Source organism: Zonotrichia leucophrys, chromosome 2 (genome assembly GCF_028769735.1).
Source record: "Zonotrichia leucophrys gambelii isolate GWCS_2022_RI chromosome 2, RI_Zleu_2.0, whole genome shotgun sequence".
Classification (NCBI taxonomy): Eukaryota; Metazoa; Chordata; class Aves; order Passeriformes; family Passerellidae; genus Zonotrichia; species Zonotrichia leucophrys.
Genome location: NC_088171.1, coordinates 78,195,544 through 78,267,632, shown reverse-complemented (window position 1 = coordinate 78,267,632; position 72,089 = coordinate 78,195,544). Strand labels below are relative to the sequence as shown.

The 72,089-nt window shown below is 41.6% G+C and overlaps 1 protein-coding gene across 2 annotated transcripts; it reads left to right on the top strand.

The window, feature by feature from the left end:
* Positions 1 to 14,903: 14,903 nt before the first annotated feature.
* BASP1 (brain abundant membrane attached signal protein 1) lies at positions 14,904 to 66,674 on the top strand. 2 transcript variants are annotated; one of them, XM_064705476.1, is made up of 2 exons: positions 14,904 to 15,136; positions 65,050 to 66,674. In XM_064705476.1, exon 2 carries the CDS (start codon positions 65,059 to 65,061, stop codon positions 65,788 to 65,790), a length of 732 nt encoding a protein of 243 aa, XP_064561546.1. In that variant the 5' UTR covers positions 14,904 to 15,136; positions 65,050 to 65,058; the 3' UTR covers positions 65,791 to 66,674. The 2 variants fall into 2 exon arrangements, with proteins under 2 accessions (XP_064561546.1, XP_064561547.1); XM_064705477.1 differs by lacking the exon at positions 14,904 to 15,136 and adding an exon at positions 15,245 to 15,402.
* Positions 66,675 to 72,089: the final 5,415 nt, after the last annotated feature.

Sequence of the window (72,089 nt, the reverse complement as noted above, 5' to 3'; positions counted from 1 at the left end):
GTCCTAAGGGAATCCTGCTTGATTTTAGGATTGGTAAATGTGCAGAAACATGAAGCTTTCTGATAATGCCATTTCTGGCAATGCTTGCTGCACAGAATGGCGCTGATCTACTGTCTCCAAGGGTATTTGTCACCAACATTAAATCAACTGGGTAGATACCCAGTTTCTGATGGAGCAGGACACACAAGTGTAGCCAACAGTGCTGCTAGGCTTATTCCCAGGGTGGCAGTCTGAAAGCTATGCCTGATTTTTCAAAGCAGGGACCAGACGCATGAGAAAAAATTTATTTCATTTAAGACACCACTGGAGACATTACTGCAGAAAGCCAAGAGTCTAGCAAGACCACCCACCATCCTGGACTTAAAACTACATTGCCTTGAACTCCTCTGACAGCAGTGGGTGACATTTGCAGCACACAAGTTTGTGGTGCTCTGTGATCCCTTCTGAAAGGCAGGAGCCGATTGGGAAGCCATGAGAATTATGCACTACAGAGTTTCACAGCGTTTGAAGGAAGCGATCCTCCTGCTGGCCTTGCAAGATTTAAAGTATCAAGAGAAACAGCTTTGTGCAAGGAAACAAGGAACTCTGTGAGCAATTGAAGTTACTGTAACAAGTGGAAGTTTGTTTTCCAGATCCCTGGGGCTGACGTCCAGTGTCTGCCCCACACACGCATGTTGTGCTGCATGTGCACACAGCAACTGCAAAGCATGTGTGCAGTAAAATCAGAGCATTCAACATCTGCACAGCACATCTGGTCTCGTTTATGACGATGAGATGCTGACTTGCTATGTACATGTGCCTTAAGATAAATGTTTTTAGTGCGCTTTTAATAACTTTTTTGCTTTCTGGCTCAATTGTCTGTCTAAAGATGTGTCCAAACATTCTCCTAAACCCAAGGCATTCAGGATGCTCATATCAATACTTTCTGGTGTTCTTGGGGTGAAAGTGGACATTAAAACTTTTTCCTAAAGTGGAACAAAACTGGAGTCCCTTCAGAAATGAACACATGCTAGCTTTTCATGTGAAATTTCTATTGTCACTGTTAGATAAAACTGCCCAATACGTTCAAAGCTGTGAAGGGATGGGGGTAAGAAGTTTAGAATTTGCATTTCTGATGGCAAACATTTTATTTTCCATACCTTCCTTCATATAGAACATCAACAGGGGAACTGTCAACACTGTCCTGTAACCTGGAGTCCAGAAAGCTTTGCCTTGTCAGCAAATAGCAAATGCAGAAAACATGAATTCTCCACAACTGGCATTCACCCTAAGACTGAGACAACAAATCCAAAGTAATCTAAAATGCCTTTTTATTGACATTAGTGATTTTTAATACTTCAGGGGGTATGTGCTTATTCACACATATAATTCCATTATATAATTTCTGTTAGGATACTGCATTCCTAAGTCCATTGGTCAGGAAATGTTTTGACATCAGAAATTCAAGAGGCATACACAAGCCACATACAGTCTTTCTTACAGCTTATTACATGGACTGCAAGTAAAATTTTCCTTATTGGTAGCTGAAAGACATTTTAAAATAGCTGCTTTATAAATAATCAGGCATATAATGAAATCCACGTGAGTACTTCAAGGTGGCTCTGGATTCTCACACAGAAGTTCTACAGACCAAACCTGTGCAGTGTTTCCCATGTGAAGGGGGACAGACAGCCTTTCCTAGGGATGCTTTCCTTTTATTGAGTGCATGGCAGTGTTTTGGGTTATGAAGAATTGCTTCATGGTGTTCATTAGCATTTCAAAAGCATTTAGCTTGGCTGGAGCACTATAAAAGATTGCTGTGAACTGTATCACTGTACATATATAGGCACTACTGAATACAATAGGAAATAGGATATATTTACATTTTTATAGAGTTTCCTGTGTTAAAGGAATGTGCTGACTACTTTGAAGTTGAGAGCAAATTCTCTTTCTTCTCTTCCTCAGCCAGAATGTTCTTATGTGCAGCACAACTGTAGTATCACAGTGTAGGCAAAGTCATTGTTATTTTAACCATTCTTGCATTTTCAAGGGTGCAAATGCAGGTGTGGGTAGAAAACTGAATCTGAGTGCTGGGGCTTGTCTGGTGACTAACTTCACACCTTGTCTGTGCTTGTGAGACATGTCCCAGGGAAGAGCTGTGTTGTCCCCTTTCAGATCACAACTACATCTATGCCTGAGTGCAGAAGGGTAAGAGGGACATGTCCTAGAATTCTATTCACTCCAAAATATGAAGCATTTAACACAGCAGGTTTTGCATGACTTGTGAAAGTGAACAGGTAGCTAGCTAGAAACAGGGTTCAAGGTCGCAGAATACCGTATTCCTTCCTTGTATAGCATAAATCCCTGCTGAACAGTAACTGAAAGGCCGTGATCAGACAGGAGTAAAGGCTCCTTGTAGGAAGGATGAGCAGGGGAAAAGAGGGCACGAGCAAGGAAGAAAAGAAGGGAGGTTTATTAAGAGTTTCAGCATAAAGCTGTAGGACACACTCACTGAGCATGTCCCTACGTCAAAAGCCCAGGAGAAGGGTGCACTGAGTCTGTAAGAACTACCTAACCAAGAAGACATAGAAGATGAGGCTTTCTAAAATGATTAGTAATGGTTATATGCTCTCATCCTTGTGCTTCTCAAGCCTCTAGACATCAACAACATGGCAACATTCCAGGAAACCCCTAAAACTGCATTGGTGATAATTTCACAATAAAAACATTAGAGGTTCAACCACAGGTTGAGCTCTACCAGACCTACTGCTCACAAACTGAAGAGCTGGTGGAAAATGCAGTTGTGGTTGGCAACTTGGGCTGCAGTAGCCACAGGAGCTCAATAGCTCAGGATCTGAAGGAGGGCTGGGAAGCAAAGCAGCAGGGTTAGGATTTTGTATTTCAGGAGAGCAGACTTCAGCTTATTTTTAGGGAATTGCTAGGCAGAGTGCCCTGGGAAGCAGCCATGAAGGGGAAAAATGCCCAGGAAAGCTGGCTAATTTTTAAAGAAAACTTCTTGAGAGCTCAGGAACAAACCATCCTGTTGGACAGGAAGACTGGGAATTCTGGCAGAAGGCCTATTTGGCTAAGTCAGGAGTTTCTCAATGAAGTAAAACATATACACAAAAAAAGGAGCGCACAAGAAGTGGGAACAAAGAAAGATAATGAAATAAGCGTGCAACAATATTGCTGAGCAATGCATTAGGACAAATGTTATAGAGAAAAAAAAAAGATGGTCAAAACAGAAGGTGAGTCTGGAGCTAAAACTGGCCACAGTCAGAAAGGGCAATATAAGATGTTGAGGAACATCATCTGGAAAAGGAAGCTCAGAGAAAAGGCAGGCCAGAAGATGAATGAGGAGAGGGTCTAGGAGAGGGTCTTTCCATGTGACAAACATGGAAATGACTGAAATACTGAAGTAATAAATCCTTCTTGTTTCATGGACAAAACCTATTCCCAGAGGCCTGTGTGTACTAGCACATATTTGGAAAGAGGTGGTGAGTAGGGAGGCACAACACATTAGAGGGAATATTCTGTTCATGGGAAGAGGTGGATGCTGATGGAGATGGCTGATGTGATTGTGGTGCCATTGTCCATAGAAAATAATTAACAATCAGGAGAGGTAGCTGAGGACTATGTCCTCTGGACATTTCCAAACCCAAGGACAAGAAGGCAATGAAGACTAGTCAACAGTTCCAAAGGGTTAATCCTCCTTTGCTAGCCACCTACCTTCTCTGACAAAATGACTGACTGTGAAGGCAAGGGCAGATTGATGGGGATAATTTATCTGATTTTAGGAAAGAATTTAACATCAGCTCCTACTGTAATCCAAATCTCACCTCGCAGCTCAGAAAGTTTGGACTTGACTAGAACAGAAATTTGGGCTCAAAGGCTAGAATTCAATGGCTTGAGGTCTGACTGCTAACTAATGCAATCCTTCAGAGGGTAACACTACAATCCATATTATCCAGGGTTTCATCCACAGCCTTGATGATGCACATACCTTCCACAAATTTGTGGATGATGCAAAATTAGGGGGTGGCTACTGTCACCTCAAATGGCAGAACTTCACAGTTCTACACAGGTTCACAGTGACCTGAGAAAATGGGACTCAGTAAGAGCAAGCACACCTGGGGCAGAATAACCCAATGTATCAGTACTAGCAGGGAATTGCCTGGAAGAACAGCAGCCTCAGTGATAAAGATCTGGGATTACAGGCATGTGGCAGTGGATGCCAGGCTGAACATGGGACAACTGTGCGCTCCCATCAAGAACAAAGCAAGTGGTGGTTAAGGGCTTTCTTAGGGGTGTATGGCTGGCAGATCAAGGGAGGTTACTCCTTGCTTTAATCTGCTGCTTGGGAGACCACAGCTGGACTAACACGTCTGGCTCTGGAACTCACTCCATGAGGGAGATGGATTTGCAGAAGGTTACCGAGGTGGCAAGGGATGCAGAACACATAAGCTGTGAAGTAAAATTTAGGGAGCTGGGTTTGTTTAGTTTTGTAAGGAAGAGACCACAGGGTCATTGAACAGCCTATAACTACACAAAGCAAAGGTATGAATATGACTAAGACAGATTTCTTTTTACAGTAGCAAGCACAAAGCAGACAAGAGTAAGGGATTCATTTTGTGGCTTGGGAGGTTTAAATAAGACACTAGGAAAACATTATTCACCAAGATGGTAATGCAGAACTGGAAGATGCTATGAAACATGCTGTAGAGTCTCAAACTTTAGAGATTTCCAGCACTTCTCCAGATACAGCCATGACAGGCCTAATATAACATTAATGATTGCCCTGATTTAAGCAGAAAACAGAACTATATAACTCCTCAAAACAGCTCTTGTAGTATGCTGTGATGTGCCCCTAGTCTTGAAATCTGGCATTTCAAGGAGCTTATTTTGCTACTGGGCTGTGTGTCAGGGAAGGATATAAAATTCAGATTGTCTGCAAATACTTCTTGGTAAGGAAGTAATTTCAGCTGATGGCCTTTTTTCCCTTCTTTTATCTCAAAGCAGATATTTTTTAGAGTTTGCTCGGTAAGAGAAGAGGAAATAGTATATTCAAGCACTTTATTTTGAAAGGTCTCAGTAATCAATAAAATTGTATTGCCCATAAATCCAGAAAGTGATTATTAGGCAATCAAATGGAAAACAACCTGTAGTCAAACTGCTGACATGTAATTTTTGTTTACAATATCAACTTTAGTATACTGTGGTAAAAACGGTCTGGTTCAGCCTTTGTACCACAACAGTGCAGGAGCTTGCAGTATATTCTTCCCATGTTTCCTTACACACCAATGACCTCGTAGTGAACTCAACATTCCTGCTATTTACTGAGGTAAATCTTGTTTTATCTTCAGCAGAAGGCTGGAAGTAAAGGCAAACCTTCAGCATCTGTCACTCATTGCATGGTATTGGGAATGAGCTGTACCAGCTTCAAGTGCCTTTGCATTTTGTACTGAAAGCAGCTATAGAAATGTCAGTGGGTACAGGGAACAGGAGGAGAAGTCAGCCTTCCTTCAAGCTTCCTATTTCTTTGTCTGGTTGGTGTGTCTTGTGCTTTTTGTGACAAAATTGCTCATGGCTGTAAAATAAATTGCTGGCTACAGGCTTGTTCCTCCATGAGAAAGGCCTACTCCAAGACTAGCAAATTTTGCAAATAATTTCAAAATTTCCAAAATGCTTTAGAAAAGGCTAGCAAGTATTTGCTTCTGTATTCAGAAGAAAGCAGTTGAGAAAGTGATATGGGAAAGCTTATATTTTGTCCCCTACTATTGATTTTCATCTGTGCTCAGAGGCATAATTAGTTAGGCCCTGATATACTTTTTCATAAACACAGGCTTTTAAAAAATATTATGCAAAGAAAGAAGGCAAGAGGATTTGCTTTGTTATGTGACCAACTTCAGCACACAAAGTAAACAGACATTGAGTAGAAGTGGCAGAACAATAAAACCAGATGTACATTGTAGACTGAACAAGATTGAAGCTTCAGAATATGCATGTGCCTATGCATTCATTACCCATCATTGCAAATTCACCATGAAATCCTCAAAAGTAAGCCTGTTACATCTGTTCTGGAAAACCAGTATTCTCTCAGTATATGACTGGCCCAAAATGCCGTGGTCAGCTTTTCTTTTTGTGCGCAACTGTAAGGATTTTTATTCTTAGTATTGGCGGCTTCCATGCCAAAAATTGCGTGTAGGTTAGCATCTTCCTGAAATGATCTGATAACCCCTCCAATACCTTTATTTTCTTCTGCAAGGAGGAAATCATCTGGTATAGGTGCAGTTCTGGTGCTTCTTCCCTGGTGCATATTTTCAGAGGTGACTGAGCCAACATCAGAGCCATTAGCTACCAATACACCAGAGGGATGCAGTCCCCACTAAATCCAGCCTTGCTGCCTCTGAGGCTTTTCACTCCCACTGCAGGGGTATCACACATGCTTATGCTGTTTGTGATCCTCACACCAAGAGCAGCCTGGCAAGCAGCACAGCCTTGCTGCTGTGCTCACCTTGGTCAGGACCCACAGCGCACGGGTGTGCATGACCGGGAAATGCGGCCCCACACTGCAGCAGGACAGACTGCACAGGTGGAAGTCTGGACAGCAAGATGGCTGTGACTTGATTTTCAGTCAATTTGGACTCGATTTTACTTACATTATGAGTTCCTGTAGATCCCTTACATTCCCTTTGCACTGGTCAAAAATGGTATAAACCCCTACCTCTGCCAAGGAGCCAAAGTGCTGGTTTGTAAGGGTGGGAAAGGGAGAGAGTGGAGAGGAAGAGTACAAAAAAGAGCTAAAACATCTCTTAAACTCCAATATCATTGTTCTCTGGCCACTGTTTTGTGCTCTCATTTCCTAGTTCACTTTCTCATTTCAAACAAATAGCTGCCTGGAAGCTTTCCTGCTACTGCAGTGGCTACCGTATGTGGATCAGAAACTCTTTAATGGTTTGGGTAGCAACCTCTGCTTGTTAACAGCTCAGCCTCAAGATTATGGAGCTCATGGAACCCAAAACACATTTACTAAACTGGCACTTACCTCCAGGTGTGTATTAGCCTTGTTATCCTGATTGATGAATTAAAACACACAAGTTTGCTTAAGACCAAAGAGCAGATGGGGTCAATACAAGCAGGTATCTGTGGACCTGACTAACCAGAAGTAAAACCATACTCCTCTTCACAAAAATCCCATGTTGAGGAGCCTGGACTGTAAGGTCACATCACGGACTGCTCTGCTGGTCACAGCTCTTCTGGAAGGTGTTTGGGAGTTTTACCACCTCAGAAATGATGGTGTTATAAGAAGAACACTTGGAAAATACTTGCAAAAAAAAAAAAAGTTAAAACTTCCCATTCTAACAGGCGGCTTGTCTTCTGAGTTTTGTGTCAGATCTACCAGCAGTCAGGCCTCTTCTAGTGATTTTGATGAGAAAAGATGATGCCTTCCTTGTCCCATAGGAAAATTATCAGCTTTTTAACTCACTAAATAGAAGTTGGAGGTGCTGTTTGCATGGTCTGAGTGGTTGTTACTGAAATGAACTGATCTTCAGTGAAGGACAGAATGGCAGTGTGGTGGCAACAGCAGCCGTGCATGTCACCAAGCTGCTACTAACCCCCAAACAAATAGGAGCTGCTGGACAAGCAAAAGCAGCATCTGTTTCTGCTACATGAAGCTTTCCAGTTACACTGGTGTATGAACTGCGACTGATAAAGCAGGCAATGTCTGATACTTCTGTGCTGGGCTACAGTCAGTTATCAGCTTCTGCATCTCCACAGATCCCACTGGTCTTCATCTTTTTCTTTCAGAAATTTTTCAGTAAAGCTTGAACTATTTTGTGTGTGTAAGTAAGGGCTGGATTTATGTGCTGTGACAACCTTGATCCTGCCAGATGTCAGGAATCCCCATATGCTCTTTCATTTGTAGCATCCACAAGGTTCACTCAATAATGGCAAAAGGTACAGCCTGGCTACAGACCCTCTGTCATTCAGCTACAAACAGCTGGTAGTGCACATTACAAGGCTTATTTAAAGCTCAAGTACTTTTACCCATCCTCTCTTATAGCTAAACTTGGCACGTAAAAATGTGAAAATAAAAATATCAGTGTAGTGTAGCATTTCAAAGAAGCATTCAGGAAGCAGACAGCCTGTCTTGCTCCAACATGGAGAATCCTGTGGCTGAATGCACAGCCCATGCTCTGAGAATGTACTTGTCTCTGGTATGAAAAAAACAGCTCCTCTAAGTGTGGGGTGCACAAATTAACACCTAGCTGCTTACACTTGCTTTTGGTAGTCTGAAGCACTGAATCCTTCGTGTGACCATCTACTGCTAACATTTTGACTTCAGATAAATCTCCACAGCTGGCTCTTGACTGGTAGAAGAGGAGTGTTTTTGCACACAAGAGTGTTTTCAACAGTTCTATGGACATGTTGTTAGTCGAGGAATAATGGCACAAGTACAATCTGACTCTTTTTCTGGAGGAGCCACTTCAATCTCGGCATTTACAAATATTTTTAGCTTTAGCCTCCTCAACTGTAGCTGTTTGACTCTTCACAAGCCATTTGTAGCTTGCTCTTGGCACAAATGGCACAGTAAAGAAACATCTTTAAATCTAGTGCTTCCAAGCTGAAGGAATGAAGGGGACTGAGAAAGGTGGCTTTATTGATATATGACTAGAGTTGCTGTCATTTATGAAGGTTTAAACTCTTCCATGCCCACTTCAGGCACCATAGAGTCTCAGAATACCTCATTTCAGTCAGGTCCTTATCTAGAGATACCCTTCATTGTGAGAGGGTGGGAAAGGACAGGCAAGGTACACAAACTAAGTTTATAAGCAGTAGGAAGACAGTAGAAAGAAAACCAAAAGATCCTATACATTCATCTCTTACAATGAGTACCCAGGGTTTCCCACAGTCAGCTTCCAGGATGGGAGTTATGTCAGCAGATGTCAACAGGGTCCACAACAGCTGGCTCCCAGCAATATTTGTCCCATCAGAAAAATTTGTCCCTGTCTGAAAAATTTTTGCATCTTTTCCTATCTTTCTCTACTTTGACTCTGGGGTAACACTGACACTGTTAGGAGGGTTTTAATTATAAGACTGTGTTTGCAGAAGTACAGATGTAGGTGATCCTCATGTGACCCAGCTTGAATCCAAAAGCTGAGCTGTGGTATCAGTGTCACGAGTGCCTTCACCAAGGTGTAGCATGCCAGGTAAACCAAATACTTAAGTTGGAGTTATCTCAAGGAACTGCATGTTGTGCTGTCTTTACACAGCTAATTGAGGTGCCAGCAGGCAAACTGGATACTGCAGAGCAGCAAGCACAGGGCTAATCCACCAGGGAGGAGGAGCCAGGAGCTGAGAGAGGGGCAAGTTAAGGAGATAAACCAGACCCAGGGTCCATCCAGAAGTTTCAGTCAGAAGAAATAGGAGATTGGGTCAGAGACAGGGATGGGATCAAGGAAAAGTGTGGTGTACCTGGGACAGGGACTGATGGCTTGGGCTGAGCTGAATGGGGTACTGAGTCGTGGGCAGGGTGGAGGAAGTCCCAAGGGAGGCTTGGCAGGGGCAGTCAGGGCCAACAGTGACTTTGGGGCCATGGTGCTGGGGTTCTCAACCAGAAGTTCTCTCTCAAGGTTGGAATCCAAAAATTTGTGTTTCAGACAGAATAATGTTTTAGTTCAATAAGTAAGGTATGTAAGCACCCTTTATTGTAGAGATCAGAACACCAAGTAAAGAATTGTTTTTTATCTCTGAGGGTATTTGACACTCTTTTCTGTGCACTCACTTCTCCTGCCTTTTAGGAGGTACATTGTAGGTAGCTGTCACATCAGTTTGATCATCCAGTCAGGTGTGCATTTGCTCCTGCATTACTGGCATTCTTGTAGCTGAAAGAAAACAGAATAAAATACTACAAGAGAAGCCAATTCTGATCACTATCAAGATATTGATATGGTCACTCCAGCTGTTAACTGAAAGACATTTTTGTGGCCATAGAAGCCAAACAGTGAATTCCTTATTCAGCTATTTCTTTGGTGAAACTTGCCAGTGAAAATGGAGAAAAGAGTCTGAGATCTAACCTATAGATGGTCATGGAGAAGCCTGGCATGAATAAATCATAAGGGAAGCTCATGGTAGTTGAACACATTTCCTTCTTTTGCACATAAGTAACTCTAACTCTTTAGGGTAAGTGGGGTAAGAGACAGAAATAACCCAGATAATTGTCAGAACAGCAAATATATCCATCTTTGGAAAAAACTTGCACGCAGACTTCAGTGGAGCAGAGAAGCCTTTTAAAATCGATGGCTAGTGCAGGACCTCCTGGGAGGCACATATGCTTTGTGTTATAGACTGAGCTGAAGCCAGAAATGCTGGGGTAAAGCAGGGTTCACAACCCATATATCCCTACCTGGCTATAGGCACAAAGTGCCACTTATGGTATAAACAGAACCAGCCTAGTAAAACTAGACTCAGATACACCTACCACCATAGGATTTTAGATTGTCCAGATTAAAATTGTTATCAGAAGTTTGAATCTGTCTTTATGTCAGGACTTAAATTTGGATTGATGTGTTCCAGTGGTGATTTATCAAAGTTATTATTTTGAGATTTGATCAAAGCTCTTTATTTTATGTGCTTTGCCTGAAAATTTACGTAATAATACCTTGTGTCTGCCTATGCCATTGCAGTCAGTTTTTGAAATTTATGTAGCTACTAGTTATATAGAAGAGGAGATGATATCCACTGCAAATAGAAAAATTTAGTTATGTCTTCCAACATCTTGTGTTTGCCCCACAATAAATAACTCTATAACCAAGAGAATCAACAGAGAATCAAACTGTAATTACAGTTTAGATATTAATTTAAAAATTACTTTAAGTGAATAATAATCTTAAGAAACTCTTAAAATTTGCATTGCATGGTGAAAGAAAAAAACCCCATTATTACGAAAATGCTTATGGGGTAAACGGGCTTGGGAAAATCACTACATACGGGAAACTGCCGTTGTTCTCTCTCCTGGATACCGGGAAAAGTAGGATCTGCCAATAAACTGAACAAAATGCTCCCTCTCGTGGTGTAAACGCGGGAACAGGAGAGCGCAGGGCAGCAACCGGAGGCCGGGGCGCTGGGGCGGCTGTTCCTGCAGCTGCAGCCGGAGCTGGCAGGTTTGGGAAGCGCTCTGAGCTGCGAGAAGCCTGGATTTGCTCCTGGTTTGTTGTGATTGTAAGTGCGAGAAAGACAGTGTTTCATTTGCAAGGCTGAAAGAGGGATAGAGGCGAGGGTTTTTACTTGATTTGTTTGTTTTTTTCCTCTTGTTCGCTGGTCATCACTCTCTTCCTATGGAATAAAATGGAAAGCTCCCCTGCTACCCCCAGCATAGGAACTCCTTACTGATCCTAGCGTCTTCTGAGGAAAAAGTCCAGAGTGCTCAGACAAAAATGGAATTGTGGGTGACCAGGATACAGGCAGAGAGGTGTAAGGAGATGGGAGGTGGGCTTGTGAGTATTTTGGACTTGTGTTCTGGACATGCTGGGCTAAGAGATGTGGCTCTTGTAATATAATCACAGAACAAAGACTTGATTATTAATCAGAAGAACAAACAATAAAAATTAAAGATGAAGAAAGAGTATTTAGGATTGAATTTGTTTCCTTCTGGAAAAGATGGAAATATGACAGCAGGTGACACCCATAAGAAAGACAAGGCTGGGCCTGAAATGTTGAAGCTGGAGGGAAGAACACTGAGGTACAGTAGTGCCAAGAGGTGACAGGAAGAGCTGGCTAAGTAAACGGAGGTAGCTTGGGTATTTGTCAAAGCAGAGTAACAGTGTGGATTTCAGAAAAGCAGCTGTTAATTACAAAAAAGGGCCTAGACTTGCCTTTCCACAACGGACCTGGTTATTCATCTTTTTTGCAGGTGTCTCTGTTCTGCACTTTTTCTTCCTCCTGATACTGGTATCCAGTATTTCAGAAGAAAAAGGAGAGGATATCTTACACACCCTTAGTTATAACAAAGGCTGTTTAGAATACCCATTTGCCTAAAAGCATCACTTTTATTAAACAAGGCATTCAGATATGTATCTTACCTTGATGCAGCTGAGTAAATGAAATGAGCATTTGACAAATTTTGAATTTGGCTGCCCTGAGATACACAATTTAGCATGGAGGTGTATTTGAAAGAATACTGGCTGCTAAACTATGGTTACCATCTGAGCCCTCCAGTTGCTGAAAATAACAAAATGATCACAACCTCTCACAAACTGATAGTAGCAATGACTGTTTCTGTGCCATTTTCAGTTGTACAGGCTTTTCCAAGCAAATGACTCAGAACACACTTATATTTCTGAAATATATTGTGAACCCTGTGTAACTTGTAATTCAGCTGCAAAGTCTGATAGTGCTCCATTTCATGCAGGTGAGCATTCATTGCCTCAGCATATGTTTAAACACAAGCTAAAATAACAGCCTTTCTTTCCCGCTAATATTGCTTCACACTAATTGTGTGGTGCGTGGGCAATTTTACAAGACAATCTCGACAGCCAGAATGTCACCGCCTCATGGGCACGGTTAACCTTGATCGTCTGGGCCAGCCCAACCTGGGGCTCCATCTGCGTCCTACCCACGGCCCAGGACTGATTTCAGCCCAGCCCCTCACTGAGCCGCTCTACGCTCACGCTGCTGCGTTCTGCACGCCTCTGCTTTACTCCATGGCTGGATTTCGGACCCATCTTGCCTCTCGCTTCTCGCCAAAGCTGCCTCACAAATACTCCTGGCTCAGAAATAAAACTGAGGAGGGGTTTTCTCCCTTGACCTTGCAGCACGCCGCCCCCGGGCAGGCGCCTGCCGCTACAGGGATGCTCCCGGGAAGGAAAGCGGGCGGGCGGACGCGGCTCCCGCGGGATGCGCAGCGGCAGCGCGGGGGCGGGACGCGCCTCGCCTCCCCGGGGAGCAGCTACCTCCTTCTCCGACGTGTCAGGGCGTGTCCCCCTCCCTTTCTTCTCTTTCCTCGATTACCCAATTTAACGCTGGCTGCTGCATGCCCAACCCGCGCGGTGCAGCTGCCCCCCCGAGCTCCTTATCGTGAGCGCAGAGATATATCGCGGCCGGGGGGAAGGGTCTCGCCTGCCCTCCCTCTCTCCCTCCCTTCCTCCCTCCCCCAGCTGCGGCAGGGCGCAGCCAGTCCGCACCGCGCTTCGGGAAGGTGGGATGCTGCATCGGGCAGGTGTGGCATGGCGAGCTCTGCGCCCCGGCGGCTGCAGAGCGAGGGTTAAACCACCAGGAAAACGCCGAGATACGAAGCAGAACTAGGAAAATAAAAACCCTCATAAAATAAAATATGAGGAAAAGACTGGCTTGCAAATGCTTTCACTTAAATATAAGGAATTGTTCCTGCCCGGTGAGCTCGCCGTGTCCAGGCTTCTCCTTTCCTCCCTTCACGCCCAGAGCTTTTGTGTGAAGGCGAGGGTACAACGGGGGCTCCCACCGCGCTGCCCGGTCGTCTCCGAGCGTCTCCTCTGGCGTTTCGGACCGGCTGCCCGCCCCGGCAGCGTCTGGGAGGATGCTCGGCACAGCTACAGGTTGCAGGGTGCGGTGTGTGAAACACAAACTCAGACGCATTTTTATTGCCCGACAGTTTTCCCTCGTGGGAATGTCCGGGAAGCGTGACATCGCACATCGCACCGCGCACCACGGCCCTCAGAACAGCACCCTGGCGGCCGCGCCCTCCCTCTCCACAAGCCCTGCTCCCCTTTCGATCCATATCCATCGAAAATGCAAGCCGGACTTAACCTTATCACGAGCCTACTACGCGTCTCTCACTCGGTCCTTGTCCCCAGACGAATGGGAAACAGCTTCCATTGTTCTCGCTGAAAGATGGTGCTGCCGGCTTTGAAGCCCCGGCGCAGCCGGACCGCGCCCCTTGAGCCAGAGATTTCCCCAGACGTGCCGCCACCGCGGTTCTTTCCCAGCGGCTCCGCTCCTTCCCGGGATGCGGGTCCGGGGCCGGTCACCCGGTGGGGCCAGCCCAGCCCAGCCCAGCCCAGCCCAGCCCGGCCCGGACCAGCCCAGCTCGGGGAGCAGAGGGCGCCCCAGTCCCGCGCATCGCCGCCGCCGCCGCCTTTGCCGGGCTCCCGCAGCGCGGAGCGGGCGCGGAGCGGCGAGCGGGGCGCGCCCGGCCCCGCCACAGCCGGGCTGTAAAAAGAGAGCGGTGGGAAAGTGCGGGCAGCACCCTCGGTTGTGCTGTGGCGGCCCCAGGGATGCTTTGGAACAGGGGGAGATCTGGAGGGATACCAGTCCTGAAGCCCCAGCGACGTTCAGGCCAGCTCTTCAGCTGCAGGAGCGCCCGGGAGAGATCCATTCTCCTGAGAAATGTGTTGCTTTCCTCTATGTGTTGCTGCCTTTTGTGTTTAACTGGCAGACCCTCTCCTTAAGCGTGCCAAGAGCATCCAGGCCCGGGAATTTTTAGTCTCCTCCGCCCGTGCCGCCCCTCTCCGCAGTGCGAGCGGCTTTCCCGCTCCCCGGGAGGGCTGCAGGTGTAGGCAGGCGGCCCGGCTCGCCCGCTCCCTCCGCCGCGCAGCATCCCAGCTCCGCCGGGCGCGGCCCGGTCGCCCCACGGCGCGCTTCGTGCGCGGCGGGTCGCGGAGCGCCCCGCACCTCGCCGCGCCGCGCCCGCTCTCCTCGGGGCAGCGAGCCTGGCCGCTCCCTTCCTTTTTTTTTTTTCTTTTTTTGTTTGAGGGGTGTGGGGGTGAAATGCTGCAAGGTGCGTCCACGGAGCCGCGGTCCAGCCCCCCCTGCACGGCCGGTATTTAAACGCGGGGTCCGTGCGCCCCCTAAGCGCCAGCGCCGCGCAGCGCATCCCCCGCCCGCCAGCGCGGGAAATAAATAAATAAAGCGTGTGGCTTTTGAACTGCCCACAGACTGTCACAGGGAAGGGGGGAGGGAGGGAAAGAGGGAGGGGGAGAGAGTGAGAAATGCAGAGGCAGCAGCCGCGGTAGCGGCGGCAGTGCTCCAGCAGGCACTAGGCACTCCGGTCCCGGCGAGCGAGCGGGCGAGAGCCACAGCGCTCCGAGCGAGGCGAGGGGGCTCTGGGCTGCCCGGGACTCTCTTTGTGACACCCCAGCACACAAACACACCGACAGGGACAGAGGAAAAACACAAAAAGGTAAGACGCGGTGTGTCTCACTTATGCCATTTACACAGCAGCCCGCGAGAGCTTTACCATTTTTATCATTTTCCCCCCTTCCGTTGTGTCTCGATTTGTGGGGAGGGGAGATGTGCGTGTGAATCGGTAAGAGCAGAGAGAGCGGAGCAGTCCGGGAGGCGCCTGCCCGGGCACATTTTAGGAATATCGCTGCGAGGAGCTCGATTCCTCGAGAGGGGACCACCTGGGAGCGGGATCGAGGCACACAACGGACCGAAAGCGATTCCGTGAGATTTAAATGCCCGGGAAGGCTCTCCTGGGGAAGGGTGGGGGCAGCGGTGGGTGTGGTGGGAATAATAGTGGTTTATGCCCAATTTCTTTTCCGTGATTTTAGCCTGTTTCCAAAGGGAGTCTCCTTAATTAATAACAATAGTTTAAAATAAAAAGAGAAAAAAAGGGGAAAAAAAAAGGGAAAAAAGGAAGATGCCCCAAGCTCTCCATGAAAGGAAGCGCTGGGAGAAGAGCACGCACGGCGCCAGGAAGATGGCAGGGCGGCTGGGCGGGGGGCGGCGGTGCTGCAGGGGGATTGCGGGCTCCGGGCGGCTGCTGGGGCGCTCCGCGGGCTGCGGGGGGCGTCGGGGCGGGCGAGGAGCGGCCAGCGGCGCTCGCCCATTGTGGCCGGCGACAAGGCGATTGTCGCTTGCCCATTGTGGCGCGGAAGCGGCTCTGCCTCCGCGGTCACGCGTGCGCGTGGGCGCGCCGGCGGGTTTGAAGCGCTGCTCCCGGCCGGGCGGCACACGCCGAGACTCGGCTGCCCGAGCAGGGGCACGGACCCGCCGTCAAACACGACAGGGACCGCCACTGCTGCTGCTGCCCCCCGCGCTACGCCCCGATGCGCCTGGTCTATGAATATTCACCGACTGCCGGCCCCCGCTCCCCACAGGTCCCCATCAACCCTCTGGCGTTCCCCCCAGCAAAGAAAGCTACCACTCCCCTCGACCTTTTTCCCCCCCTTCCCCTCCCGACCCGCCGTGTCGTCTCTTCTTTCCCCACGCACACGCGTGTCTTTGGAACGCGGCACCCGCAGGGCGCTCTCCCCGCGCCTCAGCTGGGCGTGGCGGCACACGCGGGGGAAAGGGAGGCGGACACACGCACACCCCCGGGACACCCCCGGGACACCCCCGCCCTCCTGCCACGCCGGGTGGGCGCCGCGCAGGGGGATGCGGGGCGACAGGGGGGTGCGGAGTGGAGCGGGGATGCGGGGAGGAATGGAGGGCGGATGCGGAGTGGAGGAGGGATGATGATAGAGGAGGGATGAGGATGGAGGAGGGATGAGAATGGAGGAGGGATGCGGTGGAGGAGGATGCGGTGGAGGAGGGATGCGGGAAGCCCCCGCCGCCCTGCCCGCGCCTTTGTCTGCGCCCAGCGCATGCGCGGAGGCGGCGGCGGGGCCGGCGCCGGCGGCGGAACAAAGGCGGCTCCCTCAGCTCCCCGAGCCCCGGGTGCGAGCCCCGGCCGCCCTCGGCAGCCCCGGGGCTCATCGGGGTGACCCAGCCGTACCCCGCACCCTTCCCTCCCCGCGCTGAGCCAGGCTGAGCTTGGCGTCTGTTGCTGTGCGCGGTGGCGGAGCGGACCCGTGCCCCCCCTCACCTCACCCACACAAAATTCGGCGTTTAGGAGGGGGAAAAGGCCGGCCCGCTGCCCGCCCCCTCGGGTCCGGTGGGCGGCAGGCGAGCACCCGCGGGTGCGAGCACACCCTGAGCTCCCCCGGGGCGGGCTCCAACACCGCCCCCGCTGCTCTCGGCGGCCTCGGGGACAGGAGCCGGGGCAGGGGTCCCTCTGCAGCGGCCCTGGGGGCAGGAGCCGGGGCAGGGGTCCCTCTGCAGCGGCCTTGGGGGCAGCATACGGGGCGGGGGTCCCCCTGCAGCGGCCTGGGGTCGCTCGGGGGTCCCTTGAGCAGAGAGGGCGAGGCGGGCGGCGCGTACGTGCCGCAGAGGCGGCAGAGCCCCGGAGCAGCCCCGCCGCAGGGACGCGCTGCCGGTCCGGCTCCGGCCGTCTGGGAGGCACACGCGTGCTCTGCGTGCCCGGGCGGGCGCTCTCCTGGAGCATCGCATCTCCCTCTGCCGAAGGGAAGCAATCTATCAAGAGGAAGATTGTGTGCGTGCGTGTTAGTGCGACATCTTGAGATCTCTTTTGTTCGAGTTGTTGCGTCTCGATGCTGGCATCGGTGCCTGTTCCTTCTTCACGCTCTTCTTTCCCAGCTCTTGTCTAAAATTCGGATATGTATCTCTTTCTAGAGGGAGCATGCTTAAGCCTGTTTGAAATGTATGATTTTGTAAGCTAATGACGGTTTCTGAGCAGAAGACAACTGGTGCGTTAGTCAGGCTGGAGTTAAAGCTGACAAAAGAATATTGCCAGTGGGCTGCTAAACAGGCGATGGCAGTGGATTTTATTGCTTCCCCTCGAGGGTGATGAACATTCACTAGAAAACATACACCCCAAGGCCCCTTGCATAGCAATTACTTGATATTTCCAATGTTTCCAATTAAGATCTCCTCTGAAGAAGCCATCAGAGCCCTAAAAAATGTCTAATAAATGTCCCCTCTCTGCTTGCCAGATGCTTGCCAGGCACCACCTAAACTGGTGGCCAGTCTTCAAACACTGAGGGTTTTTTTCCTGTGTAGATGTTCCCCATTAGCCAGGGAGAGTCTGAAGTGGGAGTGCCATACTGAAGGAAGATGCAGCATCTGTTGCTACTGCTCTCTCCAGGGGAGATACCTTGTCCAACACAATCCTTTTGTGTTCAGGGTGTTTCTGAGAATTCTGGGCAACGTTTAGGGGTGAAGGAAGAGAAGAAGCGAGAACATGGCCGAAGGTTTTTGCACTTGCTGTCTACTCATTGTCTCCCACAACTTCATTTGAGGGAGAAGCTTTGCTTTGTGATCTCCCTTGCTAGTGGATTGTATGCAGTGGATATTTTCTTTTTGTCCAGCTGTTTCAGTTTAGCCAGGGAGCACCAACTCTGATCGGTGGACAGAATAAACACAAAATATTGGGAAATTCGTGATGGCTCTGTCTATTCTTGTATGCTTCATGTATGGAATAGCTGATTGTGTAATACTCCCTGTATTTCCCTAATTGTACTTAGCTGCCAAAATGCAATCATGCAGCAGTTTTTTTATGTTCATTTCAACCTGTGAGTGTATCATATCCAGTTAAAATCAACATTAAAAGGGTGAAAATGGTAAAATCACTGTTCAAGTTATTGCCTGAAACAATGATCAGGTGAATTTTTTTTCTCCCCACCCCGCCCTCTTCTATACATCATTGCATTTGAGATGCAACACCCTCTAAAGCAACGTGGTGATACAAGGTTGATTTATTTGATTTATTTCAGAAAGTGGAATACCTTTGGTGCATACCCTTACCCTAAATCTACAGAGTGTGCAACCTCCATAATTCCTGAGCCATGTCTAGAGCTGTCTCCAGTCCTCAAGTACTTGTGTTTTGATCTTTCAAAATCAAGTCTGTGGAATAAATTGTATTTTCCAAGTGAAGCTGCTCCTGTTTGTGCTGTGTTCCACTGGTAGCTTTGGCCCATGCAGTGAACCATGAAGTCCTTCAGCAGAACCTCCTGCGTACATGACGGCTTCTCTCTGAACAATGGTGAATTCTTCCCTCGTGCCAGCACCCACCCATGGCCCAATGGCACACACTGAGCAGGGTAGGGAAAAAAAAAAAAAGCTGGTTGCAGGGTAGAAACAGGCCTTCCCATGAAATCTTGGGTGAGTTCTGTGTGGTTACAGTTTTAGACACTCAGCTACCATTGAGTTAGTAATTATTTGGAAATCTGCCATGGAAAGCTGATCTTGCACTAATTTACTAATTTTGAAATTTTTAAAACAAGAATTTTGGAGGGCTTTTGTTTGGTTTTTTTTCATTCTTTTTTTTTTTTGGTCCCATCTCTATGAAGGGTATTCTGCAGTTTTTTGTACGTGTTTGTGCACAAATCCCAGGTCTCCATCTAGGTGCATAGGTGCAAGCGTAGTGTCCATGGGTGCAGTGTAAATTTAATGGGTAAAATGTAGCTCTTCAAATAAGAAAACTGGATGATCTTCAAATACATAATGAAGAGTATAATAATCAACCAATATTCAAGGCCTTTCCTTTATTCATACAAGGGTAGCAAAGGCAAGCCATTTTGAGGTACGCTACAGAAGTATGGAGACTGATTTATAACTAAAGCAAGATACTTAGGAATGACTTGGGTTGCTGCTTCTGTGTCAATAAGGAATGAAAAGAATGAGGTAACACTAGAAAAATCAAAGAAATTCCTAAAAGCATTATAGACTTGATAATAGAAACCATATGCAGCATAATGGGGGTTTCATGCATTAGTAGGAAATGCTTTCGAGATTAAAAAAATATGCAGGGGGAAGAAGGGGGGAAACCTTATGCGGAATGGAAAGGACTTTAAAGTCTTCCTTGCAATATCTTGTATCTCACAGTTCTCTTCCCTAAAAGTGGTACCACCTAAGCTTCTTACTTCAAGATGGAGAAATGTGATTAATATTAAAATGTATCTACTGGTTATTTGGTATGAAAATTCATAAGTTTAAGATAGAAATAAATTGATAGCAATGTGATTCCTCAAACATGAAAGATTCCTGACTTGCCAGAATCTGAAAAGAAATCTTTGGCTTTCGTCTGCACACCAATAAATGTAAAGAGATACTGATTTGTAACACATGTGGAATGGTCAGGTTTTGCCTGGGAGCAAGATGTGTAGTAATTCTGTCTTAAGTACAGTTAATGGAATTTAACTCTGAGGAAACAGTTTTATTAATAAAAACCTCGTGTCTTAGGATATAAATAATGGACTGCTCTCTTTTGATGTGTTTGGTATTGTCTTCTGCAGAATAGGAATGAAGCAGTCTGTATGGTTGCCTGACTTGTTGGGTATATACTACCAAGTACTCCAGCAGTGTGATAGCGTTGGGAAAGCCACATGCTTTTTAGTCACATGTTGCATAGTTTAGATTTTAGCCTGGTAAGTGGTGCCACATATGATTATGATCTGCTGATCCAGGGATTTTTTTTTTACCCTTTAGGAATTTGAACGTCTTTTCAAAAGATTTTATTTTGTGTACACTGCCTTAGCAGTTGTTCAGAGCAGCATGACCTGGTACTTCATGTAAACTGTAGGACTGATGGCAGGATCTTCATTTTGAATAGAGACTTACTGTCCTTACAGAGGATACAACACTGAATGTATGATAACACTGGGCCTTAGCTACCAACCTTGATGGATGATGTCGTGATGGTGATTGTAATACTACTGATGCCTTGCCATGAAGAGGATATGAATGCACTGTTGAAGCATAATCTTTTCCTTCAGGCAACAGCCTAGTAGCTGTAATGACAGTTTCCCAAGAATTAATTTTAATGATAGAAATCTGGGCCATCATGATGTTGTGTGACAAATGGAAGCTAGTTCTGTAAGAGTAATGAAATCAGGGGACTGATGGCTATCTGCTGTTTCAATAGTCTTTAAATACTCAATGGGATACAGAACATAACCCCTGCAGAGGGACAGAGCCTGGTCATAGTTTTTGAACTTATTTTTTGCTATTACTCTTTTCCTTGTGTGATTGGTTGGTGATGGAGGGGCTCAAATTCAAAATTACATCTTGATGTGATTAACTGTTTTAGAATGAAGTAGATGGTTACATAGTGGGATCCTGTAGATGTGCATCTTCTAGAAAAATTTAAGATGATTGATGAACTATGGAGAAGAAATGAAGCAAAGACAAAACAAACAATGGATCAACAATGGTAGAATTGATGCAAGTTTCCCTCATCTTCCTACCTTAGAAAAAAATATGCCAAACATGCACGAATCAAGATGTATAAAACAGTGAAAACCCAATTACAAACATAGTCAACATGGAAGAGTTACACCATGGGAAATGCTTTGGTATGTGCTTGTCTGAGGTAGTCTGGAGCCAGAGAATTGCTCCATCAGCTTCCTGTAATCATCCTTCCTCAAGGCAGTGAAGCGCGTCATTAGCGGAGAACGAAAACAAAAACAAAAACAGGGTAGAGATGGTATAAAATTAAGAGTCTGGAAAAGGACAGGGTGAAACCTGTCACCACTGGATGAGGTGTTCAGATTATTTCTACGTTTCCCTTTCATATACAAAGTTTCCGGTAACGCAAAGTTGCTGTATTTTGGCCAGTGCTGGTAAGTGCATGATTGACTTTTGCTGCTAACTGTGCAGATCTGGTGGGAGGAGGCAAATTCAGTGAGATCTGAGGTGGTGAAAACAGTCCTTATGGGTTTCTTGCTGTCACCAGGAAAACTTCAGCAGATGGGGAAGATGTGCTAGCTCCTCTAACCATTGTTTCCTAACTGGATATGCTGAGAGAGTGGGGCTCATTTTCCTCCAGCAGCATCACTAAACCCTGCACCAGTGAATGCACATTCTCCACTGGGAATAGCTGGTGTCACTGAAGAGAGGTGAAAGATGTGTGTTGGCTCTTGCTTTTCTTTTCAGATCTACAGGCCTTGCAAAGCAAGGGAGACAGAAGTTCTCCAGATGATAAAATTCAAAATCAGGACAGATTATCCAGGCTCTTCCATTCCACACTTTGCTTGAGATGTAGGAGAGTACTGTTTGTTTGCAGCTCTCTTTCCCTGGAGCTTTCACTAGGAGCTTGTGAGGCTTCTGTAGGGGACCTGAGTGCTCAGGATAGCCCCTGAGCCTCTAATTCAAATGCTTAAATTAGCAGAACAAAGCAAATGTGGAAACGTGGAAACCCTTTCCTTGTTTGCAGTCCACACATGCTCTGTGTAACTCCAGCAATCATAGCTGAGAGCTTTCTGATAGCCCTAGAATGCTGCATGTAAGATGTGCGAGTTCAAGGAGAGTGACAAGTTGTCCTTGAGGATATATTTTTTTGAAGGATCTGGTGTTACTCACAGGTGAGAATTTTGGTAAGAGGAATTTGTCCATTCTCTGCTTCTGTATGCTATTCCCTTTTCTCATTTCCTACCCTCAGAGATCTTCATCTGGAAAAAAACCATCCTCCGGTGAAGAGGTACCAGCAGAAACCTTTTTAGCTGCATGTAGCCATCTGATGTTCCACCAGTATTGTGCATTTGAATGATTTATTCAGTGCTAGTTTCCTTAGTGATATCTAGGGGAACATTCAGCTTTCTGCATATTGGCCCATCCTTTCCATCCAGTTGCCTCGAACAGATGACATTACCTTAATGAAGAACAGTTTTAGAGCCAAGCTAAGTAAGAGCTGCCATGTGCACTGAAATATGATAGTTCACTGGGGTGCACTCTTTTCCTCTTTGTGTAATAGTGAGTAGAAGCCTCCACAGAGCTCAAGAAAACTAATATTACAGTATATTTTTGTAAGCACTAGAATGATTATCAGGTCACTGGAAGTTCAGCTGTCATCCTCTTCTGTGGATGAGTCAGTGACTGACAGATTCATGAAGAAATTATTGGTGCTGCTAGCAATAGGAATGTGGCACTCCTTATGGTGTCTCATTCCCCACTGAACAGCGCACTGTACTGACAATCCACTGGGCCACAGTGCATGACAGTGGCCTTCAGTGCTGAGGTACCTCCTGTCACCAAGGGTTCCAACTGGACTGCAAATCACCTACAGGTGTCCTTGCAAACACCTCTTGGAACGCCACTGTTACCAAGACGCTACGGAGAAGAGCAAATATGTCAGCTAATAGATGACAAATCCTGCTGGAAGCAGGATAAATATTGTGTCTTTAAATACCTGCCATGTGTGTTCTGGGTTGGAGTTGATATATGGAGTATGGTGTTGAGGGAAATGAGCTGGCATTTCATGCTCTCCCACAGCCATTGGCCCTGTGAGGAACATCCGAGTGCCTCACCATCCGAAACACAGAGGTGATAGAGAATGAAGAAAATTCTGCACTGACAGATTTGTGGTTCAGAAAAAAAATGTCTGTCCAGGAGTTTTCTGTGGAACAATAATTGTAAATTTACAGACTAAGGATAGAAATATTTATCTCAGCAACTTTTATTTCCTTTCTACTTTAAACCCAAGTTCTTTGGCACATTTTCTCCTGACTGAAGAAGCTATTTTAAATGCTTCTTATTAGAAATTACATTCTAACCTGTTGGGATATACTGTATTTTCTCTGTCCATATTTGTAGATGTATCTCATTAAAAAAAGTTTTATTGTCTTCACACTAATTTTTCATGTAGCTTTGGCTCTGTGCACTTCCTTGCCATATTACTGTAGCTCACTTACCTGTATTTAAATGAAGTTATCATGGTGGCTATGTAGCCATTTCCCTTGTTTATCCTTTCTAGAAGCCCATATTTTCAGCCATGAACTAACTCAGCCTATTTCAGGGAACACCTTGATAATCACACCGTGAGAGGCATTGTGTGCATTAGCAGACATGCAGAGCACAGGAAGATCTGTGTCATCAGCTTAATTGTGTGCTGGCATTCATATATAATGAGAGTCCACAAACACTTCTTGTAAAACTTTAATTTTAAACTCTGTAACTCGTGCTACCAGACCCCAGCGGTTTGCATGCATATGGCTCCCAAATCTAGATGTTCACTAAAGTGAGATCATATCAACATGAGAACTTGGTCTTAAACAAAGTTTCATGCAAATCCTGTAACAATATGGAAAACTTGGAGCTCTGCCAGCTGAAAGCATTCAACAGTTTTAAACTTCTTACCAGCTGAAGAAATATTAATGTGATTTCCTCTGCTGAGTGAAAAGGGAGAGAATTTTTCCTTTTTACACATTGTTTTAGTTTTAAACAAAAGTGGCTCTTGACTAAATGAAAAAAAGATTCCACCAGCAAACCCAGCCCTTCTGTGATAGCTTGAATTGTGTCTTATTTTCAAGAAGAACTAGATTTGTTTGATCTTGTAGACAATTAAATTGCTACAAGCTCATAATTAGACTGCATTAGTGAGTTGAAAAACCATCCAGAACACAGTTTTAGGGGAAAGATTTGCTATTATAAAGGACAAAGCTTGTCTGTCAAGCTGTGGCAGTGCTGGGTTGCTTATTGTGTAAAGGCCAGTAGCTGTCACAGTCATACTGGCCTGGGCTTCTTTTATAGAGAACCATTATTTGGATCCACTTCTAATTGCTCTAGATTTTAATTGTGTCTAAATAAAACACAACGTCTATAAATGATGGAGATGACAACGTGATTGCTGTGGACATTGAGTGTGATTCCATCAAGGTGAGGACTGTGTTCAGGCCAAGTGAGTTCATGATGACACATATATATGTCTTTTATTCTGAAGGACAAGTTTGTAGCTACAGGGTGAAGACACAAAATAGCCTTTGGTCTCTCTGGAGGGTCCCCAAGTAGGGGGCCAGGGAATTGAAGGGTATTGATTTAGATCATCTGCTGTACATTGTGGTCCCAAAAAACCCTCTCAAAGGACATTCTTTGCATTAGAATTACAGCTAGTCATCTCACTTACTTGACTGCGTACACAGAGAAAACTTACAGTGTTGACAGAGCCAAAAGAATAGACAAATATAAGGTTTATTCACAGCCTTGTCTCCGCCCAAGCTGTTTCAAGTTTTGAATACTAATGCTTGTTTCAAGTATGCAGAAGTTTTGGAATGAAAATCTGGAGTCCTCCCTAGTCCCAAACTTCCTTTTTAACACCCTTGGAATTGACTGTGGGTCCACTACCTGGTCCTCCGCATTTTAAGGGCTTTTTTCCTAAGCTTCAAGTTCCTGGCTTGAATCTCTTGCCTGTCTCACCCTGCTGTCTCTGGAAACGTCACCTCTGAGCAGCCTTAGGGAAGGAGCTCCTCTGGTCATCTTAAAGGAAACAAATAAAATCAGACTGTCCAAGGGAGCCCTCTGGGCTGTCTTGCAAAAACAGTGGCTTTGGTGAGACTGCATCTGCGGCTGGAAGTGCCAGTCCTTGGTTGCTCACTTGTGATGTTCGTTGACTCTCTGCTCTGGAAAGACCAAAGAGGTGACTTAATTATTACAAATGTCCTGTTTTATCCTTATCTTTTATCCAGCCATATGATTCTGGTCCCCTGATCTAGTTAGTTAGGGAGATAGTTAAATATAACTTCATGTATCTAGGCGCATTTAGCTATTTGTGGTTAAATCTGCTCATGGTTCCTAAGAGACTGTATTTCAAAGTTTCAGAGTCACAGCCAGGAATACTTTCATATGAAATAAAAAATACAGAGAGTTTGTCTTAACTAACACAGTGGAATATTTTTTTTATCTTAGCAATACACCTCACAGCTTACAATCACATTAAAGCCTTTCATGGAAAAAAGGAGTCATCTTTCTGTCTTCTGTCACTAAGGACTAGTAGGTAACTGAGTGGGATTTCTACTGTTCATGTAGATAACTTTGGACTGCATGAGGAAAACAGTTGCTCTTTGCTCTTTAACAAATGACAGATGATCAGTAAGCTAAAATTGTTTAAATAAGTTTTAATGAATAAATCATAGTAAAAATTCCTTGTCTGTGGAATAACTTCTAATAAAGACAGTATGTGGTAGTTGTTGAGAATATATGATCAGAATTGCCATAAAGAAGATTTTGTTGATGAGAAAGGGAAAACATAAGCATAACAGAGGTCCATTCCTTAGTTGTGTTAAGTGTTTAGAACCAGAATAGAATAAATTGCCTTTTAACTATCCTAAAATGGACATCGAAGATTTTCCTTTTTTATATTGTGCTTTGAACATTTAAAGATATTACCTGCATGGGTCATATGCCACATAAAAGAGAGCTACTGTTCAAGTGGATGCACGTGTAAACAGTGTGATCAAACAGGACCTATGAAAGGGAGAAATGAACACTTTGGTTTTGTGCAGTGTAAAGAAACAAATGATTATTTTAAGACTAGGTAAGAAATAACCATTGAGAGATTACTTAAATATGACTCATTCTGCCTTGGGGCAAGGAGAGGAAATATCTTGACTTCTCCTGAGGTATCTTTGAGTCTTGTGGTTTGTGTGATCAGGGACATGGGAAACCTTTGGAATGAGCTAGTTCTTGAGTGCAGAGAAATTAGTTCAGTTGAAACAAAATCCTTTCCCAAGTGTAATGATTTATGGGCAGTGTGTCGGAGCTCTGTTAATACTGAGATCCAAAGATGAGCCCTCTGCAGAGATGCTTTATGGACATGATATATGCCGTAAATAAATACGCAAATGAGGCTTTCCTAGAGCTGGCAAGAGGCTATTTAGTTTATTGATGATGAAGAGCATAGGTTGCTAAATGAAGATTTCTCATAGTGCTCTTGACAGAATTTTTAAAATGGACTGTAAGTTTGAGGCTATTCTTCAAAATGGGGCTAATGTGCAAGAAGGGGAGTAAAGCTTACAAAAATGATTGAGGCTTCTCAGGTCATAAGTTTTATTTCCAGCCAGTGATAAGTAACTGTATGTCTATATTTGAAAATTTTACTCTTCAAGCCCAGAATGAAATTTTGTGACTGCATCTGAGGACAGTTGCATACAGTTGCATATTGATTGATATGAGATTAGGATGTCTTTTGTTACTTAACCTATAGGCTGCAGAAATGTTTGCTGGGTTGTTCCACAGATGAGTGGAGAAGGCTATTCACATGTTTTCAACACACTATGACTGAAACTTAATGATATAATAAGTCTAGCTTGGAAAATGATATAATTTCTAAAGAAATCCTTGGTATATTCATAAATGCTTTTGAATAAACATAATATTTAGCTGAACAAATATCTTTGTGCAGTTCATCTTTTGCATGCAGGTGGGCAGCTGCCATTGAAGTTCCTGGCTCAATACCAGGGGCTAGATCCATGCTACTATGGACTATGTGTTTGAAATCAATCAATCAATCAATCTTTTCCTACCTGAGGGCAGCCTAAGAGGTATTTAGTTTCCACATGTGCTTATTGGAAATAGTGTGCTCTCAAGAAGCACTTGCAGATTTTGCCTGTGTTTTTCTGTTTAATGTACCAAGTTCTTGGCTAGTTGCCCATGTCTTGGTGTTATTAGAGATAAGGGAATGCTCACCTTCGTTTAGTTGCTAATTGTTAGATTATTTAGCAATGTATGGATGTCAAGTTGTGCACAGCAGTGTGTTGGCACTTTTTATAGTAAACCTTTCCAAGAGGGAGGCATGTTTAGGAGCTGAGCTAGAGTAGTGGGCTTGATTCTGGTTTTATTCATGTTGATCAGTGAGTATCTGATTTGAATCTAATTGAGTTGCACTAACAAAGTCAGAGCTGTGAGCCACTAGAATTTCACTGTAATTTGGATGGTTGAGTGGGCAGCACTGATTGGGATTGATGTTTATATATGTATAAAATATAAAATGCTTGTGTTTGCAATCATAATACAAAAGCATTTACCAGAACATTAAATCCCAGTGTTCTGTCACCTGTCTGCTTTTCTGTCTTTCTTTCTCCTTGCTTCCTTTGAAAAACAGTGGTAGGTCAAATTGAATAGTATCAATGTTGAAGGCGAGTTTTCTACTGCCTGAAGAGGAAGGAGCATTATCTTTTCAATCTGTGCAAGGTAAGTGTGTGCAGCAGTGAAATTTTCATGTTGAGAAGATAGGTCAGAAAACAATATGCCTTAGGTTAGAATTCTTTTGTTGGAAACAAAATCCCTGGCATTAGGTCTTATTAGCATTAATAAGCTCATATAAACTGACACAGAGTACTGCAAAATGGAATGGGTTTTTTTCCAGTTCATGGGCCTGTACATGAGGAAGAGCACACCTAGTAATTACGGCAGTGAGGAAAAGGAGTGTGCCCTGGATAAACTGGGTTCTGCAAGTGTGTGCTACTACTATGCAGTAGCATGTGCTACAGTAGGTGGGGCATGTGTAGTAGTGTAGACACAGGCAGTGCCCCCTTCTCTGTGGGAGATCTCTGTGTGGGAGCTATTGAATGAGGGTTGTGGGTTAGAGTGGTTGTGGGGATTTCAGTGTTTGTCCTGGGTTTAGTCAGCACCCTGAATCAGAGCTGCCTGCAGCTGTGTTTTGATGGTTAATCTGGTTTTGTTAAAACTGCTCACAAGTAATCCAACCAAGCCTGTTTCATCAGCTGCCTTAGGGAGCTCTGCCAGGCAAACAACAGGTAAGCAAGATGAAGGGCTAAAAATGACATGTTGGAGCTTCATTTACAGGCTGTTAAAGCCTAGAAAGCAGTTTTAGTATTTAAGGATTATGTTCATGCTGATGCCTAAACTCAGAGCTGGTCTGATTTGTCATAGAGAAATACCTCACAGATATCAGTCAGATATGGTTGACACAATTGGTCGCTTTTACAAAAACATTTTCTACTGAACAGACAGGCCAAGGAAAATAAACAGGAATTTTAAAATCAGCACACATATTTGCATTTCAGGAGTAGAATTTGTTTTTGAGACTACTATCTGCAACATCCTCTGCTATGAGGATAATCTGAGAAAGTTGGGGTTGTTCAGGCTGGAGAAGAAAAAGCTACAGGGAGAACTTAGAGCAACCTTTCTGTACCTGAAGTGGCCTATAATAAAGCAGGAGAGGGGCTTCTTACCAGGACATGTAGGGATAGGAAAAGGGGGAATGGCTTTCAACTAAAAGGGTAGATTCAGATTAGATATTAGGAAGAAATTCTTTGCTGTTAGGGAGGTGAGGCACTGAACAGGTTGACCAGAGAAACTGAGCAGTCCCAGCCCTTGGTCTAGTTGAAGTGTCCTTGCCCACAGCAGGGGATTTGGAACCAGATCATCTTTAGGGTCTCTTCTGACTCAAACCATTCTGTGATCGTAATAACATTTCTGTTTTCTACTGTAGGTAACTAGCCACTTAATAAAGAGTACCATTCATAAGAGTTCCTAGGTTTAAGACCTAAACCATGCAATATGACAGCCTATGGACTAATTAGTGTTAATTAATGAGAGACATATATAACATGGATAGTCAGGATGCAAACACTTGCTCCTGCTGACTTCTGCTGGGGTATTAGTTTTGTCTTCTATAAAACATATTCAGCAGAATATTACCTTGTTTTGCTTGGGTCAGGCTCAGCCTCGACTGATAGAGCTGTCTGCTCTGTGCTATACAAAGTACCAACTGGCAAGAGAATGTCTCTGGTCTGAGCCCTCACCAAGGTGTTGAAAGCTCAGATTCAAGCCTAAAATTGGCAGGGGAGATTTGAAACATGCTCTATTATAGAAAAAGAGACCCTTTAAGCAAGGGGTGGCTAAATTTTTGCCTGTTAGACTGTGAAAGCTTATATAAAAATGCCACAAATTCCAGTCTTTTGGGAGACTGTAACAGATTTTTACCATGTAATTCTAGTATAAAGAAAATGTCTTTGTTTGAATTCATAATTAAATATGTACTCCTTATGCTGTTTTGCAGTATTTTATTTGTAGGAGTTACTGGGAAGATGTTCAAGTCCCCAGCTGCCATTTAAGTGCCTGGTATGAATCTTACCCACAGAGCTGGTCCCATTACTTTACATTAAAGACAAAAACATAATGTGAACATTTAGAATTTACATTACAATGTCTATGATTTTTTTCTTACTTGAGAAATAATCCCATCTAGATGTTATATAGATACTAATGTGTGGTAGATGTTTCCACACCAAGGGTGCAGGTACAGCTGACCTGGACCAGCAGCTCCATGGGGTGGGCTGGCTTCGTGCTCTTCTGTGTTTGTTTTGTTTTTCTTCTGGCTGGGCTCCTTTCCTCACAGCTCAGTGAACTGAATCACCTCACACAAGGCTCAGCTAAGGGCCAGACCAGCTACAAGGGAACAGGAGCTGGCAATGGCTGTCCCACTTGACAGCAAACTATTTCATTTGGCTTAGCTGTATCACCAAAATACATCTTCATTCCAATATTGTAAAGATTTTTAATGTTATTCATCTAAGCATGCTTTTCATCTAAACTCACATTTGTAAGATGATTCGTCTTATGACTAGAATATGGAAACATCACATTATGAAATTTAAAAAATAATTGTACTTTAAACCCAGTTGAGAAATCTTCCAATAAAATGCATTTGTTTTAAAATATAGTAAGTGAATTACTTCAGTCACAAAGGGCTAAATGTGCCCAAAGACCACTGAATGTCTTGCACAGGATTTCCAGTATGGGAAATCAGAACTGAGTTAACTCACACTGTGACCTTTAATAACTGTCTGCATCTCTTTCATCCATTATTTTGTGTAAAGGAAGACTGACTCAAATATTAAGCTTGCTTCTTTTTTTCCTCTCTTTTCTTTTTCTTCTTTTTCTTTTTCTTTTTCTTTTTCTTTTTCTTTTTCTTTTTCTTTTTCTTTTTCTTTTTCTTTTTCTTTTTCTTTTTCTTTTTCTTTTTCTTTTTCTCTTTCTTTTTTTCTTTTTCTTTTTCTTTTTCCTTTTTCTTTTTCCTTTTTCTTTTTCTTTCTTGTCTTTTAAAGTAGTTTCCTGTCCAAGCAAGCAATAACCCTTATGGTTTATCATGCAATCCTTTTGTTTACATCTGAGTGAAGATTGATGTGTAAATCTCAGGTGTGACTAAACTGGTATGGTGAGTAAAGGGATGCCTCTGACCATTCCACACTTTGGTGTCTTGGCCAGGAGCCAGATCTTTCAAGGGATATTGTGATCTTGGCATTGCTATAGAGTTGCAAAAGGCTCACTAAATTCTTATTTTATGTTGTCTTTTGATTTAAATAATTAAAATAGTGAGTGGGTTGTTATTATAAAACTGTTATGTTGAACTGGAAACTTGGGTTCAGACTTTAAAGTTTTTTATTGCTTGCTTAATGCTGGTTGGAGGGAGTTTTGGGGGATTTCCATCAGTTTTAATCAAGGGGCCTCTATTTTAATTACTAATACATATTTATGATCTCTTCAAAGGAGTTGTGGGGTTTTTGTTTCAGTTTTTTGTTTAATACAAGAGTCACTTATAGTTTGCTTCAAAAGATAAAGGTTATTTTAACTTGACAGTTTCATCTGCAATTCTTGATTCCCACTACAAAACAGGTCGTTCAGACTACAGGCTGTACTCCTTGATAGAACTAGTTCAGTACAGCAGCAATCAAAACATGTTGCACATAACAAATTGCTACATCAGTGCTGGTTTAAGAAATCCTTTTTATCGTAAACAGGAACTTAGCACTTTTTCTGAAATGTCTTATCCTGTGGAAAGCTGCTCAGCATAATTTATGATTTCTCACGTAGCGTATTTATGAAGCAGCTGTAAATCTGCACTTCATTTTGTACAGGGGTTTTGTATTTATGTCTAACTGTGTCAGCCATTTGGCTGCAGGAAAACGGTACCACTTGCTCAAGGGAGGGGAAGTTAGCCCTGTTAGCAAAAAATGAGACAGTGTGTCAGGACAGCAAGGTAAGTGTGCTATTCTTGTGTAAAGCTGTGTTTTATGAGGTGAGCCCAGCAATCATATTGTCTTTTCATGCAGTAACTCATTGGACACTTCCTGCCTACCAAAACTCCGTGAGAAGTCTTTTCTACCATGTCCTGAGGCAAGGCAGTAAAAAGAAAGGCCTATTGATGGGATTTTTGAGAAACAAACTGCAAGTAAATGCATTTTCTGATTTTATCTGGAAGTGGAGAATAGTTGGACCAGCCTCATCCATCAGTTCTACAGCTTTCTGCTTGTTTATATTGCTGTCATAAAAGTGGGTGTCTGTCCATCATGCATTTGGTAGCTTTAGAAGTGCAGGAGTTGGCTCTGTTCACAGCAGCACCATAAGCCACATTCATGAGAAAGCTCTGTGGGAACTAATTTTATCCTTCTGAGAATTTTAACCACCTCCTATAAAATTTCACAGGCATTTTGCCCTACTGCTTCCACTAGCATGGACACCAGTATATTTTACTTCTCTGTGCCCCATAGTTCTGTCTTCCAACTGCATGCTTCAGTACCTGTTTCAGTATTGCTTTGCCTGGAGTAAGTGTTCTTGTTTCATTCTTTGAAACTGAACTAAATTGAATTGAATAAAAGCAACATATCAAAAATCAGTGGTAGTCAGCTTTATCTTTCATTATAAAACTTTTTTTTGCACACACAGCTATTCAGAAATTCTTGTAAAATCTAACAGACCCTCTTCAGTCTTAAAAAAACTGAGTAATGACCAAATGGCAACATAAGAGATGACAGTAATGGTGGAGATTCCGCTGCCTTACATTTGCACACTTCAACATATGTATGGCACTGCAGAGACTGAATCCATCCTACAACTGTTAATGGGTCCAGTATCATTCCTTCAGCACAGATAGTCAGCATAAATGCAGGTTAAAGCACACCAGTGTGTTCCCTCTGTTAAAGGGAGCAGGACACTGACCCCTGTTATCTAGTGGATTTGCTTCTGTAAAGCAAACTCACACTGAGTGAAAGAATGAAGCTTCTATAAACTGTCATGGACACTCAGATAACAAGTGTATGGCTAGCATATCATCCCTGATAGACATACTAAATACTAAATACTACAGTACTAATGTTCAAGGGGAACAGACTGAAAAAAAAAGCAGTTTTTGACTTTAAGTTGTGTTTTCACAAAACTTCCTGACCTGACCACCCCTGGCTGATGCCACGTGGCTTCTTGGTGGGGAAGCTTCCCAGCAATGGGGTGTGAGGAGGAGCTTACCCAATGGTCCTGCTGGGGAAACTGCAAAACTGTGCTGCTGCATCAAAACCTGCTTCTTTCTCCTGCCTGTGAATTTTTTTGCTCATCTACCCTGCTGGTGCTGCTGGGATGGCTCTGTGATGCACCAGTGCTTTTGAGTTCTCTCAAGGTACATGCTAGAACTCCATGGCAGCACAGGGCTCAGCAATCTGCAGAAACCATGCAAGCAGCCCTGCAAACACACAAAAAGCTGGGCCAGGCTGTGCTTTGGGTAGCCACATGGCCAGCAGCAGCTGGTGTAGCTGGTGTTGGAGCCAGGCAGCGTGCCTCAGCGCTGCGGGCGGTCTTGTGCGAGCCTGTGCCTGACGAGGCCTCGCAGCACTCCAGCTCCTCACCTGCATTAGCATGTCTGATTGAAAAGCTGTTTGTTAAAGAGACTCCCGTAGGTATAAAAGCCACTGCCTCTGAGAGAAGAAAAGGTGACTTCTTGAGAAGAACTTCTTGAGACAAGGAAGAAGCTATCTGAATTTTGATCTGAAACTCAAGTGCTAGTGCTAATACATAATCACTGCAAAAATCTGATCTGAATATTACCAGCTCCCTCTGCTCTTTTGCAAGGACAAACCTTTCTTTCTAAATCTCAACAAAGCAAGCTTTTAATGTGGGTCAAATGGAAATCCTGTTTATTAAAAAGTTGCTAAAGAGAACTAGATTTTTAATTTCAATGGAAGAGGCTTCTCTGTGACCCTTAAAGGCATGCCAGTGGACTCTTCCAGCACATGCTTCAGTAAACAACAAATGAATCACTGAGGTGGTCTAACAAGGATTGATGTGTCCACCCAATTAGAGAGATATAAAGAGCTCTCCCTTGAAATTCTGGGTTCATTTGGGTTGCTCTGCTATTTCCGCAGTCTAGCGCTGAAGCATTGCTGCAGGGGTATTGTTGGCCTCAACAACTGGCTTGTGTGCGTTGTCCTAGCTAACAAGTACGATTTTTGTACAGATATTTCTCCCATGAAGTACTCTAGCAGAGAAATAAAAAAAATAATGCTGAAGGTCAAAAACAAATTCATCACTAATATCTGTTTAAGCTAAGAGCAAGATCTTCTGCAAATTTAACACTTCTATGAGTGTGATTGATAAGACTCGCAAATCACCTGTTTTCAGGGGCTTGCATTTTCTTAACTTTACATGGGTTTAGTTTTCTTTTTGTCTAAAATATGTGCAGCTTTGGGTGGTGAGAGGGTGCAGTGCATGTTGTATGATGTGAGTAATGCAACTGGTCAGATGAAGCAACACATGGAAAATTCATTAAGTATTCTGAGGCCGTTTCCTCTTTCTCTTGGAACAATGTTTCTATTTTCCATTTCAACTCTACATGTAACTTGTACTGCTTCAGAAGTTTCTTACATCATCTTAAAAGAAAGTTAAAAATTAAAATATTTTTTCACTCTACAAATAATTTCTATTTCAGATAAATAGCCCAATTTTTTGCACAGAACAACACATAAAATGGCCTAAAGAAGGATAGCATGGACATCAAGAATAAAGCAAAGATGGGAGTATGTTTTGTTTTTCAACCAGATGCTAGCTCAGATTGTGGAGCCCTTCAAGACTGCACAGGGTATCTTGCAGGTGCTATTTAAGGATTCACTCTGACAAAGTGTGGTGGCAATTTACAATTCCCTTACCATGCTTCTAGGTAAAGTGTATCATGTTATTATATCTGAAGATTGCTACACATCAACACCTGAAATTTCATTTCTTAGATCACAAATGAAACCCTGTCTTTTTTGTTGAACTGCCTTGGCTAAGCAACAAATCATTACAGACCATCTGGTTAAGATATTCAAGTGACTGTTAAAGAAGATGCTTTAACTCCTACCTTTTTGTTGCTTCTTTTTATCCTTTCATTGTGAGCTGGGGATTGTAACTTAGCTATGGTTAGCAGGTATTTGAATTGCAGTGACATGCCTGGGTTAGATGGTATTTTGATGCCTTGATTCATCATCTGTGAAGGTCCTTGCACCAAAGGCCTAGGTGCTCTGACGTACATCGTTGTTATATAAAAGATTTTGCTCTATTCTGTAGGTTTTATAAACATTGTAAATGTAGTATTGCAGTTCTTGCCAAGTCAGTAAGAAGCAAACTCAAATGCCTAAATAAGAAGCCTTGACATCTACCATTGCTGGAGAAAGTCACGTTCGTCAGTATTCCTAATTACCCACTGAAGATAATTAGCTGACCATTTTTGGACATGTTTATCATAACTCAGATATGACAGCAATGAAAATGATCTGAGGATTCCTTTGAAGTAAAGATGAGAAGTATGAGTTAGAAACAAGTTCTTTAAGTTACTGCCTCTCCTCTTTGTATAGCCAGAATCCTAAATACCAGGCGCTCAGTGAAGCTGAGCATATTTCAAAAAGTTTTAGATGAAAATTGGTTTTAGCCAACTTTACTAGAGCCAGTTACTTTAAATTTGGGGTTGTGCTGTCTTTTAAGCGCAGAACCTTCCTAGATTGTCTTTTGCCAATTCCTGATTTTTCATACACAAGACTTTATTTTATTCATAGATCGGCTGCGTAGGGAATTGTTTGATCTCTATTTCCACTGTTTATGTAATCAAGTCACTGAACTACTGTGAAAATTCAGTAGCAGGCAGTTGTGTACAGAGTGTCTGTGCCTTATGTCACTGGCCTTTGTGTCCATAAACCTAAAAGCTGCTGCCTGGCCATTCTTCTTCTTGAAAAATCTTCCTGTTTGCCAGGTCCTTGAGGACATAAAAGAATTGACATATTTATTTAAAATTGAGGCACGCATGTGTTTGTGTGTGTGTGTGTGTGTGTGTGTGTGTGGTGTGTGTCTGTGCGTGTGTGTGTGTGTGAGGATTTCCCATCAGAGTGAAAAAAAATTAAAAAAGCAACACAGTGAAAATATCCTGGAATTACTTCAAAAAATATCCCCCTACAGTATTGAGTGAGAGCTCTTTATTTAAAATAACCTTAATAGCATTAAATACTAGAGTGAATGGAAAAACAGATGAACCCTGTGCTTTTATTTAATCCATTGCTGTGTGCCAACATGTGGTTTTTTGCAGTACTGGAGATTGTTTCACCTCTGTTTCTCTTGGGCAATTGTTTTGGGACTGGACCAGCATAATGGACAATTCTCACTAGCTCAGATAATGTAAAAGAAAAAAACACAGATGAGAAAGGCTTGGTAGAGAGAAGTTTGACTGTACAAAACTCCATGGTTTTAACTCCTGTTCAGTACCAGACCCAATCTAGCTGTTCCCAGGACCTCATGAATCTTTGCAAGGCAGCAAGCAGGCAAAGCACTTGTTCTCTATGGAGTTTGGAACATAGACCAAAATTTGTTTGTATGAATCAAGGATTGTCTTGATACCTTGAACAGTTTTCTTTCTCTTTCATCTTCTTTTCCCTTGAGACCCTCCACCTCCCATTTTCCAAACCAAAACAAGGTAGGTAAAACTACTCACCCAGGGGCTCTCAGGTTAGAACTTCATCTCTTCTTGTCCCTTAACAGGATGATTTTCCCCTGTCTGGGGCTTCTGTGTTTCTGCTCTGTGGACATTGCCCTTACAATTTGTCACAGTTGTCCTATTCCTTATCACAGCAACAGCTTCTTTCAAATACATTCTTTTATTGTGCTGATCCCACTGTAGTGAACTATTGGCACAGGCATCTCTGCTATTAAGAATCCCTCTTGTGCCATTCCCTCAACCTTCTCCTAAATCCTGCATGTCTTTGGATCTTAGGGCTTTTCTTGCAGTCAGTTCCCATTGAAGTTTTGCTTCTTTTCCTCCCATGTGCTGCAAGGTAGTCCCAGCCCCTGACTAACCATGGGCTTCCATTTGTGCTCATCTGTTCTCCTTCATCCCCTCTCCCTGTGTTCACTCCTGCCTGGATGCAGATTAGGTGAGAGACTGCCTGGTGCTGCCAAGGCTCACGGGAAATATACTTCCAATAGACATTGCAAAGCTTGCCAAAACCTTGGGCCAGGGCACAGGATAGTTTATTCTGGCAGCCTGTATGGTCACCAGGCTGCCAGCTGGCAGTGATTCTTTTGTGTGTTTGCAGCATCTCAAAAAATACCGGTCCTTCCTTACTTTTGGTTTATTTTAAATCCTCTCTTACAAGTCTTAAATGTTATGGGATCAGCTTTTCCATTGTGGGCTGTAGGAAAGGATGGAGCCCAGGAGGCACACACTGAGTGCACACGTGCAGCACACCATGAGCAAGGAGCTCCTTCTGCTCCTTGACCCTCAGCCACGTCTTCAGCTGCACTGAGCTGAAATCCTCTCATGGGTTAAGAAATTCTCTGTGATACTTTACACCCCCACAACCTCCCCCAACAAGTGGGAGGTGCCAATGAGTACCTCAAAGCAGAAGTCTCTATATCTGGATTACTTCCTTTGCTGGAGAAAATAATTACTTTTAGCTGGCAGCTACAGTCATTTGGAGACAGAGAAAATATCCTGTGTGCTCGGTATGTTGGAAGTAGTGAATAACTGAGGTATGTAGAATGGAAAGAACTTACATAACACAGTTTCACAGACCTGTGGGGAGACCTGAATTTGCTCAGCCCTGCTCTGCTGCATTAAGCTCTCTAGTTTTCACCTTGCAAATACTGATTAAACATAGAAAGTGAATCAGACCAGCCATCTCCTGATAGCTTCTAGATCAGTTATGATCTTTTCCCAGTGTCATTTCTTAGGATGTTTAATGACCAATTTCAGCTATTGCTTTTGCATCTTGCCTTTTGGAATATGTTATACGTGAATGACTTCATCCATATCAGCAACTCCTAATTCTTTCTTTTCCATTCCTGAACACCTCGTGGCTACCACTGTCAATACTGAGTAATAATGAGTTTTCCTGCAGTCACCTCAGACCACTCACTGTAAACAGCTTCTATTTGCATCCATTTGATTCCCTAAAGACTTTCTATTCCAATCTGTTGGAGCACACACAAAAGAATATATAAAATGGAGATGTCTGAATAATTCTTTTTTTTGTACTGACAACATGGCTGATTCCTTTAAAATAATAATGATTAAATATTGCCCACATCACTGTTGTACTTTTAAAATTTTAATTTTCTTTATTGAAGACACAAGAAGGCTGAATCACTTAAAATTACAAACTATTTTAGAACTATGTCACAACTACTGGGATGGTCTCTGGGATGGTCCTCCATGTTGCTTCTCTCTCTTGCAGGTTCCTTACCAGAATACTGATTAATTCTCTTGCTAGTTTTATAGGATAAGTGCAGACCACCTGCTGTTTATACTTGAATTTTCATTTCCATTTATGTAAGCTTTATTTTTGACACACTGATCAGAGGATGACAGTTGCTTGCTTGAGAAGCTGTGAAAATATTTATCAAATAATCCTTTGGCACTGATGTTCTTGTGTGTAAAGCACCTTTCTCCTACCACAGGTGGATTAGAGTTAGTTACTTCATTTCTTAAAATAAATTCAGGATGGAAGTCGCAGGGTTGACTGTGTCTGTGAGGTGTTACTTTCCTTTTTATTCAGATCATTGTGCTCAGCCTCTGTTGCTGCAATAAAAGTCTGCTGCACTCCTGTGAGAAAGTCTTGCTTAATGCAGGACACACCAGGGTGTGTAATTCAGATAGGGCAGCACACCTTCAAACCATGCCAGGAATCAGTGTGTAAAATTTAAGGAATAAATTTCATGAATAACAGAAGAAATGCTGTCCTGGATCTGACATTTATATTGTGTGCAGTGGAATAAATACCACAACTGCTTTTACTAATAAGACGTGCCTCTCTCAGAGAGTACCGCTTTAAGTTCTCTTGAATTTGGAGTATTTCTTTTTCTAAATTTATTTTATATTGCACACAACTAGTATCTTGGTAGTATTGAGTTTTGAGGATACTGACAGGTAAAAATTTATTCCTTATTGCAAGTCTCCATACTGATATTCTGCCATTGAAATCCAATTTATTGAAGTTATTTCCATCTTTCCTTCAGAAAGAAGTGATACTCCTGTCTTTTATCATGTCCAGGGCAATCCCACAGCACATAATTTTGCAGTTTTGCACTTCTCTTTTACAAGGTTTATCACTATATTGAGAAGGTTATGTTCATTAGGGAGTTCCTGTCTGTACTCTTGCAGTGGCCTGTGTGCAGGAAGGAACCTCAGCTTTCTCTGGAGCTGTGGCTTGCTTTCTGTCATATGGGAATTCTTTGCATCAAATTCTTTTTAAGGCAATCAAGCAAGCCAAATCCAGATGTGGTAGACCCAGCTCCTTAAATTGTGTAGTGGTTGGTTTCATAGAATGGACACAGCTGTAAGAAGTCCTGATCATCCAGATCATTGATTCTTCGAGAATCTGCTGTTAAAATTGAGGTGAAAACCTGTTTGTATTTAGGTCTGGAAGCAACAGAATGCTCTCTGAATCCTCTTTTCTCTTTGCTTAGGCTTGTACCAGACATGTTTCACACTACTGTGGCATGCAGGTAGAATCTTAAGTGTTGAAAGAAAATGTTGATGATCTCCTACTCCTTCCTTTTGGCCTCAGAACTGTTACTTTCAGGGTGGTGCCAAATACTTCTGTGCTTTAGGAAGCCTTTCCTGGTTCTGATTGAAATTCCAGTCATGCCTGAGTGCCTGCTTGTATGCAGGTCTTGTGTGGAGCAGCCTATCTCCAGTTCTGCTCTTAATTAGTTCAGAGCTACAATCATTCTAAATTTGTAGATACTGAGAACTCTGCCAGTGCAACCTGATAGCTGGCCTTAGATGTTTAAATGAGTTTTACTGCAGTACTTCAAAGGTATTACAACACCAGGGTTAGTGATGACCTGGTGACTACAAAGTTTTCATTTTGTTAGATTGCCCAAATCTCATACAGTTTGTCAACAAAACAAAAAAGAAAGGGAGATATTATTTGTAAATTCTCTTTACAAAACATAATACATGTGGAATATCAGCCAGCTTGGCTACCTGTGAAGTGATTGAAACACCATAAACTCTTTGCTATGACTTTTCTGTCTCTCACTGCATTACATGAACCCAATCAACTCTACTTTTTTTTCTTTCCTTCCAGCTAGATGGTATCTATATTCAGCTGTGTATTAGAAAACTTGTGAACTTAGTGTAGTTTCACTTCCTGCAGCATTTCTGCCATCCCAGGCCGGTGTGTGGTACGCCGGCGCCTGTTGTGAAATTTTCCTCTTTCAGAAGCTGTGCCCCGGGCTGTGGGAAAGACATGTTGTAATGCTGGGGAGGAGGCAAAAAACACACCAGCCTCATCTACAAAATGGTTATTTCTCAGAACCTGTGTGGTCATCTTCTCCCCTGAAAATGCTGAAATTTGGGCTGTGTTTGTATCATTTTTTTAATGGAAAACTGTTGACTAAAAACACTTGCTGAAGGAATAACTTTGCATATATGCTGCCCGTGCTGTACCTTTTCAGACAGAAAAAAACTTTTCCTGACATTAACTGTATGTCTCTGAAAAGCCTTTCAGAGCTTTTAGCAATTGTTTTTTAGCAATTCTGACCTGACAGAAAGACAGAGTATGGAAAAAAATGCTCTGCAGTATTTACTTGAGCCTTCCTTCTGTCCACACGAACCAAAATTAGCAACGTCAGTGCCGATGTTGGGTAGTTATGCCACACATGGATTTATGGGCTTGCGTAAACATCTTGTTATTAAAAGTTTAAATATTTACATTGGGAATCTGCTGCCGTATGGACTCTTGTGAGATTATTTCTAAACAGTGAGGAGTTTTTTTTTCAAATTGAGAATATTCTAAGGTTGACTAACATAAAACTGCTTTAGTGCTCTTCTAATCAACAGTTACAGATTAATTTATGCTAAATCAGGGCTTAAGTGTTGCTTAATCCTTTTAGAGTTCTAGCAAAGACTGACCACTTGACCAAGATTATGTAGCTTAGAAAAAACCCCAGTTTTAAATAGAACATTGAAGCAAAATTAGGTAGAGCTCAGGGTGCTGGCTTTTGTTGATATTTTCACATTGGCATTTTGCAATGCTAAGGCATATTTTTGTATGGGATCTTTAGGAAATCAAGGCTTATGCTGTCTATTCCTCTTAAGAACCCAATGTAAATCCCCCTAGAAGACACCTTGTTTTTGGTGAGGCGTAAATTGGAGTATTAAAGCAGAAATCATTATATTGGGTTAAAATTTAAACTATTTTCTGTTTAGTTGTCTATACATATAATAAAATATGCCCTAGGCTTGCCAAACGTTATCCAGTTGGCTATCACATGGCAAACAACATGCTGAAAATTAAAAGTCTGTGCTTTAAACAACACCTTCTGTACTTGATGTAATATTTCCCTTTTTATGTCAGGAACTAGCACTGTTAAGTGGAAGCAAATAATTGCTGTGAAAAGGTGCAGAATCTCTGAGTGGAAGTTTATCTACAAAATCGTAGTGGGTGGTGGGAGATAAGAAACAACCAAATATACCCAGTGGAAGGATTGGCTTGTGTCTGTGTGCTGCACTTGAATATTGTGGGACTTGGAGGAGCTGCAGACTGCCAAACATCACTCATTGAGGAAGGCAGAGACAGCTCTCTTTTAGCAAAACAGCAATGGACTTCAGTCAGTGTGGAGAGAGAAATCATGGGATGAGGCAATTTATGTCAGGGAGGCATGTTCTAGCACCAGCTGTCTGCAGTGGGTCTTTTAATTTAATATTTTTAGCGAAGTTTTAATTCATTCAAAGAACAAGATAATCCTATTTTTTCCTCTTTTAGAAGTTTGCAGGGAGGTAAAAGAAGGATTAAGTAATGACTTTGGAATTTTACACTGAACATGGATGTTGGCTCTGTTGCTGTAGCTACATCATCCATCTCAACATACAGTAGCTATGGGAACAGAGCTATTGCACCTTGTAAAAGGAATGCAAACATTTCATTGCTGGTGTGCCATTTGTCAGAGTCCTTTTCTCAGAAGTCTTAACATAATTTCCATTCCAGTCTTAACTCACTCAAGCCTAAAATTCTAACCATGGCATCTCCCCCCCACAGAGTCAGTCTCAATGCACACAGGTCTCTTTTCTCTGTATTCTTACAAGTCTTTCTATCAAATTTTACTTTTTTGACTGAGCAAGGACACTGAGTAAAATATAGCTATAGAAAACAGGGGAAACCAAATGGGCACAGAATGGCATCACAAATAGCTTCACTGCTCAGGACACACCTGCAGTTGGACAATTCAGTCACAGAATCCCAATCACATTGCAAGTCCAAATGCTCTGGTACTGCTGGATCTTGGGGAATATGGTGGTAGTGAGCATTTTAAAAATGCTTGACAAACAAGCTTCTCAAAATAACCAGTAACAATGAACTTGTTTCAGAAAATGTTGCAATCAGCTGCAAGGAGTTACAATACAGTAATTTAAATATAAATACAAATGAAAGTTGTAACTGTTTAGTGCTTTTTTTTCCCCCTACACAGCATCCTGACATATCCAGCAAAACTCTTGCTCTTTCCTGGCTGAAGAATGAACAATATTAGGTATATCTATATTAGGCTACTTTACCTGAGTGCTCTAAAATGTTGGTGGCCTTGGGAAGGAACAGAAGGAACCATAAATATTGCTCTGTCAGAAAGCTACAGGAAAAGAAACAGGGCAGTTAAAGTAAGATACTTACGTTGATGAAATTAATGTTCACAGCATGACTCTGTCAAAACTTGGCTTAGTACTTATAAGCAATTTATCAAAGAGAACTGGTATATTCAAGATAAAGACAGCCAAAGTGTCCTGGTTTTTGAGAGCAGAATATAGTTGAGTTTGAGCCTCAGGAACTTGATCCAGGCTTACAATTTTTGGCTTCAAATCAAACCAGTAACATTCTACTTCCTAGGAGATGAACTAAAATAAATCATCCGTGAAGCCTGATTCTGTTTCTTGCTTCTATCTATTCTACAGCAAGTAAGATTTCTTATTAAAATCACCATGGATACATGATCCTTATAATCCTGTGAGTCTTTTTCTGATTGTCTGCTTAGCTGCAGAAATTTAACTAATGCTATGCCTAAAAGAAATGAGCTGCTGCCCCTCTCCCAAAATCCCAAATCCAAGCAGCTCACTTTTAAATTAGCCATGAACATATTGACTTGGTTGCACCATGGCAGATGCATTTGACAATGCTTCACATCCATCCAAGTGGGATCTGGGCTATGTGCCCTGTACTGTGTGGCCTTTTGCAGTAAAAGAGAAATAAAAATATTTTATTTCTCTGTTACTGCAAAAGGAAGTTGCTTAGGCATCTTTGGGAAGAGTGGAGTAGCAGTTCAGAAGCAATTGCCCTGACACAGAGCTCTTTCACAGAGGTATGTGCTCACTGCAGACAACAAAGTGCCTTTATTCAACAGCCAGTGTGATTGCTGTGGTCCAGCTGGTTATTGCTGGTAAGTGGTAAATCAGTATTCTGATTTGTATGTCCCTATGTGAAAATATGAACGTGCAATCTTTGATCTTCTATCCTACTGCTTATATGCAGGATGAATTTGAATCCCTTAAACTTGGTGACATACAGTGCATTGAGCAACTTGATGGTCATTAAGAGCATCTCCTGGCTGCTGGACAAGCAGTGGTCAGGAAGGGAGGGCAAGGATCAAAGGTCCAAATTTTAGCAACTACAGCAATATTTTGTACGTAGCCATTCTGCCATCATCACCTTCTACTGGTATGGGCTTTAAATAAAAGGTAGCACAGATGACTTACACTGTACACGTTGTTTCTGGGCTCTTCCTTAGCAGCAGTGATGTGGTGTCATTATGTGCTTCTCAGAGAAAGAGGCTGAATTAAAAACAACTTCTGTTGCTGTTTAATGTACTGCAGCAAATGCTCTGTAGATCTGTAAATCAAGACATTTGTTCTTCATTTTTAGCAATGCCCTTTCCCTGAACTCATTTAATGAGACAGTTGTAAGATGTTTGTATGTTCTCCAGCTGGACTGGGTGCACAATTCTTGAACTCTGTCTCTTACTACATTCTCATTTTAAACTGTCCTGTGTCAATAGATAGTGGCAGCTATACTCTTAAGGCAGCCTTGTTCCACAGAATACCACTCTGTAAGCAGTGTAGTAGACAGGAAGATGCTTGAGAGTGAGAGAGTTTGGGAATTTCTTTGTTACTGAAGATCTTGACAGCTGTGTTTTATAAAAGTGAAGGGGCATTGTAAGTAAAAGGGGAGGGTAAATTATGGAAGGTACAGACCAAATGTGATATATAGCATAAGGTGATAGTGAAGAATAGAAGACTGTTGCTTATTATCCCTGCTTGTCACAGAAAACATGCACGGAAATAATTTCTAGCATATAAATGAAGTTTATGCAACTAAAGCAATATGAATAATTATAAAAGTAGTTTTAGCAATGTAGATTATTGCCTCTAATTTCATCTATCTCTTAAAAAAATTAAAACCACGTTGCTAAGTAACTCTACTATTTTCTATCTGCTCTAGATTAAACTGGAAGTGAGAATTTTCTCAAACCATTTTACAATGTGATGCTCCTTTTCTGCTGAACAATATGGCAAATGTGGAGTGCTCAGGTTCCCAGGTCAGCCCTACATCCCAACCCCTGTGCACTGAGCAGCTATTTACCAAGGATGGGTCAGGCAGAGCACTTTTCTCTGAACACTTTGCTTAGGTCTCACTTGATGCCTTGCTGGTCTTAGCCTTGTGCATTTGAGCTGTGCCACTTCCCTGGTGACACCAGGCACTTGGAAAAGCCAGCTCTGTCCCCAAATACATTCCAAGCTCCACTGCTGGAATTGCTACTACTGGTCTGAGGGATCTTTTGTTCTTTGCTGGTTTGCTGAATTGTTTTATTGTTTAGCTAATGCTGTACCTTCCTCATCTAGTCCAGGGCATCATCTTACACCTGTGTAAGGCAGCTAGTGTATCTAACTTTCACTTATGGGTGGGGAGAACTTTTTGTTTGCAAAGATCCCATGGAAAAACGGATGAAATCTCATCTTGTGTTAGCATATTCTTGCTCTCTTTGAGCATGTGAAGGATAGATTTCTTATATATCCTTTTGTCCAGCATTTTAGTCTCTCTTTTGTCCCTCTCCTTCTCTCCCTTGCGGAGTAAAAGTGTGCATTTACTTCTGGCAATTCCAGGTTTTCATGGGATCCTTTGCTACATGCCAATGCAGAGGAAGCAGCAAGATGATAAATGGCATCAGGAAAAGGAAAATGGGGCACATCCTGTGCTGAAAATTCATGGGAGAACTTGAAGCTGAGATGCTCTGTCATGGCAATAGAGAATGCTATGAATCATACTGACCCTGTGTACAAGCTCGTTTGGGTTTTTGGTCAGAAAAGAGGACATCTTGCCTTCTCTGTGTGGTGCTCCACACTACCTTGCATGCTAGAATAATTTTCTGGATATTTCTGCCGTGAGGAACATGGTAGCAAAACAGAGGGAAGACAGTGAATGGGAGGTGACCTGCCATTTTCCAATATCCACTTAAAAGCTAAAACACATCCCTTAAAAATGTTCTGAGGGGAAAAGGTCACCCTTTTGTCCTTTCTCCTTCTTTTGCAAACTGTTGGATGTAAAAGCAGTTTCACTCTTTAACATTTACAGATTGACCTCAAAAATAATCAGTGGCATCCTAAAATGAATGTTAATCCTGGGGGCTGCAGAGATGTCTGCCATTTGTCAAATACTTACACAACATTTGGATTATCAGAAAAGCACAAGGACCAGTTTAGTAACCTTCTTCTGGCATTGTTTGCTTAACATTTCCTATTAGACCATGCTCACTATGGACAATATCATTGGATAACTTAGTTTTCTGAATTACAATCACAACTCATGCTTCAATACCTTATGTTCTGGCTAGTAGTCTTAGTTTAAATCTGTGATTTAACTTTCCTCTGTACCTTTAACTTGCACGTTCTACATAAGAGCTTTCCTTGGTAACCATGCTTGCAATGTCCAGATTAGTGCCCTAATGCCTTAATAATTTTGAGATCTAAAACACTGCTGTAGAAAAGAGTTAAAACACAGCCTGGAATGAAAGAACGATTTAACAAATATTATATCCCATTTCCATGGAATGCATTAGCTAAGTATAGGTTGTTCAGGCTTCAAGGTGTCTTATGCAGTGTGACCTCATGATACCAAATCCAGATGAGATGCAAAGTCCTGTGTGGGGGAAATGTGTGGTAGGACAGTGTATATTTTATTTTCTTTTTGCATTTAAGGTAGAGTTGAAAATTAGGAGGATTTAGGTGAACAGGAAAATTAACCTCCATGAACATATACCACCAAATTTATGCTAATATCTGAAAGAGATGTGTCTCCTTAGTGCTACAGAAACCTCCCAGCAATATCATGCTCCAAGAACAAAGTGTATGGCTTCGGGATGTTAATACAATAATTCTATGGAAGTGTCTTCATGTAGACATCATTGTTTCAGGCTGTGATTTTTTATTCATCCCACAGTGCTTATAAATCTGCACAGAGCCCTGGAGTGCTGGTGGTCTCTCAAACCTTAGGAAGATCAGCAGTGGAGCTCACCCTTTCAGAGCTGCAAGATTTCCATATGAGGTGTTAAAGGGAAAATAAACATTTCAGTGATACACTCCTATTTTCTGTGGGTAACCATTGATTCAAAATAAGTGCAGACTGACAGGCTCAATGAAGTCTCCACATCTGGATGGGAATGGAAAGTGGTAACATTTAACATTTACATTTTTGTTCTCTTTTTTTTTTTTTCTTCTACTTCCTTTCTAGTACCAAGGGAAAGGGAAAAAAACCACTCTTTTCTCAGATATTATTACCTCTTTAAAAACTCCAGACTTTTTTTCCTGGCAACTTTAATTGCAATTGTTCTCTGATGTCTTTCTTTTTTAATACAAAAAATGGCTACGTGCACAAAGTTGTTCTCCAGTTGCTCTCTTCTCCTGTCTACTTATTAACAGAGCTGTAAAGTGGTTGATCATGTCACATGAGGGATGGCAGACCTTTATATTTTCTTAGACATAAGTCCAAGGTAGAGTTACAGAGGGCTAATGGAAACGCAGGCTTTTAATTTCATCCTTCTGTCGTTAAATATTTAATTAATTGCTGAATGTTTTTGCAGCTGAGCATTGAGTCTTTTGTTCCACGTGCTTAATTCCATGTGCTGAGCTTTCATGGGCTCTGTGGTGCATTCTGCTTCTCAGCATTGTGCTGAGGTGCTAGTCAAGGGGAGGCTGAAAATCTCAGCAATTTACAGTGGAGAAATGGTGGTGTATCTTGCAAATGTAAAAAATTTGCTTCCACTAGCTGTCCTGCTGGAAAGTTATTACAGTGATCTGAGGAGAGTGATGCTCAGCTGAGAAGAGACTTAATTGCTTTCAATCTGTATAGGCAGGTGGTCATGTGTAGCTGCAATATTCCTTTTCCCTGGCCATTAGCTTGCAGATTCTGATATTCACCCAGGTTTGCCACTGAGACTAATGTTTTCCAGCTGCTGCTTGCTAGTATGAGCATGTTTCTGGCAACTGAGCCCTGCATTTGAGTAACCGTAGATGTCATACAGTTGGGCTGCATATGGAACATTGCTTTTTAAAAGAAATCATTGAATTTTAGGTTCAACAAAGCCAACTGGCTTCAGAGCTTCTGGTTAAGTAATCTTTGCTCCAGTTTCTAACTTCATTCATAGAACAAGCAAAGAGTGCTGGAGTCTTTCTTATTGTTTTTTTTACTGAAAGGGAGTTGTACTGGTAAATGCTGGAGATGTGATTAAAGATCCCAGTTAAATTCTGCCTTCCTAAATATAAAACTTAGTTTTTTAATACTTATTTGAATACTGAATTACAGACATTCATTGCAGATCACTTTTGTGTATCATTTCTAAGCATTATTTTTGTATTTGAGTCAAACTGTAAAATTATTGTTAATGATGATGTCATTTTGTAAAGACTGAGTTCTTGCTTTGCACTATCAATAGTTATCCTTGAAGAAAAGAGCATAAGGAAAAACTCTCGAGACCCCTCAACTGAGTTTTGAAAATGCAACTCATGCAAATAAATTCTGGAACTTAAAAAAGTGTGAGGAAGCCACCATCTCTTCATCAATACTGAAATTGCACAGTGATTTATATCCGAATTAGCACATTACTCTGAATAAGTTTTAGAACTGCTCTTTTAATATTCTCTAATAGCAAATAGTTATTTGCCAGTTTCTAAAAATAAGGATGAGATACAAAAAAAAATGTTCAAAAATATCCAGGAAAAACAATTGAAATGGCCTGATAGGCAGCCGGGTAAAATTCCCATGTTTTCATTTGTGGATTAATTGAAGTCTATAAAAAAAAAAAAAAAAAATCTCATTATTGTTATAGTGTTCCAGCTGGAAAACCTCTCAAGAGGACCAAAAATAAAAATATCAGTGATGTGCAAGTGAGCAAAGAAGTTTATGTCAGAACACTCAGTAGCTGGAGAGTTAATGGCATAGATTGTCTTAGTGATTCAATATATCTAGCTTGTAGATGACAAAATTGTTCTCAATTTTATAAGGTTAATTTAATATTTTTAGGGCAATTGTGTATTTTTTTGTGGAGGTTTGAAATGGAAAAATGCCAAAGAGATCTTCTTTCTCTACATGTGCTGACTTTGACAGACTCCCATCTCCATAGTCCTGGCACACTTGTTACCAGGGACTCAGTTCTCTACTTTCCATTTACAATTCTTCTGTCTTCTCTATAGCCTTGTTATTCTGGTTATAAGGTTTATTTCAAATGGTGCTGCATAGCTTGGCTTCTGAGTATGTACAGTAAACTTACCAGAACAAAGCATGCTAAGAACACTCACACAAATTTAAAAATAAATTTAAAGGACACATGTTTTTTGAACTTATCTGAATACCAGCATAACAAGTATGAATGATTGAAATAAATTAACATCAGTTTTTAAAATGAATGTTTCACATACCTTTCTTGCAAGCATGCAGTATTCTCAGGCATAAACATTTAAATTAAATGATGTTGTCAGAAATCATGAAACAAAAATTGCTTTATGGTTTAGGACTCTTTCAAGACTTTTCTTGCTAAATCCAAGATTAGAAGTGAAATCTAGATTAATTTTGTAATCAGTACTAGAACTGATGGTTTAAAAAACCACAAATGCTTTGATTTTATTATAAAATAATGAGCTGTCAACTTACAAATACAAGAGTTCATAGAAACTGAGCAAATTTGAAACTCAGTGTCATTTGCTTAGGATCCCATATTATTTATTTACTTTAAGCTCTCTTCTTTCTCAGGCTAGAATCTCTAGTGTTTTTTGGCACACATGAATATATTCCTGACTGGTCTCTGAAAGATAATGGAAGTAGGGTTTTTTTAGTTTTAAAGGAAAAAAAAAAAAAAGCCTTCCAATTTTTTTCTTTCTTCCTTTGTAACTTTTGAACTTTTTACACGGAAAGTGTGTTTTCAAAAGACTTGTGGTTATGTAATGTAAATGTTCTGACATAACCTGTAGAAACATAGGAATATTTAGGCTGGAAAAGACCTCTAAGATCATTAAGTCCAACCCTTAACCCAGCACTGCAAAGTTCAGCACTAAACCATGTCCCTCAGTGCCACATAATCTACTCATAATGAAAAAAAAAAAACCAAATCAAAATGTACAAAGATAGAGGTTCACAAATTCAGTCTGTGACTCTGGGCCCCTCCTGCAGTCCTTTGTATCTCTCTGTCCCTTGGTGTAGGTGCTAAGAACTGAGAGCTCTGGGGCTGTTCTTCAGTCCCTTGATACTGACCTGGTCAAATTTGTACTGCTGATCTTGATTTACTTCCCAAGACTTCTGAAATTCCAGTTTGAGTACCATGATAGAGGAGAATGTACCTAAATTTGCCACCCTTCAAATCCCTAATTCCTGCCATTTCTTTCAGACAACCATCTCCAGCAGTGTTGTGTTGCTGTGTCTATTTGATGCTTAACCACACTTTAAAGGAAGACACTTCCGATTTTCATTACTTTCTATGACTGTAATAATGTAATTGCTACAGCTCAGATCTGTGGGTAGGAAAGGAAGCTTCTGCAGAATTTTCAAACTTTTGTAATCTTAAAAATGGTCTTGGAAAGTTAGTGAACCAATTTAGAACTTCCTCTTCTATCTGTTCAAATTTGAATAATCACTCAGAAAAGGGATGTCATTTTAACAGAGACATGTATCTACTTGAAAAAACATAAATATAGCAGTGACCGGAATGTGTCCAATGCCCAGAAACATAATGAAAGCAGATTAAAAAGGGCTTATGGTTGTTTTTCAAAGATTCAAAATTTTCTGTTTAAGAAAAAATGGCTTTGTTTTCTTACATCTGTCTTCAATACAGCACTAAGATGGCTGCCAAGCAGTAGCTGCATCTTCATCCAGCTGGATACACCTGAGCTTTCTTAGCTTGAGAAAAAATACTTCTCAGCAAGTCAGCCGTAACTGAGCGAAATGTGCATATTTGGAACTATAAATCAAAATGTCTACGTACAGATGTTCTCAGCCTAGAGGCATAAATGTGAAGGAGCTTGGTTCCAGAAGGGTTTTTCAGCAATACCTGAAATTAGTCAGAGATGCTTTACAACTGCAGAATTGACATAGAACTGTGAAATCACCGTGAGTGACTTGCTTGTTATGCTGTTCTTCTATGTGGTGCACAGAGAGAAGCTTCAAAGAGAGCAATTCAGCACAGTGCCAATATGCAGAGAAACAGCCTTCTCTAACAGAGAATTGGGGTGAAGGAGTCATATGGGATGGGCTTGCTTTTTAAAACAAGGAGAAATGTCTCTGAGCCCTTACAGCACCTATTGGCATCAGGCTTTTCTGAGGATGGAAATGGATATTATCCCATTTTGCAAATGGGGAAGTTGAACTGCAAATTCGATGGCCTTTCATGCAAAAGCAACAGGAAAGATTGAGTAGGTTTTGGGTTCTTGCCTCCTCTGACCCCAGGCTGCTGTGGATTCCTGAAAATAGAAAGAGGGAGAGGTAATCTTATGACTTTGTGATGTGTTGCAGGTTTAGTGCAGTGGTATATGTCTGCTATGAAAGGGAATATTGTTATCTGTTATTTTTACCATGGTACACTTGTACTATGACAGGTCCCAGAGGCTTAAACCAAAGAATTTGTCTCATGCTCTACGATGGCTATTTCACCTTCTGAGAATCAGATGCCTCCTGCTCTAAATGAGCATGTTGTGATTTTAGGGAAAATGTGATGGAGTGGTTGTAGTTTTGCAATATTTATCAAAGTTCCCCTGAGTAAATAGAATAAATCCTTCTGTATCTGATTTCTGTTTTGGAATGAAGTGGCTCATGTCAGATTCTGTGAGAAGTTTGTGACAAGCAGAGTCTGAAGTCATTAGCAAGCAACATAAAAGAATCTAAACATTTTAGACTCATATATTCACACAGAGTTTAATTTGAAAAGGAAACTTCTTTTTAATCACCACGTTGCAAAATCTAGTAAATACTTAAATAAAAGATTTGCCCACTTATAGTGAAGAATTGCTGAGCTGAAAATGGACAGGGAAATTGAACATTTCTGTAAAAAAAGGATTTTTTTTGGTTTATGTGTAAATCATAGAATAACCTTACCTGTGGTACTGCTTACCAGTTACCTATGATTAAAAAGAAAAGAAATAGAGAAAGTAAGAGATAGACGTAGGTAAGAGACTGAAATGAATATATTTGGGTTTGTAAATATTCTTAAAATAGGTGTTTCTTGTGATGTATTTCTTAAAACTGGTTCATTTGGCATCTTTTGGGATTGCATGAGAGCTTTGAAAGTAATATTTCCAAATATGGATAAGAGACTTCAATGCGCTTGAATCACATTTCAAGCCAGCCCCCTTGTTTGGGATGTGTGAATTCAGTGCTCAGCTTGTGCATACGGGGGGGGATTACCCAGAAAACTGCAGTGAGCAGAGCTGTGAACATGATTTCTGCAGAGCTGTATGCTTCCTGGCTCCTGACAGCCAACATCTTGAAGTTTATGAAGTGCAGCTCACTCTCCCCAGTGCCCAAGAAAATGAATTGCCAAACTCTGGGAGCCAGAGCTGAGGCAGCAGGGCAGAGGCATTAACTCAGTTTGCATTTCTTGATGACATCTCACAGGGGAATGCAGGGGCCCTGTCCCACCAGCTGACCTGCTAGAGCAGAAAGGGACAAATCCCTAAATTGAAGTGTTGGCCAGTCTGACCACTGCTACCTCACCAGCCAGAACTGATTATAAAAAGCCTGCGGAAAAGCCATTTACTGTTGGGAGTTGTAGCAGCTGTGTTCTGTTAATGGAATTAAAATGAATTTATATCCTCTTACTCCTACACCCTGGGCTTCCTGGGGCACACATGGGTTCCATGTATCTGCTAGTATGGGGGACAGGGAAATGGAGCTGCAGTGCTGGTTTAAAACATGGGCTACTACTAAAATATATTAGTGCTGAAACAGCTAGCAGAACCTTTTTAGTGGTATTTTGCTTTTTATTTATGGCTCTGTCTTGAAACATGAAAACCAATTTTCCATATTTCTGCAGTCTCCATTGCTTTGATAGACTTCTCTCATTTAAATCCTGAAATAGCTCGGTTATACTTTATATTGATGTCTGCTTACCTTTTTTGGTTAGAATAAATAATTTTTCACATAGCCATGGGCTGAAATCTTCTTAAACTGAAGGAATGACTGTAAGAATTCTCTATAAATAGCAAGTAAATTTTTTTTCTGGTATATGGTATGACGTGACCAAACCTGCAAAGTGGCCTACATACAGCCTTGTTTGATGGAGGTGCATCTAAGAGCTATATCATCAAAGACAATTGGTATGGATTCTGAACTGCTGAAATTGAATTGTGGCCATAGGTATAGCTAAATTCATTGACATAAAATGCAAGTTAATGCCCAGGTGAGGGGGAGAAAAAGGGCATCCAACTCCACAGCCCTCCCTGCAAAGTTACTTTTGCTTTCATTTAGTGAGTTTAAATTTGATAGCTCTTATGGACAGATTTTCTACTGATACTTAAGTGGAAATGTAAACTAAGCTATTTTATCGAGAGGAGATATGCATCTGATCATCTTCCCTGATTTCTAGTTTTCATTGCTGTTCTTCTTTTTGGGTAGTTGCTGGCTTGGAATGGTTCTGGCTGAGTAATTATTAAATTGGATTTCTGCCTTTCCTGGTTTGAACATAAATGTCTCAGTGCAATTCATGGATTGCACTAGCTGCTCACTTCATATCTTGCCAAATGGACTTGTTTGCCTCTGGTCTTACGTAACCTTCCCTCTAGCTGAGCTGATCAGACATCCCAATATAACCCAAACCAAAACAAGCAAAAGAAAAGAGAAAGTACAGTCACTGAAGATTTCAGAAAGAAATTTAGGCAATCAGTCCAAGCCTGGGAGTCTTGAATCCAGACTGATGTCTAATAGCTTAAAACATGACATGGTACAGCTTACTGCCTGCCATGCTCTTACTTTGGGATGATTAGAAACACTTTATGTTTTTAAAGTGAATTTTTTTAAAGCTGACCTTTGTCCTGTTGGATCAGGAGCTCTCTTACAGATGTTGGTTTTGTTCTGCAGTTCCCACTGTTGTCTTGCACCACTGAAATCAAAAAGCAAACAGTGATTGTTTCCTCTGGCACACAGAATATGCTGTACCTTATTAGCATCACGGGGCACTGAAGGAGGGTAAAAGGCTCCACTGACAGTGCTCATGGATGCAGACCTATGGTTTCCATCTGTATCAGGAAATACAGCTCTCATTTTTCAGGTTTTGGAGAATACTGCAAGTCTTAATTAAAGATTGCCTGAGACGTCTTGGCATTTTTAACAGTCATTAAAGGAGTGCAAATGAGTAGTGGTGGAAAAGATGGAGAGAGATGAGACACAAGTAAAAATTATCTGGTCAATACTCTTTTCTTTCAGTAGTTTTTGAGTACCTGTTCCATGCCATTTTGATAAACTTCCCCTAGTGACTAAAGTGAAACTGGTAAATCAGATTGGATGTAATGTTTTTTTTTAAAAAGGAGGAGAGTGGGGGAAGAAAAAAGTAAAAATGTAGTATTAAACATGCATTCTAAATAAGATCAAAAAGAAAGTCTGAAATATGAGATTTTCTTTTGTCTTAATGTATGCTGGTTAAAAAAAAACCTGCATATTGTGCTAGTGTGAGAACCAGGAAATGAAAGAGACTGAAGTGAAAAACTTAGTATAATAGACAAAGCTGCAGTCTGGTAGAAAATGTATATGGCACAAATGACTGCTCAGGAACAGAAATATAGGAAGTTTCCAAGGTGTTGAGCATTCCACCTTCCATTTTCCTGATTTCTTTTGAGCATGTCTTTACTAGAAGATGTTATTACAACAGATCTGTGAGAAGCTGAGGGCTGATAAGCTGCTGACACTGATACTGTGATCACGAGGAAGAATTTTTCTTAGCAACATGAGAAATACTTGTAATTCAGCCCAAAGTCTCACAGGTTTAATTATAGGTAGTTTTGATGTTACACAAGGCATGACTTGACTTGAATACATTGACTTCAGTCCAACATTTTTTATTTAAAATGAAACTTTATACACAGGAAAGAAAGTCAGAAGTTTTTATTCCAAGAAGAAATGCAGCAGCTCTTCAGGGAGTTGGTGTAAAATGCCCTGTGAGCGCTGTTGAGGTGGTGAGAAGGCTTTGGGCTGGTTGCTTGCAGGAGGTTAAATTCCAGCAGAAGCAAGATGTGTAACACTATCCTAGAGACGTAAGCATGCTCAGCTTTCTAATGCCATGTTAGACCTACAGGTATTTTTGGAATAATGTTTCAATTACTAATTTAACTGTCATTAGCAACTGTGTATTAACTGGAGGGTGAAATTGGTTTTATCCTGTGCTTCTTGCATATGTTTTAATTTTTGGGGAATGCTGTTGCTGTGTTCAGGACTGAGGTTATCGGGAAGGTGGGCACATCATCAGTGTCTGAAATAGATGCATGCTCTTTGGGAGAAAAGAGCTGTCAGTGTTCTTTTAAAATCAGCCAACCTCTTCTGATGTCTAAACCCAAAAATGTGATACATCCAGGAGCATCAAGTGGATGTGCAATCATTTCCTTTTGAGGAAAAAGAGAGAAAAGCTATTCCTGCAGCTCAATATAGAGCTAAAACAGAGAGAAACAGACAGAGAATATGTTAACTAGATACTAAATCTTAAAATACTTAAAGAGTTATGTCATGGAAGAAAGGAGTCAACAATAAATATTTCATTTAAATAGCTATTTTTTTGTTTTGTTTTACTGGGTGGTATTTTGGTATTTTACCATAATACTGTGTATTTTGGAAGGAAGGGCTCGCAGTGCTCTCATGAGCACCACGATATGCACAGCAGCAGCAGCAGGTGCTGCATTAATTCAGTAGCGACTGGTCTTGGCTCCCTGTTTTCCTCCTTTCAGTGGTGCAATTGTGGAGTCGTGTGCTGCAGTCAGAAATCGTGTGTTGCACTCCATGTGCCTCAGATTTAAAGATGAAAAACAAAACTGAGAACTGGATTTGGTTTATAATTGTAAATGGGGTTCCATTCCTTGTGGTGAGGGCGTCATGCAAACAGAAGAAGGAAATGACAAAGTATAAGGATTGCCATGACCTATCCTATGTCTGTTAAAAGTTCTGTTCCCAGGTATAGGATGCTTTCTTACAGCCAGGGTTTAAGAATGGTTTTCTACAGCCATTGCTTTTTTCAGCAAGCAGCACCATAAGATGGAAAACAAAAATGAGGAAGAATTTAGCAATGACTTGGAGAATCCATTTTCAAAGCAAAACTCGTAGATCCTAGATTTCAAAGCTATTTCTTATAGCATACTGTAATTAATATTCTAAGGACTCTTTCGAGTTTGATTAAAACTAGTTTGACTATTTAAATGGGAATTAAAGTAATAAGGTGTTTTTGAGTGTGGAATGTTAGACAAATAAAATGTAATTATAGATCCCCATAAATAACTTTCTCTAGTGACAGTTCCCTAGTTAAATACCCAAATGTCTTATTCAGAATGTGAATGTGACTCTCCATAACTATTTTAAGAAACAACAGGTAAATTTACTATTTATACAAACAGTAACCGAGAACTTTTGCTATTGAAGAAAACATGTAAATTAGGATCATATGATAATTTCTTTTTTTAGTATAGAAAGCATGAGTTCCAGCTCTCTTCATGTTCCCCAGACTGTTTGTTCTTTGTTCAGGAAGAGGCTAGAAAAATATAAGCTATAAGTGTTAAGCTTGCTTCCCTTTTCCAGTGTGAAATCCCTCCAGGAATGAGGTCTTCCCACCACTGCTCCTCAGTAGGACTGTAGTGAGGAGGAGGATCATGTTTTCATTGCTTGCTAGCATTTGACTGTTACATTTTTAATGTAGTCTTTGGAGGCACCCAAAGGAGGAACTGTTCCTGGCTCTACAAGTCGAGCATATTTGTGGTGTTGAGATCCATGGTAGAGATTGCACTGGAGGGACGGAATTCAAGCAAAACACGATTTAAAAGGAAATCATCCCATCATCTAGGCTTTTATCACCCTGTGTGTTTTTGTAATTATACATGGTGGTGGTGGCTTAGGTATTTGAGGGAGGCAAAAAGTGGCTGGCCATAATTGGAATAATATGTGTGGAATCTCACCTCTCCCTCAGTGTTGCGTGTCCCGGGACCTAAAAAACTGCAAAGATGTGGGTAAAAGAACCACCTCTGAAATTTGCATCATTACCCTCTTAGAAACTTGATTCTAGGATACAGGTTAGAAAACTGGCTAGTACAAAATATTTATTAAACTGGCTGCTGAGGAGACGTGCACAAACCCCAAAATGATGTGGCAATTTAGAAAGAAGGAGACGGCATGTGCTTAAATGGCTTGGCTTAGCTTTCAGTTTATTTGAATCCTGCAAGCTGTTTCTACAAGAGGTGTTCTTGTAAGGTTAATTTCAATCTTTGCAAAGCAGGTGTTTACAGCAGAGTTTCCTCTTCCAACCATGTGCCTAACAATAGTGTGATTAAGATCTCACTCTGGGGCAGGCTGACTTTTGGCTGCATGTGTGTGCCTGCATGAGCATGTCTGCAAGCTGCTTTTATTATTCAACAAAAAGAACATATGCAGTTAATCTGAATATAGGAGAAATGCTTTGAATGGGTCTTGAATCTGTAAGAAGACTGGTAGGCAGAATGGAGCAGATGAGGCAAATAAATAGACATTGACGGCAGCATTTTTAATTTAGGCAATCAGAGCATCAGATGAACTGAATGTGAAGCTCAGCAATACATCTACTGCACTGCAAAAATAATATGTTTTATGCTGCTTCTTTTTTGCTCAGTTTTTAATATGACTTGGTTTTGTTATACACAATGCAAAACAGCCTTGGATTTGCTGCCAGGGATGAAACCGAATGTGCTGGAAGTTGTATCTGCACTGCTGGGCAAAGTAGGACCGTGTTGGATCAGTGAAAAAAGCCCACACGTGGCAAAACACTGCAATTCTGCTTTGAAAGCAGCAATGGGAAAATAACAAAGAAAACTAACACAAAAATGTGTCAGTTGTAGACAATTGGCTAAGGAGAACAGGGGTGCTGTTATCTCTCTCCCTGTTAGGTGGTCTAACAAAAGACTTTATCTCTGCCTGCAAAGCCCAGCCTTGCCTGGGGCGGGGAGGGAATTTTTGCACAGCAGAGCATTTCTTCCATGCTGCTCATTGTCTCAGGAAGCAAGAAGGGCCTGCGTTTTCAGCTTGTGTGCTCTGCAAGATGGCTCTGTAGCTGGAGAGGCCACTTGTGCACTGTGGAAATGAGGTGTATTATATTTGGGAACCTGCTCCCACAGAGTGACTGCACACACAGGTCAGTACTTCACTCAAGTGGCTCTCATGGAGTGACACACAGCCTGCATAAGGCAGTGATGTCACACACTTGTTCCCACAGAGCCTCCTACAGCAAAGGGAGTGCTGCTGTCTGAGCACAGTCGGGCTGAGCAGGGGTTCCTCAGTCACTGCTGTGCTCCCAGGTTCTCCATCTGTAGCGCCCTCCGGGTCAGGGGGATGCAAGTCCAGAGTCTCTAAAAGTGGCTTTCAAAGTAACCCATAAAATCTTCATCACTCTTTGATCAAATAACGGACAAATTTTACTTTTATTCAGGAATTCTGCCTAGCTAGCCACCTTTTTTACACACAGAGTGCAAGGATGGATTACGTGTGAGAAGTGCTTGTGGTTTCAGGCTGATGCTCTATGAATTGATAATTCTGTCAATACCTTTACCTCTTATGAAACTGCTGACTATCATCATTCATCTGTTCTTGGAAAATTTTTTTCCTAATTGATTAATTAATACACACCTCTGACCACAATCACATAAATCTTAGCATTATGTCAGGTGCAAATTTAAATTTGCTCTCAAAAAATTTGTCATGTGATTGCTAACTTTTCTTATAACTTGCTGTATCAGTAGCAGTTATGCTTCTCAAATGAAGCAGTTTTTCATGTACAAGTTCTTAAATAGACAGAGATAATTTTATATCAGCCTGCAGTTTGCTCTAATGATTATAATTCTGATAATTGAAGCCTAATGCAAACAATAATAATTTAGGTATATTAATAACAAATGGCTCATATTAAAAATCATGCTTCCCATTTTTTTGTTGTGTATATGTTCTTGAGAAATTTAAAGTAATGCAAAAGTTGAAGTTCCTTTTTTTTAAAGAAATTTGCATTAAACATATTCTGGTGCTCACCAGAGGAAATTAAAACTGAAATCTGGCTGAGAATTAAGCACTTAAACTTGGCAGTATTACTTCCTAGGATTCCTTTATTGTCTGAATTTTAAAAGAAAACACATAGGTCCCAAAATTGGAATTGTCTTCTTTTAAGATTACAGTTAGGATATCAGGTGAGCATAATTTCTGTGTTTTAAGCATTCACTGGTCTTTTGCTCTATACCCCTTTTCTAAGTCTTGAGATTCCCAAGGCTTTGGAAGAAGGAAAGGAGATGCAGTAGTTACAGGACTGTGCACGTGTTGAGGGAGGGATTAAAAATTACCTGTGGTCTGTGAAGGAACAGCACCAGTGACAAGCTGAGATGTTCCCAGTTTGTTATTGTGTCTCACAGCACAAACCACACAAAATTGTGTGGTGCTAAGGAACAACCAAATCATACTTTTTTGTGTATATCCAAGCACCTTGCGGCTCTGGGGTCCGTGCAGGTGTGCAGGTGATGCTCACAGCCCCACAGGTGCAGATTTCCACAATGTGCTCTGCCTTTCCTGGCACAGCTTTGTGCCAGCCCAGCGTCTCCTCAGAAGGGGGAGATGGCCAAGGGTGTGTTTCCTTCTGCCTCGCTCACACCAGCCTGCCTGACTGTGGGAGAGCTGGTTCTCATTAACGCTCTGAAGCATAAGTGACATAGAACAAGAGGGTAGGACAGGGTAGGGTAAGGAAGGGAAAAAGAAAAAGAAAAAGAAAAAGAAAAAGAAAAAGAAAAAGAAAAAGAAAAAGAAAAAGAAAAAGAAAAAGAAAAAGAAAAAGAAAAAGAAAAAAGAAAAAAGAAAAAGGAAAAAGAAAAAGGAGAGAGAAGAGGAGAGGAAGAGGGAGGAAGAGAGGAGAGGGGGAGGAGAGGAGGGGAGAGGAAGGAGAGGAGAGGAGAGGAGAGGAGAGGAGAGGAGAGGAGAGGAGAGGAGAGGAGAGGAGAGGAGAGGAGAGGAGAGGAGAGGAGAGGAGAGGAAGGAAGGAGAGGAGAGGAGAAGGAGAGGAGAGGAAGGAAAGGAGAGGAGAAGAGGAGAGGAAAGGGAAAGGAAAGGAAGAAGGAAAGGAAAGGAAAGGAAAGGAAAGGAAAAGGAAAGGAAGGAAAGGAAAGGAAAGGAAAGGAAAGGAAAGGAAAGGAAAGGAAAGGAAAGGAAAGGAAAGGAAAGGAAAGGAAAGGAAAGGAAAGGAAAGGAAAGGAAAGGAAAGGAAAGGAAAGGAAAGGAAAGGGGAAAGGAAAAAGAAAAAAAAGAAAAGAAAAGAAAAGAAAAGAAAAGAAAAGAAAAGAAAAGAAAAGAAAAGAAAAGAAAAGAAAAGAAAAGAAAAGAAAAGAAAAGAAAAGAAAAGAAAAGAGAAAAGGTCGCTGATTCTGAAGTTTGAAGAGGTTTGAACTTGAACGACACCTAGCATTTCTGTTCTGTTAATTCCAAGCAAAAACAGACTTAAAGAAAGATGAGGGAAGATAATGGAGAAAGAACATAAAAACGTGGCTTTGTTGCTAAAAAACAAAGCTAGCAAGTCTAATTTTGTCTAAGATTATGCTAACAGACATTTTCTAACATTAACCTGAAAAACTGATTGACCTGGGAAGGATAGGAATGTCTCTTGAGTGTGTGTAAGTGTAGTGGGGAGCATGAAATTCTATTGTGTATTTTGAGAAGCAGTAAGTTTTGGGTGTTTTTCTTTCATAAAAATTTCAGAAAATCTTTCAAAACCAGCATTTGCATACCCCTAGTTTCTTTCAGTTCCCATATGTATCCCTTAATTAAAATTTTTTGCCCTTTTTTTAAAATGAAGGTGTAGGGTGAATCACTGGTGTACAGAGATGCAATGGTTTCTTCAAGATCTTTCCATTTCTTTTCAGCACGTGGGGGATGGGGCAGTTTCTGGGATGGGTATTTCATTTGGTTTGGAGTGTTGAAACTCTGCCTTGCTAGGGATGTGCATTTTTGTCTGCAGGCAGTGTGAGATAACTCATGCCTGGGAACAGGCTTGTGCAAGGGCTACTTTGGCCTGAGCCACCGTGCGTGCCTGCCCTGCGCTGGAGGCAGTGGAATTTCAGAAGGCACCCATTGTCTTCCTGAACTGGTTTTTCTGGCAATGGGCTGAACTGATGATGCTTTGCACGCAGTCAAACAGGAGCTTTGGAAGTTCAGCTTTGGCAATCAGACTGAGGTAACATCAGGTGCAATCTGTGAGTTTGGTCTTTCCGGTTGCCCTGATCTCAGTGCTGTGAGGGAGGGTGATAGCAAACCCGGTCTTGTAATAGTCAGAGTCTTTAATGTTGTGTGAAAGCCTCTGCTGAAAGAAATGTTTAGGAGTTTATAAACACATGAAACTAATTGGGCAGACAAACCTTTACTGACAAAAGAGATAGTAAGAGTCTAACTCTAGGGACTTTTTCAATATAGAAGAACAATTTGAAGTATAAAACTTCCAAATAATAATTCTTTCTACAAACTGTACAAATGTCTGCTGCCTATGTTCCAGGGACTCATGTCTATGAGTCTTCAGATGGAGAATTTGAAATGTTCTATGAGTTCTTCCTCCTCTTGCATTATGGTCTTATGAACATTGAATCTCTAAGTCCTGATTATCACAAATATGGAAATTTCAAAGTGCTTAACATTCTCCAGGTGACCTGTACACCCAAAATGTTTTAATCGAAATTATCCACCCCAGAGATTATTTCTATTGTACAATAAGAAAGGTAACAATGCAAGTTCTCTGGTTCTGTTCCTGCTTCCTGCAGGAGAATGGAAACTTCAGGGTGTACCAAATGTATAACAGCTTCTAGAAACTGAAGAAATCCTTGTTCCTGTTGCAAGAAGTAGCTCTTCTACAGTCAGACACAGTGATCTCTGGATTGGTTTCTCTTTCCATAAGAAGAGCAATACAAAGTATATTGACCAGCCTGAGAAGGAGAAAAAGTCTATTATAGCTTCCAAGTGTTATATTTTCCCTCACTATTCTGAAGTACTGCTCTGCAGAGTTGTTCACCAAAGTTCCCTGAAGATTACTGCTAAATTGCAACTTGTTATATAAAATCGGCTTCTGGGCTCTCTCTCTCTAGAGTCTTTTCTTTCCAGCAGTATAAGAGGGCACAGCCATCAAATGCTGTGCCGTTTTATAGCAATGCTGGTCACTTTCAAGAATCAAAATTTTCAAGGATCTTCATTTAGGACATGCTTGCTACAGAGAGCATTATGTTCAGCTGGCAGCTGCTCAAGATAGCTCAAACCTGTACCTGTCAGTGGAAGTGAAAATAACTGAAGACCTACTGGGGTTCAGCCTCTAAATAGTGGTCAATAGTCGTAGGCAAACTTTGGTCCTGGGTCCCTCATTCACATGGTGAATGCCGTGATTATGGGGTTAGGGAGGGGCAGGGGTAAAGAAAGAGACTGAGCAGTGAAAGCAGGACCCCAGTCTCACTGGGACAGAGGGTGCATCCCCTTCATTTTTTTCCATAATTTAGTCCCTTGGTGGGGGTGGGAAAGATGTCCCTACTCTTTTTAAGTGTTAGCATATAGGTGATAACACAGAGTGGATTTAACACTGCATGAATTCGCATCTCAATGACTTTTTGCACTTTGCTTCACTTGGGAGACATTTCACTGACATTCACTTTCATTTAGTACCAGGCGGGATTATCCCCGCAGCAATATCCAGCACAATAATGGAGATGCATAGGTGTTGTGGTTCACAAGCTGGTCTTCTTGCAGGTACAGATGGTTGTAATTTTAAAAATACTTCTTAAGGCTTGCTTTGTGTCTGCCACACCTTTAGAGTCTGCATTGGGTGGTTCAGAGCTGTGCTTCAGGCTGGGGCAAGGACAAGACCAGAATCTGTGTGAAGAAGTGGAGCGTGTGGGGCTGTTTCTAAAAAAAGGTTGCAGGGAAGCCCACATGCGTTATCAGCAGGAGGAATGTTTTTAAATCAGATCTGGGGAAAAAGGGACTTTGCAGCATTGCTACCTGGGTGATGACCCCAGTGATTGCTCTGCTTTTGCATCATAGCCTGGCACAGCTGTTATCACAATGATCTAGGCAGCCTTTTAACAGGGACATATGAGATTCAGCATCCCAAAGAGTGAATATATTTCGTTAAAGTAGTTGAAACTCTGCTGGAAGATGACAGTTAATTAGTAAGTGTAAATATTTGCTAATACACCGTAATGGTAGTCTCTGAGCCTCTTCGCCATCTCCTGCTCCAGTACCTTGGGATAGCTGGCTCTGATGCCAACTGAGACACAGAGATTTCACAGTGTACCTCCAAGCAATGACAGTGCATGTTTCGTTTCTTTGTTTGGGAGCACATTTCTTGTATGCATGCCTCTCTACTTTTTAAAGGTTCTTTGGCATAGACATTCTGTATCCAACTATATCCAAGGTCAAAAGATTGTTGTGGAAAGAAATATAAATTGTGGTGTGTTACTACTATCAATGAAATAGCAAAATCTTGAAAAATACAGAAGACGCAACAAATGAAATTAGGCTCACTGTACCAGGGCTTTGCTGGAAAACAAATAAAGGCTTAATTAGGGATTACAAATTGGGATACATATATGGTTTCAATATAAATCTCCAATCCAACTGACTTGCAAAAGCTCTCCCAAAGTATTTGGCTGTAACTGTACATAAACAATAATCAGGGCAATATTTATGGAGTAATCTAGAAGGCTATATGTTTGTCAGATAATGAACTAATGTCCACAGCCTGCCCTAAATACCTAAAAACCTGATAACTCTGTCATGAAGCTAGAGATTAGATTGCTCAGCTGTGACTCTGTGGAAGTTAATCCTTTTATTGCTGTTGCCGTAAAATTTCAGACAATAAAGCAGTGTTTCAGTAACATCACATTACCATTTCACAGGGCTGTGTGATAACCTTTCAACAGTATTTGCAAATTGTTACTCTTTTTGAAAGCTGAAGTCAGAAAGGTCTCTGCTGACCATAATATCTCAGTTTTGTCCAAGATGTGTGGATATTTGGCTGTTGGGCTCTGCCTGGGGCTTGCATCTGTGGTAGCAGATAATCTACTGAGAGGCAGCTACTTCTTAGTTGTATGTAATATTACTTTATATTCAACCTGCTATGAGCAATCATATGGATTTTTACTGATTTGTATTCACAGTTTTAGCAAGTGTGTGAAAAAAACCCCAGCCTATAATTATATCTACCTGTGCAAAATAGAAAATTAGAATGATTCATCTCCCTTGAAGAAGTTCTTGCATTAAACATTTGTTTGACAGTTCTTTGAAAAAAGTCACCCTCTCCTATTTTCAAATAGTAAAAAACACAGAAGTATTTTTCTTAACCTTTCATTAATCATGAATTAAATATTTCCTTTAATACTAAAAGTGTAATTTTTTTCTCTATTCATAGAGGTTTTTTGTTTTCAGCATCAATATATCTGTCTCCTTCTGTTTTCATAGACAAAGTTTGCTTTGAAGTACAGTGAAAGATTTTGTGTATTCTTAGTTAAGACTCCCACATAAAGGCTATATAAATACTGATATGGTTATACACATGGTCAACTTCTTCTAAATAACTGAGCAGTTATTGCTTGTCATGCTTGAAAACGGGGAGCAGAGGCTACAGATATGCCCCTCTCTTCTCCCATTTTTTTATGCGTCATGTCACATGCCACGTGTAAACTTTTGGTCAGAAGTCAGTATTTGTTTCTTTTGTTTTATGGAGTGGTCTTGCTGTGCTTCAGGCTCTGTGTCTCCCATCCTGCTGAGTTGGGAATGCAGGGCTTTGGGCAGGCAAACCCCGTGGAAGCTGCAGAGCTGGGTGGGAGCTGTTCCTGCTTCTGAGGCAGCCAGGTGTGGGTGCCCACATCCCTGTGGGTGAGGGAAGCACATGCTCCTGGCCCCTGGTACCATCAGCTCTCTACAAAGGCCAATATCCAAGGGAAACTGGCCATGAGGGTAACAGGCTGTGAGGTGTAGGGAGGAGATGCAGTTGCCTGCATCAACCTTCTCACTGACTCCAGGCTTCCTTTGATTTCTCCAACTTTAATAAAAAGGTGGTTCAGAGCCTTTGCTAAAGTGATGGTGGACTTTGTGTTAACCAGGGGTAGATGCCATGATTGACAGCTAAATTTAGTTCATTCCCAGCCTGAATATAAATATGTCTTTTTTCTACTTCCACTCTTTCTCAGGCCACAGAGGATTGTGGTTGTATGTTAGTCCTCCATTGTCCTGCTGCTTGTTATTCTGACCCCTTCCTCCTTGCTGAGCTGTAACCAGGGTCAGAGGTGTTTGCAGGACTGTTTGTAGGGGGTGTGGCAGACGAGCGTTTGCTGACTGAAATTCTGCAGGGCTGGGCAGGATGAAAGCTCAGTGGCAGTGGTGCTCTGCAGCACCAGTACATTCAGCTGGCAACATCTTACCCAACCTCACGTGGTCTCCTTTTCAGGAAGGAACCAGAATCAATTTTTCCTCTGCACTCTGTTGATTCTCTCAGCAGTGAGCACTGGGCTTTGTGTAACCAAACCCTTTCTCTTTTCTGTTACAGAGCTCCAACATGGGAGGCAAACTGAGCAAGAAGAAGAAGGGATACAGTGTCAATGATGAAAAAGCTAAAGACAAAGACAAGAAGGCTGAAGGAGCAGCAACTGAAGAAGAGGAGACTCCAAAGGAGGCTGAGGATGCCCAGAAAACCACAGAGACCACAGAAGTGAAGGAGAACAACAAGGAGGAGAAGGGAGAAAAGGATACTCAGGTCACTGCCAATAAGACGGAAGAAAAAGAAGGGGAGAAGGAGAAAACAGTGACCCAGGAAGAAACCCAGAAAACAGAACCCGAGAAGTCAGAGGCCGTTGTCGATGCAAAAGTGGAGCCACAGAAGAACACCGAGCAGGCACCCAAGCAAGAGGAGCCGACTGCTGCCTCTGCTCCTGCTGCCAGTAGCGAAGCGCCCAAACCCTCTGAGCCTAGCACCGATGCAAAAGCTTCCCAGCCTTCAGAAGCCACAGCTCCCAGTAAAGCAGATGACAAGAGCAAAGAGGAAGGGGAAGCCAAAAAGACTGAGGCTCCCGCAACGCCTGCAGCCCAAGAAACTAAAAGTGAAGTGGCCCCAGCTTCAGACTCAAAACCTAGCAGCAACGAGGCTGCCCCCTCTTCCAAGGAGCCCGCGGCAACAGCAGCACCTAGTTCCACTGCTAAGGCCTCGGACCCTGCAGCCCCTCCAGAGGAAGCGAAACCTTCTGAAGTTCCAGCCACTAATTCGGATCAAACCATAGCAGTGCAAGATTAAATTGGACAGCCTGTTGAAACAACCACTTAAAACAACCTGTGTCTTTTTTTTATTTTTTCAGCTATACTAACTCGTTTCAGATCTGAAATAGCAAATATGTATTGCCCAGAAAAGAAGGAGAAAAAAAAAAACAAAAGAGAAAAAGTGAAAAGGATGTCCCATCAAGTTGGGAGGGAGGGAGGGGGGAGAATCCAAATAGTATTTTTGTGGGGAAATATCTAATATACTTTCTGCCAACTTGACACAAGTCCTGGATTAAAATAAATTAATAAATAAATGGATGTCTGAAAGTACAGCACATCTTTTGTATCTGAACTGCTGTAAATGCACTCCACCAGTGTATCAAAATCTTCTTTTTTGTTCTGTAATGGGGTTTGGGAGTGATGCGTTTTATTCTGCCCACTAGGTTTGTGCCAAGGCAATCAGATCTTTATGAAAGCAGTATTTTCTGTGGTTTTTTTTTATTTACAGCCTTTCTTATTTTGATATTTTTTTTATGCAGTGGATGAATGCCAACTTTCAGACAAAACCCACTTAGCTGTCCACATATTTCTCAATGCCAATCCTCCAATTCTTCCTCTCCAAATATTTTTTGGGAGTAAAAAGCATTCTCATCCTACTTAGCCTACCTAGATTTCTCATGACGAGTTAATGCATGTCCGTGGTTGGGTGCACCTGTAGTTCTGTTTATTGGTCAGTGGAAATGAAAAAGTCTGCGTTCATTGCAGTTCCAGTTTCTCTTCCATTCTGTGTCACAGACACCAACACACACTCATTGGAAAACAAATGAAAAAACAAAATGTACAATGGATGCATTGAAATTATATGTAATTGTATAAATGGTGCAACAGTAATAAAAGTTAAATAATTTAAAAAATATAAAAGTGTAAAGACTGATTAAATCTTCACTTTCACCCCTTGAGAACTAGGCAAAGGAGGTTCTTACACCTAGAGAAGAAGTATTATATCTGGGGCTGTTTTCTTTCCTATAAACAGTCAGTCTCCAACAGCCACAAGTGTTCTTAGGTGAGGTTGGAAGAAGTGGTCAATGGACAGCACATCTCATAAATGTTTTATCCCAGTCAAAATAGAAATGGCTTCTGCCTGCCTTAACATGTGAAAAAGCTCTCTTGCTATTTTGAAGAGCCACAGGCATGCTGACTGAGTTTTAATTGGGACTAAGACAGTGGATTCGATAAACTGATCTTTTATAATGAGGCAATTAAATTTAATCCTAGTCCTATTAAAGTATTTCTAGTGCCAATACACTTTGTTCTTTTCCTCATTACTATTGCGTAGGGGATAAACTGCTGCCACAAAAAACCAGTCCTGTGTATTTCAAATGTGGATGAGCTTGTGTAGCTGAGTAGAGTTTAGCCCAGCATAAACATTTTTCACTACTTTTGCCTACTTGCTTCATTATTATTCAACAGAACAGCTGAGTAATTGCACTTTCTGCTGAGTGGTGTCATTGGTGGATATGGACAATGATTTCAGGGCAGAGCCCAGGATTCACAAAACCAGTTAAAGCAGCATATTTGGCCTGGCTGTTAGTAAAGTTTTAGGTAGAGCAGAAATTCTGAAAGAAGTGGGCAGTGGTAAACAGAAACACAGCTGGTACACATACCAAAGGGATGAGCAGGCTTGTATTTAGTAAATAAGGAAAATGGAGTTTTAAAATGGTATAAATTATTTCAAATACTTTCTCTCCATGCAGCAAGGATGATTCACTCTACAGACTTGCATAATGCTAATCCTAATTTTTTTTCAGAAATACAAACTTCCCATACCACGCTGGCAATATTGTTATGCAGCTGTGCCCCTGGGAGAAGCTTACTGGAACAGGCAGGAATAGTTCAGTTTGGTTTAGATCAGGTCATTCACCTCCATGAATTCTTGCACCACCATGAAGCTTTTGCATCCTTAATGTGATGCTGAATGCAGTCTCTGCTTTAATTCTTCGAGGTAATTAAAAATTCCCCTGTGCTTCATGGCTGTATCCAAACCCAGCAGCCTCTGCAGCTGTGGACAGCAAAGTCTCACCACATGTGCTCTTGCTCTCACAACCTGCTTACTGATGGCACTTCTGTCCCAACAAGGTCAATACTCCAAAGAAATGTTGGAAATGTTCACATATTCACATGGCTGGAAATCAATAGCATATGGTCAAAGAAATATGCACTTGTGTTTGGGAAATTGAGAGTCAGCGCAGCCAAAGATCAGTGCACTTCAAACTCTTCAGTACTCTCAACAAATAAAAAAGGAAAATTGCTGTATGAAGTTTTAAATATTTGTATTAATAGAGAGGCCTGCAAAATTGGTTTTTTTGCATAGTTACTAAATTTCTTAGTGTACAGCTGATGGTTAAAAGGCATTCTGGCCCAGGCCACTTCTCTAAAATGCTGTTATTCTATACCTACATACACAAGGAAAGAAAGAACCTCTGTTCGAAGAGCTTATGAACTAAACATATATGGTTAACAGAAATGTGATGCATATTGCTTTCCTGAAGAGCCGTGAGAAGAGGTGAGAGCCTGGAGGCTTGCTTTTCTTCAGTCCAGATTAAATTTTTTCTGCAATATAATCACTCTTTAATGACAGTAAAAGTATCCTGAAGGTGCAGAGCTAACAGGCATGTTAATGCTCTGAGCGTAAGCACATTGCAGATAACCTCAAAGGACCCAACCCTTTTGTGAAAGTGTGCCAAAGGAAAAGAGAAATTCAACCCTGGGAAAGAACCTTTGCTATTGTTCAGAGCCCCCACAGAGACATGTTTGCAAGATCTTCCTTGTTTTGCCCTGGAAACTGTCAAGAATCTCTTGCTTTCCTTTCAACAATAGGAAGGTCAGTGCAATTGACTTTGCTCATACTTTGCTTGCACTTGCACAGCAAAGAGAAGCTCAGATGCCTTTAAATGTACAGCAACTTTACTTCTTTTCTTTTCTTTTCTTTTCTTTTCTTTTCTTTTCTTTTCTTTTCTTTTCTTTTCTTTTCTTTTCTTTTCTTTTCTTTTCTTTTCTTTTCTTTTCTTTTCTTTTCTTTTCTTTTCTTTTCTTTTCTTTTCTTTTCTGCTACTATTTTGATGGTGAATTTTGGGAATGGAAAAACCCTCAAGTAATGTTAAATTATTCATAATGAAAAGGCTTCCTAGAAGCAATGCCTACCACTTGCCCTGTAGCTGGTTCTGTACACTTCTGCGCCTGTACAGGATAAGATACTTCTCTCCTTGAAGAAACAGTACAACAAAACATTGCAGGATGTGTTAGTGTCCTATGTGACAGCATTTCCAGGCACAGGTCTGTGTGGCTGCCAGTATCAGAACAGTCAGTGACTTCTGAATTTCTGCTGGCACTTCCTCTGTCCCAGCATTGAACTAGGAGGTCTGTCTGGTCTCTGTCTCACCTGACCATTGCCTTTTCCAGAATCACCATGAACTCCAGCTTCATGTAAGTGTACTGATCACTACATCACATTTCTGTGAATTTATCCTTATTTTACCAAATAGGGAAGTGTCTCAAAAAAAAAGTCTCAGATTTGTTGCCACTGCCGCAAGAAGGCATTTTCTTACAACATATTTTTTTAGTACATCTTCTGCTATGCTTTCATTGTTGGGTCATTGCACATAGTTCATAGTATTTAAAGTTTTTCAAGATTTTTCAAGATTTTTGAGATGCTAATCATGTGATTTGCTCTTTTTATTCGACAATACATATTTTCTTTCTGCATTAAACTCTTGACTTTTATCTTGACTGCAATTTAGTTGACTTTCTGCCTCTCATTTCATTATTTATATATATTAAATTTTTACATCCTGCTTTATATTTAACCTCACCACCACATTTCATGCAACATGAATGCATATCAGCTGTTAAGTGGTCAGATTTAGAAATCATGGCATTGCAGCCATGGGAAAAACGTACCCAGCAAAAGGAACAGCAATGCACCAGTGGTTTCCTTCACTGCTATGAAAAAGTGTCTTCTCCAGGACTGGCAGAGCTTTGCTTGCTGCATTTATCCTGGTGGGGTCAAGATCTGGCCACAGAGTTCGGTAAGCAGAAGGGGTTTTTTGCTTCTTTTTGTTGTTTGTTGGCAAAGAGAGGAAAGGAGTGGATGTTTTGAAACATGGCCACAGGAGTTGGGACACAGAACACATGACACAATCCTTTTGCTTCCTGGAGACAACACTATTGTGTGTTAGCTGGCCACCACAGGGCTACCAAGCCCTTTCAACTTGGATTCTTGTCTCTATTTTTGTTATTTTTCTCTCATTTTTGTTCATCTACACAATAAATATTAATTACAGCTCTTACTCTTATGGTTGTTTAAATGTATTGTCTCTAGCTTGCCTTCCTTCCACAATTTAGGTCTGACTTCTCTTTGAGCCTCCTATTGCATCAGGAGGTTAACTGAACTTCTTGACGTTTTAGCTTGATCAAGATGATTTTTTGGAGACTGTTCAGTCAGGTGAGATACAGATTTGATGGAGTTACAGGTTTGTTTCACTTACTAAGCAAAAATTCAAAGGCTTTAGAGGATATTCCTGCTGAGGTTAGAGTGAAATCTTCCTCCAAGTCCTATCAAGTCTGTTTTTGGTCATGTCATCAGGTTGCTGCAAAATGCATAACTTGCTAAACATCACTGGTGGTTCAGCTGGCCAGTAATTTTTGATCAACACTTGGTAAAGTTTGACATTCAGTCTCTCTTGGGAATCAAGCAAATTGTACTGAGCTCAATTCAAGGACAAGTTTAGAAAAAGAACTGTTCACATTAGGGGATAAAAAAGTATTAAAATATTTTTTTAAAAAATTATTCAGTTCCATACTGTTCAGAAACGAGGTCCACCCCTAGCTCTTCCTTTCACTTTGGGAATGAGGCAAATCTCATAGCAGCAAGGCTGTAAGTTTCCTAGCCACAAAATTGTCTCTAAAACTTTACAGTTAGTACTTTAAGCCTTAAACTTGAATAGCAGATGTTTAATCAGAAGTGTGCACACCCCTGAGAAGCAGGGATACTAGAGGTACCCAGGGTGGCAGGAGGACAGCTGCTGGTCTTTTGTTCTGTCTATTCCAATGGCTCTCATTTAGCAAATATTTTCCCCATCGTTGTTTTATTGGCTTTCTACCAGTGATTGGTTTATTATATCTTAATGAGAACAGTGTGCAGTAATGACAGACACTACTGATGCTCCACAAATCATATTTTTCTAAATTTGAGTTTTTGCATTGGGTTCTGGCATTACTTGCAGGATTCTCGACTGAGGTGGCAAAAACTTCTGTCTTTACCAAGTAGAATATTAATTGATCTGGTGGAAAGGAGAAGCTGAAAAAATAATTATGTTATTGGAATTGGTCCATGCCTGAAAGAGCAAAGTCTTTATTCTACAACAGTCCAGAGTTCTGCAATGGCTCACTGTAAGCTAAAAGACCCTATGGAGATTTCAAAAGATATCACATGTCAGTATGCTGAATACATTGTTGGTTTAAGCTCTGCTGCTCTGTCCAATTATCTGAACTTTGTCAGCTGCACTTCATTTTATTTTATTTTTAAATAAAAGACAGCGTTCCTAAGCTAGCATTTTTTTTTCAAAAAACGAGCAACAGTATCTCATAATGACTACATTGCAAAAGAAAATTTCAATCCCATTAAAACTTGAGTAACATTTCCCAGTAAAAGAAGCTCTAAAACTACCTAGAAATATTTTCCACCATTTTATCTAGAATAAATTTTGAATAGCTTTCTGATAGCCAGTTTTCCAAGGACATAGTAATAAAACCATACTTTTATAATATGAGAGTTGACCAATGGTGAATGGACAGTCTAAAGGTGTCTGGCCTCACATTGCCTGCAACGTGTAAGTAAAGAAAACCTGAAACATGGGAGGGCAGATCATCAGCTGACAAAATTAGTGATTTAGGTCCATTCAACTGTATGAAAATAATTTTATTTCAGTTATTCCATACAGAATATAAAACACAGCATGAGCAATAGAATGTCACATTATATTATGTAGAACTGAATGGTCAGACATGAATTAATTAAATTTAACCTTAGTGATAAGCTTATAACAGACAGATTTGAATTTGAGTTGAAGAAGTATTGAATAATAATTATGAAAATAATTCAAGTTCTGAAATGACACATTTAAAAGATTTATTTAGGACTTTAGGTAGTCAGCTTTTATGAATGATTCAGAGTGTTTCTGGTAGTCATAGGGGACAACATAAGGATTAGCGTATTTCTGCATATACACATGGAGATTAAATGAAGATAAAAATTATTGCTTACAGGGAGAAGAGGTT

Coding starts and splice junctions, on each gene's coding strand:
- BASP1 (XM_064705476.1), top strand. CDS start 65,059: ATGGGAGGCAAACTGAGCAAGAAGAAGAAGGGATACAGTGTCAATGAT.